The 72,089-nt window shown below is 47.4% G+C and overlaps 2 protein-coding genes across 4 annotated transcripts; one reads left to right on the top strand and one right to left on the bottom strand.

The window, feature by feature from the left end:
- Positions 1 to 28,129: 28,129 nt before the first annotated feature.
- LOC123429906 (rubisco accumulation factor 1, chloroplastic-like) lies at positions 28,130 to 29,751 on the bottom strand. Its single transcript, XM_045113882.1, has one exon. The coding sequence runs from the start codon at positions 29,661 to 29,663 to the stop codon at positions 28,245 to 28,247; it is 1,419 nt and encodes a 472-aa protein (XP_044969817.1). The 5' UTR covers positions 29,664 to 29,751; the 3' UTR covers positions 28,130 to 28,244.
- A 105-nt stretch (positions 29,752 to 29,856) lies between these two features.
- LOC123429886 lies at positions 29,857 to 57,245 on the top strand. 3 transcript variants are annotated; one of them, XM_045113861.1, is made up of 14 exons: positions 29,923 to 30,357; positions 30,830 to 30,888; positions 32,051 to 32,159; positions 32,783 to 32,892; positions 33,203 to 33,271; positions 33,386 to 34,072; positions 34,892 to 35,409; positions 35,561 to 35,625; positions 45,034 to 45,113; positions 45,905 to 46,009; positions 55,514 to 55,653; positions 55,735 to 55,863; positions 56,044 to 56,196; positions 56,472 to 57,245. In XM_045113861.1, exons 1-14 carry the CDS (start codon positions 30,204 to 30,206, stop codon positions 56,611 to 56,613), a joined length of 2,520 nt encoding a protein of 839 aa, XP_044969796.1. In that variant the 5' UTR covers positions 29,923 to 30,203; the 3' UTR covers positions 56,614 to 57,245. The 3 variants fall into 3 exon arrangements, with proteins under 3 accessions (XP_044969807.1, XP_044969801.1, XP_044969796.1); XM_045113866.1 differs by lacking the exon at positions 45,905 to 46,009 and having other exon boundaries at positions 29,920 to 30,357; XM_045113872.1 differs by lacking the exons at positions 55,514 to 55,653; positions 55,735 to 55,863; positions 56,044 to 56,196; positions 56,472 to 57,245 and adding an exon at positions 53,029 to 53,442 and having other exon boundaries at positions 29,857 to 30,357.
- Positions 57,246 to 72,089: the final 14,844 nt, after the last annotated feature.

Here is a 72,089-nt window from a genome sequence, read left to right as displayed (position 1 = left end):
AGCCTCGGTGTTTATGAAGGACTTCCAATAATCGCTCTTATTCATATCCTGAAAGGTTAGAATTGATAATAACAGGATATAGTTTCTTTTCATCTAGATAAGCATACTTGAGCATACTGGGAAGAGGTTTAAGATCAAACACCGGGTCCTCTTTTGGTTTCGATAAAATTCCCAAAGGCTCAACCGAAAGGTTGTGTTTACGGATAGCAGGTTGCCTCAAGAATATGTCATCTATCTCATTCCTTTCCTGCATATACATATCATTCTCGTGGTTTTCCATAAATTGCTGCAAAGGATCGTTAGGAGGAATAGCAATAGAAGCAATCTCTTCAATAATTTTATCATTACTAGGCAGATCAGTACCACGAGTTTGCTTCGAGAAAATTGAAAAGTTAAATTCATATGGCTCACCATTAAATTCAACAAATACTTTTCCTTTCGTGCAATCTATAATAGCTCCACGAGTTTTGGGAAAAGGCCTACCAAAGATAATAGGGCAAAAACTATCTTGCACTAAACCAAGTACTAGAAAATCGGTAGGATATTTTACCTTTCCACATAGAACTTCAACATCTCGAACAATTCCAATAGGAGAGATAGTTTCTTTGTTTGCAAGATGAATAGTAACATCGACTTCTTCAATTTCACATGGTAGAATCTCATTCGTGATCTCTTGATAAAGTGAAAAAGGAATAGCACTAGCACTGGATCCCAAATCAAACAGCCCATAATAATTATGATCTCCTATTTTAACAGATACAACTGGAGTACCTGAAATTGGGCCTTTATTCTTGGTTGTAACAAGGTTAGTAGAAACAACACAAAAATTTATATTGGAATCCTCAGTATTACTGGTAATAAGATCCTTGACAAATGCAACTTCATGATCGACTTTAATCAGGTCCTCATGCTCATCAGTCGTTCTTTCACTTTTATTCAGGATGCCTATGACAAAAGAATGCTCCCTCATCTTTGCTGGAAAAGGGGGCTTTTCATATTCAACTGCACGCAATAATAGGGTCAACAACATTAATATCAATAGGTAATCCCTTAAAAGATTTATGGTGTTGATCCTCCTTCTTCTCAGAAGAGTCAATATGAGAGGCAAAGTCTTTGCAAAAATCAAATAGAAGCTGGGAATCAAGACTAATCTTAGCGCAAAAGGTATTGAAGTAATCAGTTTTCACATAGCTCTCAATATAATCACGCTCATAATTTATAACGGGTTCAATACCTTTATCAATCTCCCAGTCTTCAGTGTTCTTATGGATCCTTTCAATAAGATTCCACTTAGCTTCAGTGCTTTTGTTGGAGAATGCCCCACTAGGAAGCATCAAAGATCTCTTTATCTTGACGAGAAAGCCTTGCATAAAAATTTGTAAGAATAATTTCTTTTGAGAGCTCATGATTGGGACATTTGAGCATTAAGAACTTCAATCTCCCCCAAGCTTGAGCGATGCTTTCTCCGTCACGAGGCCAAAAGTTATAAATATAATTCTTGTCTCAATGTATTTCATGAAGAGGATAAAACTTTGCATAAAAGAGAGGCATAAGATCTTGCCAATTTCGCAAATGAGAGTCATCAAGAAGCCTATACCAATCCAAAGCCTTATCTTTTAATGATAGAGAGAATAGCTTTCTCATAACAAAATCCATCGATATGCCTGCAAGCTTGAATAAGGAGCGTAGTTGTGAAAGATATAGCAAGTGTTCACCTGGATGTCTATCTCCTGCATATCGATTAGCCAAAACACAATCAATAATACCAGATGGTATTTTAAAGGGCAGAATTTCAATAGGTGGGGGAGGCTTCTCCACCACAATAGTGTTGTGGCGGTTCCCCAGAAGCAACATACCAAGAGCAAAGTGGTCCATATGGACAAAAGAAACAAAAGCAATAAAACAAAAACATCACGTACAGCGTAAAGATTTCTTACCAATTTCACTTACCAATAGCGCTACACTCCCCGGCAACGGTGCCAGAAAATGGTCTTGATGACCCACAAGTGGAGGGGATCTATCGTAGCCTTTTTGATAAGTAAGAGTGTTGAACCCAACAAGGAGCAGAAGGTGTTTACAAGTGATCTTGAGCAAGGAATAACTGCAAGTACTGAAAGGTAACTTTTTATGGGTTTTCTAGTATAAGCAACAAGGAAATAAATGCAAGTAAAGTAAATGGTGCGGAGGTGTAGCAAGTGGCCCGATCCTTTTAAACACAAAGGATAAGCCAAGGGACTAAACTTATAAAGTCTAAGGCGTTCCTCAGGACACACGTGGGAGATAGTCAAGTGCTTTCGCCATATTCCGTCTAGTACTATGTTTTGTATTGATAAGTGTTATGTGGGTGGATCTTAACTAGTGCACCGTCTAGGCTAAGACAAGTGATTAATCCCTCTTGAAAGCATCCGCAAATACAAGAGAGAAATTAAGGCAAAGCCTAACCATAGCAATAAGCTTTAGGATCCAATACTCCCTCATGCAAAAGTATGCAAACTGGGGTTCAGGTTTCTATCACTCCGGCAAACCACCATAAGCATTCTTTATACACGATGCATTCCCCTAGGTCCTTAAAAAGGCGAAGTGTTATGTAGTCAACGTTCACATAACACCACTAGAAGAATAATACCATAACTTAAATAGCAATCAACACATATTACTTCAACATCATATGACTACTAGCATCTAGACTTTTCCCATGACCTCAAGAACTAACGGAACTACTCACAAGACATAAAAGAGATCATGATCAGAGGTGATGAAAATATGATTAAAAATCTGGTCATAACAATAATTCTCCAACAAAACTCAATAGCAATCACCACAAAGGAGTAATCAACACCGGTAGAGTAGAGGGGATGAATAGTGCAAGGTACAACTCCGATTGCAATGGTGAAGTAGATGGGATGAAGGTGGAGATGGTGTTGGTTTTGGTAATGATGTTGATGATGATCTTGATGATGCCCGTAACGATGGTGATGACGATGAAGATGATCTCCCCTTCCGGGAGGAGTTCTCCCCGGCGGAATCTGCCCACCGGAAAGGTCTTTTCTTCTATGTAGGTTTCCATGGCGGAGCAGCGGCAGAACCGCGAAAACTCTTCTGGCCCCATAACTTTTAGGTCAAGAGGAACATGTAGGCCAAAGGAGAGCACTGGAGGCGGGGCCCACCACCCACGCAGCCTAGGGCGCGCGCCAGCAGGTTGCCTGGGTGACCTGTGGCCCCCTCCGGCCCTTCTTTGGCTTGTCTTCGGGATCTATTCGGAAACTTCCTCCCCCAAATTTTCAGCGCACTTGGAGATGTTCTGATATGGTAACTCTCCGTGTTATTTTCTCCGTTGAATCCTACGTGTGTTATTTCGGCACCGGAAAGTTGTAAGCTGTGTAAAATAGGCCAAAACACTATACGTACAACATCAAAATGTGAAATATATCAATGAATAGAGACAAATTATGATACAAAATAGTGGTGCATTTTGGATGTATCAGTTATTCAATAATTCTTCAGTTTGTCCAACAGTTCTTTCCCCGAAAACACAACCAGCACAGCTATCTAGGAAGCCCCTAGAAGCATCAGTTAGCCCATTATAAAATATATCAAGAATTTCATTTTTCTCAAGAGGATGATGAGGCAAAGCTCTTAGGAAGTGGAGAAGCCTCCCCCAAGCTTGAGGGAGATTCTCTTCTTTAATTTTCTCAAAGTTCAATATTTCCTGTAAGGCAGCTTGTTTCTTATGAGTAGGAAAATATTTTTTAGAAAAGTAGTAAAGCATATCCTAGGGACTACGCATACAACCAGGAGCCAGAGAAAATAACCATTCCTTGGCCTCACCTTTTAGCGAGAAGGGAAAATCTTAAGAATATAATAGTAGCGTATCTTATGATCATTAATAAACAAAGCAGCAATATCATTCAGCTCCATGAGATGTTCAACCATAGTTTCATTTTCATAACCATGGAAAGGATCATACTCCACTATAGGAATCAGTTCAGGGTCTATAGAGAATTCATAGTCCTTATCAGTGACAAATATAGGAGAAGTGGCAAATTGAAGATCACATTTCATTTTCTCCATCATAGATTTTTCTTCTAGTTTGCATTATAGTTTCTTCAAATCATTCCTATCCTCACAAGCAAGAAAGTGCCTAGCTACTTCCCCATCCATAACATAACCTTCAGGTACAATAGGTAATTCATATCTATTAGGAGAGAGAGGTGTAGCAGGTGATTCCAAATCTTCATCAGTTTTAGCATTTCCAAGTTCTCTAGCTTTAGCAAGATGAGCATCAAGTAATTCATTTAGTGGCACAGTTTTAGTTTCATCAACTATGTCAATAGTATCATCATTAATTTTGGAGGTAGCATCATCAAGTTCATGTGACATATTAGGACGAGCAACACATGGTGGTGTAACAAGTTGATTCAAAATAGTAGGTGAATCAAAAGCAGAGCTAGATGGCAGTTCCTTACCTCCAACAAATTTATCAAGTGAAAAGAAACTAATGGATAAATTTGGTAGTAAACACATAGGAAATATCATCATACATGATTCCCTCTAGGGCATATCTCCTACAAAAACGCCCTTAGGTCAAGGCATTTTTATCTTTAGATAAGTGTAATGTGAGATGTCGTTGAACCGTGCGAACGCATTTTGCCCGAGCAGTGGATGATAGCCGTTGTGAAAAGAAACGATGTCAAAGACTAATTCTTCACTCTAGAAGTTCTTGGGGGGCAAAGAGCACTTCTAGGGTTAAGGTCCAGGAGCATTGCGCCTCAACGCCTAATATGATAACCTTGAAAGTGGTGTCGCTGGGTTTAATCCTTGACGGACCAATGCACATCTTCCTAATTGTGTTAGCATAGATCAGGTTAAGGCTTTTTGCCTCCATCCACAAGGACCCGCGTGAGGAGGAAGTTGTCCACTATGAGATCTAGAACCAGGGTTGTGGTCCCTCGATGAGGAGTATTGGTCGGATGGTCTCGTTGGTCGAAAATGCTTGGGCAAGCCGACCATGGATTGTATTGGGGCGCTACGTGTTCTAAGGCATATACATCACGTGGTGTTTGCTTTCTCTCCTTCTAGGGGTGTGGGTAACATAAATCATTTTTACATACTTTAATTCGGGGGGGCTGCTTTTGGCCTCCATTGCTTGGCCTAGGGTGTTTGTCTTCATCTTTGCTACGAGGTCGGCTCTTGCCCGGGTTTTCGGCACCAATCTTGCCTACTTGCTTTATAACCCACCAATTCCAGTTTGAATGATTAACAGGTTTGTTGAAATCACAAATTCTCCCTAGGTGGTTTTGGTAATTAATAACAACATATAGTTCATTGGACTAATGAACTTATCAGGTATATGTCAGGAGACTCCCAAGCGACACCTAACCAATCTAGGAGGCACCACCCTCCCAAAGGTAATAGATGCGGTAGTACGATGAACTCCTTGCTCTTGTGCTTCAAAAGATAGTCTCCTCAACACTCAATCACTCTCTCACATATTTGGCCTGGGTAGAAGAGATTGATTGGGTGGAAAGCAACTTGGGGAGGCTAGATATCAAGTTTCAAATGGTTGGGTTGGAATGTTTTGATCTCTACACATGAGAAGATGACCCTCTATCAGAAAAATGGATATGGCAAGTGTATGTGTGTTCTGAGTGCTTCCTCTACGAATGAGATATGGTGGATGTGTATGTCTAGACGTCTCCAAAAATCCAACCGTTGCAACATTATTGCCCAACTTGGTGAAACCAAAGTGAAACTCGGTGGCACCGACTAGTGTAAAATGTGGAAACTTTTGTATTCTCGGTGAGACCGATATAGAAATCTTGGTGGTACCGATACAGGTGACCTAGGGTAGTTTCAAAATCTTGGCGAGAGCGATTCCAAAACTCGGAAATTCTGATTCTTCAAAATGGCATACCACAAAGTTGGTCACTGATTTTGGTGGCACCGAAAGGATAGTTGGTGGCACCGAGATGCTAGGGATTGGCATAGGTTCCGTCTTAGATGAAAATCAGTATGACCAAGTGGATAAAGTTGGTGGAACCAATTTTGATGTATAGGCTTTGGATACAAAATTTGTGGGAGAATTTCATGAGTATTTTTGGTGGCTATCTCTAAGCACTTGAGCAACCAGATCATCATAATCACCTCATACCCTTTTAATAGTATTGCCTTTCCTATGGACTCAAGTGTGATTTCTCACAAAATATAAAATACAGAGTCTTGAAGCTTGAAGCTTGGCCAATCCTATTCCTTCCTTCCTTTGGGCTTCTCCACACAATCCTTAGCCAATCCTCTCTGTGGACTATATCTGAAATATAGTAGGTAAAAGTATCAGTCCAAGAGACAATGTATGTTGTCATGAATTATGAAAACCACCAAGGGATCATATGTGCTTTCACTTACCGAAAGCCAAACGGACTCTTGCCCCGTCCCGGGTCATCCCCGTCCTACCTTTGCGAGGTGAAATTTGGCTAAGTCTTTTTTGTGTGCGCTTTTTATCATATAGGCATTTTGTGACGCCTGCATCTCGTAAACCGGTCATTCATTTGAAGTGTGTAATACATGAAAAATCATCTACACGATGTTAGGGCCGGCTCCATGATTTCAAAGGCCCCGGTGCAAACTCCACCAATGGGCCCAATAGGAGATAAAAAAACATATTCGATACATCAACATGTAGAATTGCTATAAATTCATAAAACTAATCATTTTTATTAGAATCAAAAAAAAATTATTTTCCCTGCCTTTGTTCCAAACGAAGTATCATAGAATTTACAACGTGCAAATAACTTATAGAAATAGCATGCTAACCTCCAGTAATCATGACAAACGAGACTTCCATGCATTTTTTGACTCAAAATCATCAATGAGAGTGTCAAGATCAATATTGTCCAACATATTCTTCACAATGCAGCACATTGCCAAACCATGCAATCTTGTGTTTCTTTTCTGAGAGCTAGATAGTTGTCTTCTAAGTAACATGATTACGCTGCAAGTGAAAGACACGAATACCAAATGAGAGATTGAGGATTTGAGATTTCTAGATTGAGACTTTGAGACCACCGGAAAATATTCACCCATAAATTAGGACTAGATTGATCTCACAATTACCTTTTGAATGATGATCTTGGCGATTTGATCCCCAAACTCAGCTTCCGGTTCGTTCGATCGTGCGGTGCGCCTGTGCCGCCTCTCCGTGATCCCCAAACTCAGCTCCTGGTCGATGTCGTGCGTCGGTGCCACCGTACGGCGCCTGTCCGTGCTGCATGTTCCGTTGTGCGTGTTCGTCGCTTTCCAATTTTCAATTTGATTGAGAAGAATCGGGAGAGAATAGAGGAAACGAAATGGGAATTGACCAGCAGTGCAGTATGTGGGCGTGGGTGATAGGCCCTCGTGGTCTCGTGCGTGGCTGGTTGCTCGACTCAGGCTAGCTAGGTCGGGGCTGGACGTGAGACATTCCTTGTTTTTACCTCTACTTTGTAATAAATACGTACTACATATATACTATGTGCCCCTCTTTAGGACAGGCCCCGGGCCATCGCACCTCTCGCACTGGGCCAAAGCCGGCCCTACTCGATGTGCTCTACATGATGGGAGCATTTGCTTGTGCATTAGGATTCATTTGCTTGTTCAAAACTCTGTTGCAAAAGTGCATTCCATTGTAATCAACAGAAACTAATAAAACTTACAAACTTGTGTGGATGATTGCATCTAATCCGTGGATCTTTCGCACGTGGTACCATCTTGAGATTTATTCTATGAGATGTCAACTTTGATGCCATGCCTCTGGTTGCCATGTAAATCTTCTCTATCATGTCAATATGTTGCTCTAAAGGTCCTATCATGTTAAAACTGATAATCTGTTAACATTAAGTTCCATTTTGCGAAGCTCGAATTAAGCAAAATGTGCCTCTTTTGAATGTGTGCCAATGGAGTGATTGGTAGTATGCCATGTCTAATTGTTGGTGGTAGGTTTGCCATGGCATGAATGTCATGTTTAGCTGTAGTTTTCATCATGTGAACTTGCCACAAAAATGTTGTTGTTTTGAGGGTCCAAAATAATTCTAAGTCCGGAATCTTCTATATTTTGTTGCTATGTTTCAATTTGAATTGCCATTAATCTACAACCCCTTTGTGGTTGGTCCAATGAAGTGAATTTAAATCATGTTATCCTATGTTAGTTTGTGCCATTAGTTTCCAAGTATAGGTTTTGCATCCTGGTTAATTTTGTTGTCAAACATGTCTATCTGATAAAACTGTTATTCCTCTCACCATGTTATTTTTTCTATGTCAGAGAACTCGTTAGTTCAGATGCCATGTTGTGTTGATGCTAGCTATGATTGTGTGCATAATTAGACCTCGGTACTAAGGAATGAAATGAAGTGCATCATGTCTACTACGATGTTGTATTTTTTCATGCCATGATAAGTCATGTAGCATACGTTTTTCTTGCTGTCGATATGCCTTCATAATAACATTGTTATGTTAAAAACTGTTATTTTCACTAAGTCTGGAACTGTGTTTAAGTAGCCGTCTTGTGAGCTCATTTCCTAGTTATCCATTCTTCTATCCAATTTGTTGTTATGAGATGAATTGTTGTGCAACATGTAAACTACTACCCATGTCTTGTTTGTGCATTTTAGATTCATGTAGCTTGTTGTTTTGATGTGTGCAAAATGCCATATTGCTCTTTTGGACAGGTTATGACTAGAACTTGTGTTGGTTGTTACTATTGAACCGTTGCTCCATTTTGAACATGCCATATATGAAACTTGCCTAGAATTTCATGTACTTTCATAATATCTTGCTACATCCTTGATTTAACATGTTTGTGGGTGTTGTTTGCATGCATTTTGCATTCATGGCATATTATGTTGTGCGGGTCATATCCGTAACTCCATTTTAGATAATCTATATATGTAAATCAACTAGAATGATGTGTAGAATCACATGGTGCATTCTGTTTCCATGTTTGATAAATATAAGATATGGTTAGTTCAGATATGATAAAATTTCGAAATTAACATATGGGGTCGTTTCAGAATAACTATAAGTTGTTCCCGGCCTCATTTAAAATGCCTAGATAGATAGTTTATTTATGCTTCACCTCTTGCCATGTTTCACAAACATTTAAACTTGTCGTGTAAATAAATGAGAGTGAACGAAATGATTCGAATATGGAGTTTCTTCAATATGCAACTCATTGCATATTGAGCTTCACTTAATGTGTAGGAGTTGATTGTTGTGCTTTGTCATGTCATGCATAATTAAATGGACATGCATCATATTTTATTGTGCATCATGCCATGTATATGTTGTGGTGTTTATTGTGTGTTGATTGTTTGTTTCCGTATTGTTTCTTCTTGATAGAGTTTCGAAACTGATTAGGAGTGCGAGGACCCATTCGACTACGTTGGTTCGTATAGTTCACAGATTCGTTCTCTACCAAGCGGGATCATAGGCAAGATGACCATTTCCCTGGATACCACTACTATCATTGCCATGCTAGATGACTCGCTTCTATCGTTATGTCTTGTTACCTACCACTTGAATGTTAGTCCTCCCAACATTGACATGAAAATCCTCTAACCCCTCCACATCCCAGCAAACCATTGTTTGGCTATGTTACCGCTTGCTCAGCCCTTCTTATAGCGTTGTTAGTTGCAGGTGCAGGTTGTTTCCATGTGACAACATTAACATCTTGGGATATCACTATATTATTGCTATTTAATTTAATGCACATATATACTTGGTAAAAGGTGGAAGGCTTGGCCTTTTGCTCGGTGTTTTGTTCCACCTTTGTCGTCCTAGTTACTTGTGGACCGGTGTTATGTTCCATATTGAGCACTCCTACCATGCTTGAGGTTGTTATGGGGACCCCCTTGATTTTTGTTTTGGGGTAAAACTCTTTTAGTAGGGCCCAACATTGGTACTACATTTGCCTAATAACTATTAAAATTGCATAGGGACGTGCCGGTCCCCGTGGATAATTAATCAACACCCACACTAGTGCTCCTCATGAGTGTTGGTCCAAACTAGAGCACTGTGCGGGGGCAACCCGGGGCAACTCGGGAGATTTCTATGAGGACATCGTATGCTTCGCTTATTTGTCGTGTCTCGAGAATGAGATACACGGCTCCTATCGGGTCCGTCGACACGTCGGGCGCCCTTGCTGGGTTTATTTTACTTTTCTCCAACGTCTTGTGCACCGGGATTCCGAGCATATTTTGGGCTATCTTGAGGTTGAGATTTTCCACCGGGATTCCGAAGAGACTAAGTGTTATTCCGTGGTTGAGGTTTTCAACGCAGCTTGTGGCTAGTTTGTGATGGATGAGTTGAAGGGGCGATGACGACTCACGACGGCGGCGACGATCATGCACATCGAGAGGACAGGCACGCAGGAGAGGGGAGAAGGTGCAATGACGACTCACCGTGGGCATGACGACGATGAGGAACGACGCGAGGAAGAGGAAGAAAAGGCGAGGCGGCTCCGCAATGGAGTTGCTCCCGCTCCGGCGACGACGATGGCGGACACTACGCCAGGGAAGAGGAATCACCCTCCTAGCAACGGGGATGGATCGAGGGAGGACTGAGCATCCTCCATGTCATCTTGATCTCCCCGAAGGAGCTCCCGACGACGAGGCGGACGGCGGCGACGCGGCGAGGCAACTTTGTCTCTCTCTCTCTGTGAACCTCTCTGCACTACTGAATCTTACCTTGCACAGTGGGGAAGAAGGAGGGAGAAAAGGATGGCAGCGGAGGAGGAGGAATGCATGCATCCCTAGGTCACACGAGCTTAAATAGGGCGACGAGCTGATGGCCTCGATGTCTATGACGGTGCCACGGTGGCACCTCTCTCACAACTCTTCATGATGACTGGCGGAAAAGGGGAGGAAGGAGAGAACGGCGTTAGGAAATAGAGGGGGATGGGCTTTTCCCGCCAGAGAGAAGGGAATGGGCCAGGAAGCCCACTAGCCTCTCACTCTCTCTGAAATTAACACATGCTGAATTTGTAAATAAAAGCAACCATATTCGAATTAAAAGCCAGGGTAGGTAAAATAGAAAAACAATAAAACCAAAAATAAAAATAAGCTTCTAAAATCTTCCTCTTATTTATAAAAATAGGTGGGGCATTTTAGAGCAAAGTAAAAATAACTTGTTCAAATAAAATCTGGCCCTGTTTTTAAATTAAAACAAAAGTAAAATTACTTCAAAAGTGAGTGTTGCCACCCACAATTATTTAAAAGGGTTTTCAAAGATCTTGAAAAAATTTAATAGGCCAAACAGAAACTTCAAATCTACCCTAAGTCATTTGAAAAGAGAGAGGGTTTTCGACATGGTGCAACTAAGGGTTTTGAAGGGCTCTTGTTGCACTGACACCACACTTCACAAGATCAATTACACGAACACATGCAATCACATACACCACCAAGGAGACACAACCACACCAAGATCAAACAAGGAAGACAAAATAAATAAATGTTATGCATGATGCATGATGCACATGAAACGACAACATCACCAAGTCTCTCATCCATTCACATTGCATCACAAGGTTGCCAAACAAGGAAAGTTTACATAAAAGGAAAGGGGTGCACTGGGTCTATCACAACTCTCCGACGCTACAAGAGGATCTCGACCCGAGATCTATGACTGGAAGAACTCCGGGTACTAGAAACGGTGGTGGTACTCGCGCTCCCAAGTGGCCTCTTTGTCTCAGTGATGTGACCATTGCACTTTGAGGAACTTGATTGACTTATTGCGGGTCTTGCGCTCAGTCTCTTCAAGTATTTCTATCGGATGCTCATGGTAGGATAGGTCGGGCTGGAGATTGATATCCTGGAGATCAACTATGCGCTCGGGGGTCTTGAAGCATCTCCGGAGCTGAGAGACGTGAAACACATCATGCACATTGGAGAAGTTGGATGGAAGTTCTAACTGATATGCAAGATGGCCTCTCTTGCCAACAATTCTAATAGGACAAACAAAGCGAGGAGCAAGCTTTCCTTTGATGCCGAAGCAGTAAGTGCCCTTCATGGGAGACACTTTCAGATACACAAAATCATCGAGCTGAAAAGTCATGTCACGATGCTTGCTATCGTAGTAGCTCTTCTGACGGGACTGAGCTGCTTTGAAATTATCCCGAATGACATGGCAAATTTCTTCTACTTCAGCGATCATGTCATTCCCAAGAATCTGACGCTCACCAGTTTCTGACCAATTGAGCGGGGTACGCCACTTCATGCCATATAGAATCTCGAATGGGGCCTTGCCTGAGCTTGCTTGAAAGCTGTTGTTGTATGAGAACTCGGCAAACGGTAGGCAATCTTCCCACTGCATGCCAAAGGAAATCACACAAGCTCTGAGCATATCTTCAAGGATCTGATTGACTCTCTCAACTTTCCCACTTGTCTTAGGATGGAAAGCTATACTGAAACGGATCTTAGTACCCATCGCAATCTGAAAGGAATCCCAGAACTTGGAAGTAAATATGCGTCCATGATCTGAAGAAATGAGCATAGGAACACCATGCAACGAGACTATCCTTGACGTATACAACTCTGCCAGCTAAGCTGCCGAGATAGACTCTTTAACCGATAGGAAATGAGCAACTTTGGTCAACTTGTCGATGACGACGAAGATGGCATCATTGCCTTTATTGGACTTCAGAAAACCAGTGACAAAATCCATTTCCACATGATTGCATTTACACTCAGGTATAGATAAGGGATGCAGGAGACCTGTTGGACGTGGATGCTCCGCCTTCACTCTGCGACACACATCACACTCGTTCACAAACTGAGCAATCTCACGTTTCATGTGAGTCCACCAGAAGGTCTGCTTCAGATCGTGATACATTTTGGAGCTTCCTGGATGTATCGAGAGAAGGGAATTATGGGCTTCATCCATGTTAACTTTCCTGAGCTCTCCTTTTGGAATGACAAGGCGGTCCTCGAAGAACAAGGATCTCTGTCATCAACATGGAAGCACTTATATTTCGGAATGATCTTTGCCAAGCCAATCTTAACTTTCTTCACCATCACATCAAGAAGTTGAGCTTGTCGGACTTGGTCTTCCAAGGTAGGAGAAATCTGGAGATTAGCAAGAAATCCGTGAGGTACTATCTGAAGGTTGTGCTTTTTGAAAGATTCACAAAGATCAGACTCGAGAGGCTTCAGAATGAGACTGTTGCAGTAAGCCTTTCTGCTCAAAGCATCTGCAATGACATTTGCTTTGCTTGAAGTGTAGTCAACGCTCGGATTATAATCTTGGATCATTTCCACCCAACGAGTTTGCGGAAGATTGAGACTAGGCTGGGTGAAGATGTATTTGAGGCTCTTGTGACCGGTGTAGACCTCAACCTGTCTTCCCAACAAGAGATGTCTCCAAGTCATCAAAGCATGGACCACTGCCGCCAACTCAAGATCATGAGTGGGCTAATTCTTCTCACTTGGCTTCAACTGCCTCGAGGTATAAGCTACCACTTTCTTCTCTTGCATAAGAACTGTACCAAGAACTTGAAGAGAGGCATCACAGAACACTTGATAAGGCTTGGAATTATCGGGAGGAGTCAAGACTGGAGTAGAAGTGAGCTTCTCTTTGAGTGTGTCGAAGGCCAACTGACACTTTGGAGACCAGACAAACTTCACACTCTTCTGAAGAAGGCTGGACAGAGGCTTAGCAATCTTGGAGAAGTTCTCAACAACCCTTCTGTAATAGCTTGCAAGCCCTAGAAAGCTCTGAAGCTGCTTCACATTCTAAGGTGGTTCCCACTCAACAATGGCCTGCACCTTTGATGGATCAACTTTGATGCCCTCGGCAAAGATGATGTGCCCAAGGTACACAACTTCCTTCAACTAGAACTCACATTTGGAAAACTTAGCATAGAACTTATGCTCTCTTAGTTTATCAAGCACAAGCCGAAGATGTTCTTCATGCTCTTCCTCAGTTTCAGAAAAGACCAGAATGTCATCAAGATACAGCAAGACAAATTCATTCTTGAATGGGGAGAAGATATAATTCATCATCCGACAGAAGGTCTGTGGAGCATTGGCGAGACCAAAAGACATCACTGTGTACTCATAAGAGCCAAAGCTTGTCCTGAAATCAGTCTTGGGAATGTCTTCTTCACGAATGTGAATCTGATGATAGCCCATCCTAAGATCAAGCTTAGAGAAAATCTTGGCCCCTTTCAATTGCTCGAACAATTCATTGATGTTGGGAAGTGGATACTTGTTTTTGATTGTCTTCTTATGCAATGGACGATAATCGACACAGAGTCGGTCCGTGCCATCCTTCTTCTTGACAAAAAGAACTCCACAACCCCAAGGAGACGAGCTTGGTCTGATCAGACCCAGACGCTCTTGCTCATCAACCTGCTTCTTCAACTCTTTCATCTCTTCTGGACCCAGTTTATACGGTCGCTTGCATACTGGTTCAGTTCCCGGTTCAAGCTCAATTATGAACTCAGCTGCCCGGTGCAGAGGAATTCCTCGCAGTTCTTCCGGAAAGACATCTTCATACTCACAGACCACTGGGACTTGAGAAATTGGAGAGATCTCACCCTTATCATTCAAGGAAAATAGACGGATTGTGTCATCGCGCGCAGCGAAGATAATCACGTCCTCCGAAGGATGAGTGAGCTTGACTTCTTTAGCTTGACAATCAATATACGCCTTATTCATAGCCAGCCAATCCATACCAAGGATCAGACCAATATCGGACTTGCCAAGGACAAATGGAGAAGCCGAGAAGGAATAGTCGCCCATCTTGACAGCGACATCCCGAACCAAACAATTGAAATTCATCAACTTCTCAGGGGAAACCACTGAGACAGTCTTAAGCAAATCTTGGCAAACAAAATCATGCTTTCTAAAGAATGGACAGGACATGAAGCAATGCGATGCACCAGAATCAAATAAAACCTTTGCAGGAATATCATTAACCAAGAGATTACCCATGATCACATCTGAGGAGTTTTCTTCTTCAGTTGCATTCACCATATTGACTCTCATAGACTTGGGATGGAACTTCACCATTGCATTGCGTGGAGGATTGACTGGAGGAGGAGGCAGAAGACGCTGCTGAGTGGTGCACTTGTTAGAGTAATGACCCTTCTGCCCACACTTGTGACAAGTCACCTCTAAAAGTAGACGGAATTGCACTTGAGGATTCCCTTGCTTTTGCTGCTGAAATCTCTGCTGGAAGGCTGGGTTGGGTGGGTGGGAAGAACCACGATCACCCGACTGCTTGAACTACTGAATCTGTCGAGGAGGAGGAGACACCCAATATTTATGCTACTTCTGAACCACCTGAGTTGAGGACGAGGAACTGGAATCTCTTTCCTTGAATTTTCCACTTTGAGCAAAGACGCTTCAGCCATGAGAGCCAAGTTGTAAATTGGTCGAACTCAAGAGGCTCGTGCAAGGCAAGGGCCAACTGCAAGTCTTCCTTCAGACCACCTCTGAACTGATAAATCTTGCTCTTCTGATCTGGGATGTCCTGTTTAGCATACCGAGCCAGCTCCTGGAACTCCACATTGTACTTGTACACAGATGAACCTCCTTGCTTCAAGCGCTTGAATTTCTCGTGCATCTCTTCCACGAGGCTTGCTGGAATATAGTGAGCCCTGAAATACCTGTAGAAATTATCCCAGCTGATCATTCTGTCGCCTCTGGAATCCTTCAACTGTTGCCACCATTCTGCTGCGTGACCCTTGAGCTGAAAAGTTGCAAACTTGACGAAGTCCTCTGGTCGCACATTACTGCACTCGAAGTGCTAGTTCATGTCACAAATCCAGTCATCTGCATCGAATGGCTGGTCACAGGAAGTGAAGGACTTCGGCTGGTTCGCCAGGAATTGATTTAGAGTTGCAAATTGATGTCCACCATTGTTGAAATTGCCCGGCTATTGATTGTTCCTCTCTTGCAACAACTGAAGTAACATCTAAGTGTTTGCGTTGGTTGCAGCCATCACAGCTTGCCATGCCTCTGTAAGAGGAGGCGGTGGCGGAGGAGGTGGCAGAGGAGGGGGTGGTGGAGGATCAACAGTCTCACAACCCGATTCTGGCGAGTTGGTGGAGTCATCCTAGAGACGGACAACAACGTTAGACCAGAGATAAAAATTCAAAGATTAAGCTGAATCAACGAGCAAAAATATCTGAACAAGAATACTTAGCAATTGCACTCGAACAATAATTAGTAAGAATGCTTCCTCAAAGTAACTGCCGATAACAACTGATTCAAAGCCACTCGTAAACCAAGTATGAGCTAGGATTGCTCGAAACAAATGTGTGACAGAGATTCCATCCGATATTTTTGTGGATAGGATAGCACGGGCTCTATCCTACAGTAGCCATCATGTACAAGGCAATGCACACGACATACAAAGCGTCTCCGAGTTGTAGCAAGCTACAAGGACTCTTTAAGACACAACGAGAACCGTTGTAAGATGACCGTGAACAAACGAATCCACTGAATGTCGAATCCCAACCTCACATCATGCATCTGTTGGAAGATTGTCCTATAAGTAACTACCTGAGTTCCCACCTAAGAACTCCCGAAATTTCTGGTCATGCAATCTGGTCCATGGATACAAGGAGTAATATATCACTCAACTCCTATACTAACCCGTCCAGTGTATCACATCTGTCAACACATAACCAGGATCTCGGAACTTCATCTAACTCAGACCCTCGTAATCACAACGATACAAAGTATGACAGTACTCCCGAACTCTCTGCACCAGTATTGGGGATGTCGGGGTTATCTCGCCACTACTAGTATTGAAGCAATTTCGAACATCCTCCGTCCTGAGATACTAAGAAATCTGAATGATAACAATGTGCTCAAGAATTCCGTGGAGCTCAATTCCCCGGAATAAAATCAACACAGCAGGAGGCACCAAGACAGAACTCCGTCACATTGGTACCATATAGATTCTAAAATATCCGCGTGATCCTAAAAGAAAATTTGAGCGAGAAGAGGAGTAGGATTAAAATTTCCTAAGTCGTGAACCTCACCAGAGCATAGAAGAGGAGAAAAAAGAAACCTACTCTCCGATATAACTAAGACTCAAAATAGTTTTGCTAGACTCGACTCGGCCAAGTTCGATCAATCAAAGGCTCCTATGGTCGTAAGGCTCTGATTACCAAGTTGTAACGACCAAGATGCGACACTTTCCTTATTTGGGGGCGAGGCCTCAAAAGGGGAAAGGGTCGCATCTAAGCGTATCGCAAGCAGGATAACATTGCCATTACATAAATAGAGATATGAGTATAAGATTCGGCTTACACTCACCACATGATAAATTACAATCCACACAAGCATTCATTATTCATACATAAAGCAGGGTCCGACTACAGACAAGATAAATGGCAAAATCATAATGGCCCCACTATCACGACCATGCGCCTCTAGTCCTTAGGATACGTCACATATAGCCCGCCATTGTCTTTGTTGAACTCCTGCCTCAGCTGGTTATCATCGGGAACACCTGCATCTGGGGTACCTGTACCTGTGGGGGTTTGTAGTAAACTGTGAGCCACGAGGACTCAACAATCTCATGACCTTGGTATCGAGTCTAACTAAGTTAAATAGGTGAGGTAGGTTAAGTGTATAAGTTTGCAGCATCCTAAGCATATATGGTGGCTATCTTACAAAGAAGAGAAATTAAATATGGTGGTCTACGCAAGACGGTCGAAGACTAGATTGATCACTAAGTGATCCTGAACACCTACTTACGTCATTCATAAGCCCAGCGTGTTCTCGATCAAAGAAGGAGCTCTGAAAGAACAGTCACGGTTACGCACTCAGTTGGCAAGTTTTAATTACTTTAAGTTGCCTAGAACTGGATGTCAACAAAATATACATATTTGCCACATAACCGCGGGCACGGCTTTTCGAAAGATTAAACCCTACACGGGTGCTCCAACTAGTCCATCACAAATTACCACATGCCGCATAGTAATCCTCTACCACGAAACTCGTGATCTCGTCGAATTCCTTAGTGGAAAACCTCAACTCTGAGAAGACCCAAAGTCTCACCCGAATCCCAATGCGCAAGATATATCGCTAAGGTAAGACAAGTCCAGCAAGACCGCCCGACGTGTCGACGACCCTGATAAGAGCAGTGTATCTCAGTTTTAGGACACGTCGAATAAGCACATCGTACGATGGCCTGATAGACATCTCCCGGGTTGCCCTGGGTTGGCCCCGCAAACGGCTCTGGGTTGGACCAACACTCATGAGGAGCACTGGCCCGGGGGTTTAATAAGTTCCTCGGGGTAGCTATTCCCTATGCGTTTTATTATTAAGTTGTTACCAGATTAACACCAAAGCTGGGTCTTGCCAGACACACCCTATCACTAAACGATTTATCAAGGGGTCCCCATAACAACCCCGAATGTGTTAGGAGCACTCAGTTAAGGAATAAAATACCGGTAGACGAAACTAAGACGACAACAACGGAACAAATCACCCGACAAAAGGCTAGGCCTTCCGTCATTTACCAAGTATATAGGTGCATTAATTAAATAGCAATTAAATATGATGATATTAAACGCCCATGTTATCACATGGACCAACTCGCACCTGCAACTAGCAACACTAACAATTACTGGTTGAGCAAGCCTAACTTAGCCAAACAATATTTGCTAGGAGGGGAGGTGTTTGAGGTTTCATGGCAATATTTGATGGCCTATATATCATGTGGTAGGCAACGGAGATGTAACGATAGAAACGAACCACTAAGCAAAACAAAGATAGAAACGGTGTCAAGGTCACGATTATCTTGCTTGTGATTTCTTCAGAGTGGAATTGTTCCTGATCTTCCTGCACGAACTCACCTGACTCTTAAAACTCGTTTCCGGCCCCAAAAGCTACCCAAAAGAAACAAGCAGGAAATAAATACCAGCACGAAGATGATTCCACAGACATAATGATGCATGCATGCACTACCTCTAACCATGCACATAAGCCACCCTACACACATAATCAAGTGCCACCTCACCACAAGGTGACTTTGTACAGAAATGATCAAAACCAGAATCTAGTACCACCATTGGATTCCTTGGGATTTTCTACCCCAAATCCATATATTATACTGCCATGTTTGCATGCAAAAAACACCACAAACAAGAAAAGAAATGCACATAGTTTCCAATTCAACTTATAAGTCAAATCTTGTCTAAAGTGGAAAGTTTCCAAATCTGTCTATCTCACCATTTGGAATTTACCACCTAAAGAGGAAAAAACACTCAAAACAACATCATATACAAAAGAAAATGCATGGGGTACAATGGTCATTGAACCATGGCCCCTAGTGAGTGTATGCAACCGCGCACACACACCACTTACTCACATACACACATGCACACACACATACATATGTGCACACACACATACTCACACACACACACACACACACACTCACATGCACACACTCATGTACACACTTGCACACATGGTGCACACACACACACACTCATACGCACACCCATGTGCACACCTACACTCATGGTGCACACACACCACACACACACACACCTCACATACACACACATGTGCATGAGCACATTGCCCTCCACACTAGGGCACACACACTCATACACACCACCACCACGCTGCCAAATACACACAATTACACATACATACACATAACAAAGGAAAAAAACAACATAAAATAAAGGAAAAGTGGTGCAGGGGTGGGGATCGAACCCTGCCCCTCTAGTGGAGACACCCACACACACTACCACTGCGCTACTGCTTCAGCACTTGACAGAGAGGGGCTGTGACTCCTTTCGAGAAGCCCCTCTACATCGCACACTACCATGGCGGCAGCCGGAACAGGGGAAGATGGCGACGAGGCTACGAACACGAATCAACGGAGCTGGCTACCGGCGGGGGATGCGGATGCCATGGGGGTCTCGTTCCCGTGGTCAACCCATCGGGAGGGGGAAGCCAACGGCGGTGCAAGGAGCTGTTGCTCCAGGCCATGGCAGAGGACGACGGCCGCGACGATCATGCATATCGAGAGGACACGCAGCGGGAGAGGGGAGAAGGGGCGATGACGGCTCACCCTGGGCACGACGATGATGAGGAACGGCGCGAGGAAGAGGAAGAAGAGGCGAGGCAGCTCCGTGACAGAGTTTCACCCGCTCCGGCGACGGCGACGGCGGAGACAACGCTAGGGAAGGGGGATCACCCTCCTAGCGACGGGGATGTGTCGAGGGAGGACCGAGCATCCTCCCTGCCATCTTGATCTCCCGGGAGGATCTACCGGCGACAAGGGGATGGCGGCAAGGCAGCGAGGCAACTCTGTCTCTCTCTCTGAACCTCTATGCACTACTGAATCTTACTTTGCAGAGGGGGAAAGAAGGAGGGAGAGGATGGCGGCGGCAGAGGAGGAATGCATGCATCCCTAGGTCACACGGGCTTAAATAGGGCGACGGGCTGACGGCCTCGACGTCCGTGACGGTGCCACGACGGCACCTCTCTCACAACTCTCCCTGCTAACTGACGGGAAATGGGAGGAAGGAGAGAACGGCGTCAGGAAGGAGAAGGGGATGGGCTTTGCCCGCCAGAGAGAAGGGAATGGGCCAGGAAGCCCACTAGCCTCTCACTCTCTCTCTCTGAAATTAACACAGGCTGAAATTTTAAATAAAAGCAATCAAATTCGAATTAAAAGCCAGGGTAGGTAAAATAGAAAAAGAATAAAACCAAAAATGAAAATAAGCTTCTAAAATGTTCCTCCTGTTTATAAAAATAGGTGGGGCATTTTAGAACAAAGTAAAATAACTTGTTTAAATAAAATTTGGCCCTGTTTTTAAATTAAAACAAAAGAAAAATAACTTCAAATAAGTGAGTGTTGCCACCCACAATTATTTAAAAGGGTTTTTAAACATCTTGAACATTTTTAATAGGCCAAAATAGAAACTTCAAATCTGCCCTAAGTCATTTGAAAAGAGAGAGTGTTTTGGGCATGGAGCAACTAAGGGTTTTGAAGGGTTCTTGTTGCACCGACACCACACTTCACATGATCAATTACAAGAACACATGCAATCACATACACCACTAAGGAGACACAACCACACCAAGATCAAACAAGGAAAACAAAAGAAATAAATTCTATGCATGATGCATGATGCACATGAAACGACAACATCACGAAGTCTCTCATCCATTCACATTGCATCACAAGGTTGCCAAACAAGGAAAGTTTACATAAAAGGAAAGGGGTGCACTGGGCTGTTATACCCTGTGTCTCAGAGATTACTACAACAACAGTTGTAGGTACAGGTAATGCGATGCTTTGACGTGAGAGCGATGCTTGTTTGATTTGGAATTCTTCTTCTTATTCTTCATTGATCATAGGATGGGTTCCAGGCCGACAGCCTCGGATTAGCAAGGATGGGTGTCGATTTTAGCGTTCGATTTCGTTTGTAGTCGGACCCGTCTATTCTATATGATGATTGAATGTATTGTTGTATTGAGATGATATGGTTTAGCTTGTGGCGAGTGTAAGCCAATTCTGACTCATCTCCTTTGTACATGTACTTGTAACGATATCCATTCTTGCGAAAATGACGAGATGCTTCTATCCCTGTTGAGGCCCTCGAGCCAAAATAATGACATGATCACATCTTGAGCGTTACATGCTTTGATTGCATTGATGTTATGGGGTATAGAGTACAAGATGATCTACCTTGAGACCGTATGATTATGTTCCAAACCATAATGCTAGTAATCCTCTTCCTAGAGACTATACCCCTCGATTTATATATGCACCGGGGTATCTAGATTACACACACGTTCGGTTGCCAATGCGCCGCCTACGGAGCTATCCTTGAAGTGTACGCCAAGTTTTCGGAGGTTTCCATCTTGGTTATGCCAAAGTTCATAGTTTTGATGGTCCTTCCTTCTAATGATCGACGGGCCATAAACTCGACCCATGGACTGTGGGCCATATAGGTGAGCACCCCTTAGTGCAGGACACCGTTAGATGGGCGTGGTGGCTGCGGCGGCGGAAGGGAGGGTGGGAGGAAGAGAGACGCCAGTTTTACTTGGCCATAGTGGGAGTGAAAATATTTAGAGAAATTGGAGGGGATATATGGAGATGGAGTATAATTTTTACTACCTTAATCATTTTTAAGTATGGGCTAAGTGCGTAGTAAGGGAGGATAAGATTTCGGAAACGTTTTCCGACAGCGCGCCGGCTGAACGCTTCGGCCGGCCGTGCGCGTCATGCGATCGCCGCGCGTGGACCCCCTTCCTTTTTTGCTGTGAGGCGTCATTTTTACTGCAACAGTGTATCTTTTTTTGCTACTATCGACAGGATTTTTTGCTGCAACCGTTGGTGATTTTGCTACATTTTGTCCAAAAAAAAGTTGCATCCATGTTTAGTTGCAACCCGAGTTTGTCGGATTTTTTTGCTACAACCGTTCATTAAAAAAATTGCATGCACGTTCGTCAGAGTTGCAACCCGAATTCATCGGATTTTTTGCTACAATTCACATTTTGTTTTGCTACCACACATCATCATCATCGTTTTTTTTGCTACAACCACGTTGATATTTTTTTGCTACAACCATATTTTTGCTGCATCCACGCCCGAAATTTACTACATCGCTGTTTATTTTTATTATCATCAATGATTTTTACTGCATGAACATATCCGACGGTCAAATCGATTCAGTCTCAGATCGGGCAGCTCGGCCAGCGTAGATCAGTCTTGTCTTGTTGAGAGTCTTGCTCCAGAGACGGCCAACCATGAGGATCTCTCTCTATTCAAGATTCGCGCATGGTGCGTCGATCCTGATGAAGTGTGTTTGGTAAAGCGTCTCTGGGTGCCGGAACCGGAGGAGGTAGATCCTGCAGCGAGCATGCCTACTTCGTGCCAGCTGCTCGAATACTTGACACTAATCCACGTTGGTAGGATCAGGGAGCATGAGGGTCCGGAGCGATGGCTATGTCCGGCCAACTCTGATGGGAGCGGCCAGAGTGGTCTGCCGGAGGACTCTGGTGGGTTTTCTAGTAGAGGGGAGTGGCAGGTGTTGCCGTGGACTAGAGGTGTTCGTGATCACCACGATGGCATGCAGCCAAGTGGAGCTCAGGGCGGTTCCTACCGTCAGGCGCTGCTTGGGCGCATCGGCCCCTCGAACTGGAGAATCACGCCGATGGTTAATGCCACGGAGAGGTTTGAGCGAAACAGGGTCGTTGCCACCCCCTCGAAGGAGCCGTCATCGTCGGCTGGCCAGGCCGCGGTGACCACCGCCACCCGTCTTGCACCAACGGAGTCTGCACTTCGGTGGGCCTCTGAGTCCGCGGGCGTGGCTCATCGGGCCACACAAGATCCGAGCGATGAGCGTGAGGGTGCTGCAGAGGTGGGGCAGTCGACCCCATCTTTTGACCAGGGTAGATGCTGGTACAGGACTTGCAGCTGGTGGCGCCTGAAAAGGTGATTCCACGGGGCCTACCATGCCCGAGCTCGGATAAAGCGCCGCCTCAGCCTTCTGCTCCTGTTGCTGCAGCGCATTCCATGACCGTTGGCGAGCAGCGAGTGGACGACAGGGAGGTTGGCATGTTTGTCCCTTCTGATGGGACCAACCCGACAACAGCAGTGGAGACAAACGCGACATCAGATGCTGGAATTGGTGACAGTCCCAGAGGGTGGGACCCTTGTCTGCGAGGCGATGGCCACTAACACAACGACAACCGATTCCGATGGCTGGGCCCCGATCTCAGATATCGTGACCACCAGGGCTACAGAGGAGGTGGGAGACACGTCTTTGGACATATTTGGAGAGGGACGATTTACCGCCATAGATAGGGAGCATGTGGGGGCCATGACAGACATGACCACGTACGAGTGCATGCACCCACCGCGGCCTCACGCGGTGGAACCTGATGGCCAGCGCCAGGAAGATGGGCTTACTTCCAAGGAACAGGTCGCACTGCACAATATCAGATCCTTTTGCGCGGGACTCCTCAAAAATTTGGCGCCTCCCCTACTCAAGGAATCTGAAGTGTTACGCCGCGTCAAGGACGGACAGGATCCTTTCACCCTGAGGCGTGCAACTCGCTCTTTCTCGTTGGGGGCAATCGGAAATTGAATGCCTCGGCGGCAGAGACAGTGCTGCTGAAAGCGCTGGGCTTCGTTAGTGATGATGTGGCTGTTTCTGAAGACGCGCTTGGACAACTACGTATGGTCTTTGACTCACCCTTGCAGGAGCCGCAACTAAGAGCTATCGCCGCCATTTTTGGGAAGGCTATCCCACGCAACATCATCGACGATATGGAGAGGAACGGTGACACCGTGGTGTAGTATCTGGCCAGGGCGTCGACAGGAGATGCACTTGATTCCATGTCGACTGTCAATTTGGAGGTGGTGTGCTGGAACGTGATGGGTCTTAATAGCCCCATCAAGAGGAAGGCGATGAGAGAGTTTGTGGACTCGATCTGCGCGACGATAGTTTGTATTCTAGAGTCTAAGCTTGAGGCGGTGGACAAATATGTAATATTGCAATGCATGGGGCCAAATTATGATGGCTTTACTTACCTCCCGACGTAGGCTACTAGGGGAGGCATAATTCTGGCATGGGACTCCTATAGGGCGCGGATCTCTAACTTTGTTAACGACACTAACTTCATCACGGGATACGTCTCGCCCACAGAGGGCACTCCATGGTGGATATCCGTGGTGTACGGGCCGCTGGAGGACGAGCAGAAAATTACCTTCTTGTGAGAATTATCATACCGTAGATCGCTCTGCCCGGGGCCTTGGCTTTCTATTGGAGACTTTAACCTAATCCTACATGCGGCTGACAAAAACAACTCGATCTTGGACAGGAGGATGATGGGGACGTTCAAACGCTTCGTCGATGATAATGCCCTAAAAGAGTTGTTTCTACATGGAAGGAAATACACGTGGTGCAATGAGAGGGAGGTGCCCACGCTCACTAAAATTGACCGTGCCTTTGTATCTGTGGATTGGGAGCTTGATCACCCGGAATGTCTCTTACAAGTTCTCTCCACCGCATCCTCTGACCACTGCCCATTGCATCTAGCTATGTAGGATCATGTGCACATAAAGAGGCGGTTCCGGTTTGAGAGGTTCTGGATTAACATGGACGGCTTCATGTATGTGGTCCGTGAGGCTTGGGTTTGCGATGATAGCATCACTGATCCTTGCTTGCGGCTCGATCGCTTGCTCAGGAACACTACGAAAGAACTGGCGGCGTGGGGCCAAAAGAAAATTGGAAACATCAAACTACAGATCGCAATCGCGAATATACTCATCCTCCGGTTTGATTGCGCTCAAGAGACTCGGCTGCTTACTGACGGCGAGAGATGGCTCAGGAGAACGCTCAAGCAGCTGGTGTTGGGTCTCGCATCCTTAGAGAGGACTATTGCTAGACAAAGATCACGCATATCTTGGCCGCGCGAGGGAGATGCCAACATGAAGCTCTTTCATCTTGTGGCTAATGGGAGGAGGATGAAGAACCACATCTCGTCGATCCTAGTGGATGGTCAGATCATCACTGATCACAGGGGGAAGGAGGAGGCCTTCCACCAGGCATATCATGAACTACTTGGGAAGGACGTGGCCCGCGAGTTCACCTTAAACCTTGATGAGCTTGATGTTGTGCGGGCTGATCTTTCGGATCAAGACTGCATATTTCATGAAGAGGAAATTTGGAAGGTTATCAAAGAACTGCCATCCGATCGCGCGCGAGGGCCAGACGGATTCATTGGCATATTCTTTCAGAAGGCTTGGGAGATCATCAAAGCTGACCTTACTGCCGCACTGCATAAAATGCTCATTGGAAATGGGAGAGGGTTTGGCAGACTAAACCAGGCATTGATCACCCTGATCCCGAAATCACCGAAGGCTTGGTCGGTGGCGGATTTTCGACCGATGAGTCTGATTCACAGTTTGCCTAAGCTAGCCTCGAAGCTCCTGGCAACGCGCCTTAGGCCTCGCATGGGGGAACTGGTGCACGTCAACCAATCGACTTTCATCAAAGGGAGAAACCTACACGACAATTTCCCGTTGGTTAGACAGCTAGCGCGTGGCCTACATCGGAGAAAGGAGAAAGGGGTCCTGCTCAAACTGGACATATCTAAAGCCTTCGATTGTCTATCCTGGCCCTTCCTCTTCGAGGTGCTAAGGGCCAAGGGCTTCTCCGAGCGATGGATCTCATGCATTGCTACCTTACTGACGACGACTAGTTCGAGAGTGGTGGTGAATGGATGTGCTGGTAGCAAATTCATGCATGCGAAAGGTCTCCGACAAGGGGAACCTATACCCCCCATGTTGTTCGTGCTGGCTATGGACGTACTCACTTCGATCATTATTAAGGCACATGAGAACTCTGCTATTAGCGCCATGAACGGTTGTAGCCCGATGCAACGCCTGTCCCTATATGCGGATGATGTGGTGTTTTTCATCAAACCTACTCGGCCCGATCTGCAACTGGTGACTGAGGTGTTTCACATCTTTGGCGTGGCTTCGGGACTAAAGGTTAACTACAACAAATCTTCGGCTATCATGATCAGGTCGGAGGATTCAGATGCGGAGCTTGTCGAGCGTGCGTTACCGTGGAAAATGGAACAATTTCCTTGCAAATACTTGGGGCTGCAGCTAAGCATCTGGCAATTACGTCGCTCGGAATGGCAGCCGATTGTAGACGCGACACTCCATATTGTGCCGGGTTGCCAGAGGGGATTGGTGACTAGGCCGGGACGTCTGGTGCTTGTTAACAAGGTCATGAGAGCTAGGGCCACGCACCACCTGATGATCGCTGAGGCGCCCAAATGGGCTTTGGAGAAAGTGGACAAAGGCTGTCGGGCCTTCTTCTGGGCTGGCACAGAGGGTATCCATGGCGGCAAATGCGTTGTGTCTTGGGATCGTGTGTGTCGGCCAAAGAGGCTTGGAGGACTCGGCGTGATCGACCTATACAGGCACGGGATTGCCCTCAGATTGCACTGGGAGTGGTTGCGGCGTATGGATGGCTCTAGGCCTTGGCAAGGTCTTAATCTGGTTCCTGATAAGCAAGTGGCCCAAGCCTTTGGCAGCATGGTTAAGTGGAGCTTAGGATCAGGATCACAAATTCTGTTTTGGAAAGACAGATGGATAAATGGTGCCACGATCAAGGAAATTGCACCATTAGTGGTGGCTAGAGTCATAACCCAAGTGGCCAACAGGAGATCGGCAAGAGATGCACTTCAAATGCATGCTTGGACAAATGATATTGTTGGAGATATGTGCACCGAAAGCTTGTCTCAGTTCATCGCGCTCTGGGAGATTCTTATCGAAGTGGAGACCGACCCGGGCTGCGAGGATAGACCGATCTGGGCCTGGAACGTGGATGGAACTTACACGTCATCATAGGCTTATAGGATGCTTTGCGAGGGGGGGGGGTAGGAGATACCAGTCTTATGCAGCTATATGGAAGAGTTGGGCACCCCTGGTTTGCGGGATCTTCATGTGGTTGGCAGTGCAATACCGGCTGTGGACGTCGGATAGGAGGGCACGACACGAGTGACAAGACAATACCTCCCCTTGCTACTTGTGTGATCAAGAAGAGGATACGGTCGACCATATCCTTATTCAATGTGTCTTCGCTAGGCAGGTATGGTTCCTTTGCTTCTTCAGGATGGGGCTGGCATCGCGCTTGTGCCAAACTCAACATGACACCTTGGTGGAGTGGTGGCAGATGGCTTGAAAGCGTATCACCAAGCGCATACGCAAGGGCTTTGACACACTAGTTATGCTGGTCAGCTGGAGCCTATGGAAGCAGGTGAACGACAGAGTTTTCGGTAGGAGTGTTGTCTTGAACGAAAGGGGCACGGTGGATCTCATTTTCAAGGATCTTACGAACTGGACTATGGCAGGAGCTTCTGGAGTGATCCGTATGATTGAGTAGTACAGTCTAGTTAACTGGCGAGTGGGGGCTGAGTTAGGATGGATCCGTGATGCCTAACTAGCGATGTTGTAATCTCTTGTACATAACTTCTGTCTTCTATAAAGCTATGGTACCAAAAAAAATCTTTTTTGGTGGAGACGGTTAGAAATGGCCTAAAGCACTGCACCGACTGCACCTGCCAATTTTCCTACGACTTGCAGAACAAACAAGGAAAATTGCATTCTCTTATTCATGTACTGCTGTGAAGAGAAGCGGGGAAACTTTTTACCAAACGAAAACGAAAACGAAAGCATGTGCCAAAAACCCTCTCTAAAACTCTTTAGTCCCACTCATCGCCGACGATGATGTCTTCCTCGTCTTTGGGTGGCCGGACGACGGTCACCACCTCCGCGGCGGCCTGGCTAATTCCTTCCTCCAACAGCTTATTGCCCCTCTCCACCACCAGCTTCCCTCCCTTCTCCAGCACGTATATCCCCTCATCCACCACCTCCTTCCGTTTCCGGTCGGCCACCACCAGCACTCTCTCGTTCTCCGCCGACCGCCACGGCAGCACCCGCCCGTCCGCCAACTCGATCACCACCGCCTCGTCAGCCACCGCCATGACCGGGGCCCAGCCCGGCAGCACCGCCCAGCGCGCCCACCCCTTGTCCACCTCCACGATGCCGAGGTCCGCGTCCGTCTGGCTCCTCCTCGGGGCGAGGTCCACTGCCTGGACGCCGTCCGTTTCTTTCACCACCGGCAGCAGCAGCACGATGGACGCCTCGGAGATCTCGCCGTACATGAGCCGCACCACCGGCACCGCGGGCCGTGCGTCGACTTTGGCCTCGAGCTCCTCCACTTCCTCTCCGGCGGCCTTCTTGATGGCCCTCTCCATCTCGAGCTCCACCCGCGCCCTGGCCGACTCGGTCTCGACCACGTCCAGCGAGCGCTCCAGCTCGGGGATGCGGTCCTCGTTGGCGATGGCCTCCCGCGACAGCCGGAAGCGCGCGTACGCGAGGCAGTCGCCGGCGGAGTGCCTGTCGAAGGCGTCCCACCCTTCGTCGCCGCGGCGCTGCGGGAAGTCCTTCATGGAGCGCGCGAGCTCGCGCACGCCCTTGGACTCGAGGCGCCTCTCGATGGTGTGCTTGGTGGCGACGATGCGCTGGCGGGCGTTGAGGAAGCGGAGCTCGTACAGGAGGTCCGGCCCGCCGTAGGAGTCGAAGTAGTGTAGGAGATCATCGGGGAAGTCGTCGGAGATGAGGGAGTCGCGGACCTGGGAGGCGACGACGAGGCGGTTCTGCTCGACGCCGGACATGCCGGTAGCTTCCTCGATGGATGCCGGGGTGAAGCCCTCGCGGGAGAGGGAGGAGATGAGGGGCGCGTACTCGTACCAGCGGCCCATGCGGTCGCGGAGCACGGCGAGGCGCTCAGTGAGGTCGAGGTTGCGGTAGTTCTCGGGCAGGGGGGACGGCGGCGGGTGGAAGGGCTGGTAGAGCTGGCCTGGCGGGGCCGTCGGTGGCGGGGTGCGGGGGAGCATTCCACCGCCGCCGCCCCCGCCGCGGCCGCCGCCGCCACCGCTGCCGGGGAGGATGAGCTTGCCGCCGTTCGGGGGGCTGCCCCGGGGTCCACCGCCTCCGGGGAGGATGAGTGCGGCGATGGTGTAGGTGCATCGACGCCGGCGGTGGTGGGCGGTGGAGAGGGGCTTGCGGTGGCGCGGGCCGGTAGAGGCCGCCGGGTGGGGGTGGGAGACGGAGAGCATGGTGGTGATAAGGTGAAGGGAGGAGCGCAGAGGAAGCAGGGGAGCTTATCTCATCTGCTCTCGTCTCGGGGAGGGGGTGGCAGAAGAACGGGGTTCGGTTAAGTCGTTGATTCGGCCGCCAAATTCAACCGTGGGCCATGGCACGGCTCTAACCACCAGAACGGAGCCGATTACCGCCATAACACCGGGTTTGGGGTCACCAACATCCGCCTAGGAAGGCATTAAATCCGTATAAACTAGCGCGACCAAGACCAGTGTTGTGTTGTGTGGCACCCCCTCGCCGTCGCTTTCCCCCCTCTTTTCTCCCCACGCGGTAGTAGACTAGTACTACAAGAAGAATAAAGGCCTTGTGGAAAAAAAGACACTGAAAGCCCAAGCCCCCCCTCCTCTCATCTCTTCCTCCAGTCTCCCGATCTCCGCAGCAGCCGCGAGGGTTTAGAGCTTGTAGGGTTCACGCCTTGCGTTGTGCACTGTGCTGTGGTGGCTGGTGAGTTGTGGACTTGGCGGGCCTGGTCGCGTGCAGCGCGCTGTCCCACGCCCATGGCGGCGCCGTGGCGGGCGGCGGCGCTGGTGATGCTGGGCGTCGTGGGGTTGGCGGCGGGTCCGCGAGGCTGCGCCGCGCAGCCGGTGGTGCTGGCCAGCTACGGCCAGCCCAAGCTCTCTCTCAGGCCCTACGACTGGACCTACCTTCGCGGTGAGAGATCGAGTCCCTGCTGCTGCTGCCTGCTTGGGTTTAACTTGTTCTTACTATATATACTGGTATATTATTAAAAAAAGGTGTGACCGATCTGTGTCCGGAATCCCTCTCTTCTTCTTTTTATCTTTCTCCTTAGATTAAACGCTCGTTTTATACCAGATTCTGTGTGGTTTAGCATGTCCTCGCGCCCCGATCCCTGGGCTGGTAGAATTTTCATTTGCCACCACATGCTGTGGATTGTTTGTGAACGTACCCGTGTTTGGGTTACTCGAATTTCGAAATTCGACGCTTATGCCTCTGATTCTACTTTGCTTGCTCTACTGAGTGTTTACTTGTATTTCTTTCCCCATTGAGGAACAATTGACGCAATATAATTCGTATTTGCTTCGACTCGTGTATCTAGTAACTATACCTGAATTTTGTCCCACGTGGTCTGATTATTTTTTATTTTTGTTTTCCTTACTAGCAGTTGACTTGCCGGCATCATTTTCTTCTATCACCATGAACTTTGCAACCGACAGAGATATTGTAAGTGAAAGACTCTGGTCTTCTTCTATGAGTTATATTTTTGTACTTTTTTTCTCAGAAAATAGTGCTGTAATTTTTTGATGTGTGGGTGAGCTATGCTGGCTTGTCTTCTCAGAGTAGAGTGGCGATGTTGGTGACTTAAAAAGTGCTTCATGACTAGCAGACATCAACACTAGCTGAGCAATCAAGACATTATGTTCTTTTCATGCTCGCCCCAGTTCATGTTATACATACGTATTTCAAGATGTTGAGACCGCTTATGTGTAAAGGGCCTTTGGAATGCAGAGATATGAATAACATAGGATTGAGATATAATGGTTTGTTGAATGCTGCAGAAACACAAACACGTAAATTTACAAATATGGTTACTTAGAAATATGCTAGACATAAGATTCTTTCCATGAGGTCTATGTTCAAGTTAAAATTCCTCCAAAATTCCTATGGATTGAGCCATTCTGTAGGTATGTCACTGGATTCCTGGATGCTCATTCCTTTGCTCTAAAAGGCTCCCTTTCAGTTTTACTACACCATTCCAATCCTCCAAAATTTATATAATCAAAAGATGTCGTAAGTGTCTATACACAATTAGTACATAGTCCAATTTTTGTTGTTGGGAGTAGTATATCATGCTTTCAAAACAATATGATGATGGAAGGGTGATCAATATATTTTTTAACCCCCCCCCCCCTGTATAGCCTCGTAATGTACTCCATTAAATATTTATACACCGCCGGAGTCTTCCCTATTAGCATGGACATAATATTTTTGCAGGCATCGCTCTTTAGTTCATATTTGTTCTAAAGACCGATGGGCACACAAATATTACATCAATTTCAAATAGGTCCTACAGTATTTTACAAAAAATTACTGGTTTGGTTTTAGTTTTACATTTGGTGGTCAGTAGAGCCTGAATGGTAGAAAACACTGTAGCAGAGTGTTTTGTATGTGCGGTGGTGATCGAATGAAAAAAAAAACACTTCCGTGCTTCATATAAAGGTAGGTAGTGATGCATTGATGCATGACATTGTGAGCTCAAACATTCTGTTTTTGGAACCTTTTAAATTTTAACAGCGTTACTTGTTTATTCCCTATTTTTGAGCATAGGTGCAAAGTGCAAACCAACTTATGCACAGCTTATGCAATGTTTCTTTAAATAATGCAGCCCAGGGAGCACTTACAAGATCTTCCGAGAAGTGATCTTGCTATCATCTGTTTGATGACTGCCAACCCTCCTATTCCCGATATATCTGATTATTATTTGGACAATTTATGTGAGTGCCATATACATTTCCTCATGTGGTGACATACTTTACTACTTTATCTATTTTGACAATCTTGTATACCTGCACAATTGCGGTGAACTTGTTAAAGATGTGCTAAATACGGTTTATGACCATAGTCTTCAAACTGAAAGAGATGTAATTTGTAGTACTAAACTATTTTGAAGCCAATCATATTTGGTGCTATAATTTTCCTTGAAAGTCCATCACAAATTTATTGCAATTAGTGAGAAAAATAAAACAATGATGTGACAGATAGATAACAATTTCAAGATACTGCAGTTATGAAAGGTGAAGACTGAAGTAGCTAAGATGCTAATAAAGTGGTGTTTTTTTCTTCCACCTGGATAGCTATATCCCGTGCTGCCATTTTTTTGCGGGAAAAAATAAATAAGAGGAGCATATTTGTGCTGCCATCTAGTCTGTAGTTTTTCTGAAACAGTAGCATGCCACTTGTTTAGTCTAGATGAGGAGTTTATTTGTCAAAAAAGGACTGATTTGTAAGCATTCTTCTAGCAAGTTAGTTTGATATGTTCTTCTGATCCTAGCCTAATATTTCGTGTTTACTTAACTTTCTGATAAACTAATTTTGACAGGAAGGTTCTTTATTGCAGTATCAAACTTTCTTGCTGTTGGATCTTTTGGCAATACGAATAACCAATCAATTCTGGCTCAGTGCATACCATTTCAGAAGAACACAACGATAGTGTTAACAAATGGCCAGGTTAATTATCCTGATGCTCTGACTTACAAAGCAATATGTCGTAGCTACCTCGTCTACAGTAGTGACCCTTGTTTGTACTAGCACAACAACAGCATCAATGCTACCAAAGATGTAGGACCGGTTATCACTGAGCAATGTTTCATGTCGGGTTACTTGTACTATTATATACATCGCATCACATGTATACTAATGGTGACACCATATTAAGAAATTATGTGAAAGGAATTTATGTTATATTCTGATGTATTAGCTATACACCATATTAAGAAATTATGTGGACTTCTAATGTACCTGCCTTCGTTATGTGCAGATATCGCCAGGGATTTGGTACATTGGTTACTTCAATGGCCTTGGACCTGCTCGCACACAATCAAAGATGGTACGTTCAGTCCAGATTAGGGCATGCCATGTGCATAATTATTAACTTTATAATTCCACCATTTGGCATAATTATGTAATCACAACTTGAATCTTGATAATTATACTTCTTCAGATTAGCCGAGGGAGAGCACTGTCAGTGAGCACTAGCATTACTGTAGAAGGATGTCCTACTTCAGCACTATGGGGACCCTACTGCAACCAAACTATTGAAACTATTGGTTGTTCTCAGTTTTCAAGATATAACAACTCAAGAGATCTTTTAGGTCTGACTATCAACACCCGAAAAATATTGAAAACTAGAGAAAATACTAGACGTACCAGCTTCTTATCAAGGTCGAACCATCCAATAGGACATCAGCTCGAGTCCAACCGTACTAGCTTAGTGGGAGTGGAGAATTTGGTCACTTGTGCCATTTCAAATGACTCACTATGCCTTAGGCAAGGCGATATGAAGTTTTACTTCTTGGATGTAGTCAACCAAGCACTGCAATTTGAAATTACAGCTGCAAATTTTAGAGTACCCCAAAGTGCATCCTTAATCTGTTATCTGCGCTGCAACGCCTTCCCTCAGAGAGATTTGCATGATTATTCAGGTGATATTAGCAGTGCTCCCTTGGTTATAAAGCTGCCAAATATTGGACGATGGTATATCGCAATTGAGATTCTGAACAAAACACAGATGAGAAATACAACCGCAGCTATGCTGGATACAATTTGTTTCTCATTTGATTGGCAAGTAACTGGATGTCTGAATGGAAAAACTGGAATCAACTGTTCATGGGAAGCATATGTGCTACAGGTAGGTTGAGTAGTTGAGAGAGATGCATTCTGTATTATTTATAGTGCATACACTTCCGTCTTTTAGTCTTGTACCTAACTAACAAGAAAGATAAACATAGCCGTAGCAACGACTGGGTTGATCTTTGTCTTGGCCAGTTAACGGTGTAGTGGCAGCTAAATAATGGTGCCTAACTTTTTGAAAGTGTAGTGGGTTTACCTCTTTCTCTTCTTTTACAGCATCTTTGAAATAAATGAAATGTTTAGTTTGCCTAGAATCTGTTTAATTACTGCCGTGCAGGCTGATGTGTTACTTTCATGATATTTCCTGTCTTCTGATCATGAAAATTATGCAATAAATGAATCAAGGCAGAATGATTAGTTCGAGAAGCTAAACAAGAGCAAAATAGTTACTTATCACCAACATTTGTGAGATTAGCTGATACTATGAATTTCACTGCTATTGTCGGGGTTCTAATATTTTTCTCTAATGATGTCCAGTCTTGCAAATATCAGATTAATGTTGAATTTGAAAATGTCAGATATTTTTAATGCAAGGAGTACTGGATATAGATTCGGGAACGTTATCCAATAATCTCATGTGCTTGCATTTATATTTTGCAAAGGTATAGATTTTATTTATTATCCCGCTGCAATTCTCAGCGTCTCCTGTTGAGATAAAGCTAGCATGTTGCCACCCAAGACAGGACACTAGATTGATCTCTTAATTTTAGTTATTACTGCAATTTAAGACTTTTGAGACTGGTATGTGCACTCTTTGTTTCTATGAACTTCACTTCTTATTAGGCGTCTTTATTAATTACATGTTGTTTACGTGCAGAGAGTTCCTAAAAGAAATCCTTCTGTTCCTTTTGAGTCATATTATGTTCCTACTGATGAGAGGGCATTGCTGGAATATACTCACTTCTCGCTCGAAAAGTTCTTAACCAACTCATCCTTTGAGCAATTTGCATGGACTTATTTCTTTTTGGATGTTCCCCAAGGTTCAGCAGGTGCACTTATTCGTGTCCAGCTAAAGTCAGATAAAGAATTGAATTATGAGCTGTACTCAAAATATAATGGTCTACCATCAAATGATAGTTGGGATTATTATGCAAGCAGGACAAGCAGCAGTAACAGTTCAGTATTCTATTCGCTACAGAATTCCACGGATTCAGACATGGATCTATCTATTTTCTATGCCAAGGAGGGAACTTGGTGCTTTGGAGTCAAGCATCCAAATTATACCTCAAATTCTCAGACATATATGTCTATATCTCTTCAGGGATGCCATAGAAATTGTAACCAGAAAGGTGTTTGTCATGCTTCAGTTGATGAAAGTGGGTTAACGTTCTACAGGTAAATAAATCCTCAAGGTTTGCCATGCTATTTGGTTGTATTTGCATTTGTATGCCCGGTATATGATGTTTGATACAGTACTACTCAACAAAAAGATGTAATTGTTTCTAGCCACTGTGATCTCAAAGATTTGTTTCTTCTCATTCAACAGCTTCTGCACTTGTGATCGTGATCATGGTGGGTTCGATTGCAGTAATGAATTAGTTTCACCTAATGGTAAGTCTCATGTTTAGTTTTGAAATTTCAGTGTGCCAATTATTTTACAGTAGAAGATTCTTCCCCATATAAATGATGAAGAATACTTCAACCAGCTACTACCGTTGGTAGTCAATTATTGATGTAGTCTTTTGATTCATTTCCTCGGCAGTGCATTTTATATTTATCAAGAGAAACGTTGCAAATGTGCGTATGAAATTCTTCGATCATTTAAACATTAACATGTGCTATGTTTGGGCACTCTATTCTTAGGAAGCTTGCATTCAATAAAATAAGATGTACAAGTAAGCAAGTAGCCATATAGTAGTGTAATGTTACTGAAATAACATGTACAAGTAAGCAAGTAGGCCAAATATTTCCTACCACCCAGTGGTAGTTACCTTCACGTGATTTTTTTTTCTCAAGAAAATGCAAGGTTTGCATTTCTTTGCATTGAAAAGGGGTGGAGTTCGGTTACAAGCGTCCTAGAACGCGCAGATTACATCATGATTAGTGCACATCCCATGTTTGCGGGATTACTACCCTAAGCCCAGTTGCCAATTGCCCCTGCTTGTGCCCAGGAGCGGGCCTCGTACTTGATCATATCGACTAGTGTATGGAGTGAGGGGCTTTCGTTGTCGAAGAAGCGGTTGTTCCTGTACTTCTAAATCATCCAGGGCACGAGCAACGCGACGGATTTCAGTGCCTTGTGTAGGACTGGCGGCTTGTTTCCCTTGGCGTGCAGCCACCAGTCCATGAGACTGGGCTCTTGGTTGGGACTTGGGGCTGGGATGCGCAGCCATGCCAAGATCTCGTGCCAGGTCTGTCAGGCGAGTGGATAATCCGGCAGCATGTGTCCCAGCGTTTCCGGTGCTTGATCGCAGAGCAGGCAACACAGGTGGTGCTGCAGTCCGCGGCGAGCCAGTCTTTCGGCGGTCCAACAGCGGTCCTGGCTGGCTAATCATTGGAAGAACTTGACCCTAGGCGGCGCCCAGCCCTTCCAAATTAGCTTCCATGAGTAGCATGTCGTCGATCCGTGGAACGTTGCCGCATAGCACGACTGTGCCGAGTAGGCGCCGCTCGTGGTCCACTTCCATATCAGCTGGTCAAGGTGTCGGTGAGCTCGGTGCTCTGCACGAGTTGCCATAGCTGCAGGTATTGCCCAATTTCCTGGAGTCCGATGATGCCATGGATGTCGCGTGCCCAGGCGTTGTCGTTGAGCCCCTTGGCCACTGTTCTCGTCTTGCACCGGCGTTTGGGGATGCATCCGTGTAGCTTGGGGAAGAGCTCGCGAATGGACTGCCCAGCCAGATCGATCCTCCCAGAATAGGATTGTCAGGCCATTCCCAATTGGCATGGTAGTGGATGTCGAGAAGAGTGCTTGTTCCTCTGACGAGAACTGCAGGCCAAGCCCCCGCCACGCGCGTTCGGGGTTTGTTCTGGACAGCCATAACCAGTGTAGTCGCAACGCCAGCCCTACGTGCTCGGCGCCAATTAACGTGGCAATGCCCACCATTGGCCGTTGGGCGTCCAGCCCATAGAAATCCTCGCTGAATCTTCTCGAGCCGCCTGAGCGTTTTCTTTGGGGGCGCGAGTGCGAGCAGCTGATGCATCGGGATCGCACTCAGGACAGATTTGATGAGGGCAAGGCGTCCGGCTTTGTTCATGAGCCAGGCGTTCCAAGATGGCAGGCGCGCGGCGGTCCGGTCCACCAAGGGTTGCATCTGCACGGTCGAGGGGCGGCGCGTGGACAGGGACATGCCCAGATAGGTGATGGGCAGCTCCACCACGGGGAAACCCAAGTGTGAGATTGTCTCTGTGGACGTCTGGTCGCCATGAAGAACAGTGGCCGAACTCTTCGCATAATTCACCTTCAGGCCGGAGGCCCTTCCGAACAGGCCTAGGATCTCCTTGATCGCTGTTGTGTCACCCTCCCTGGCATGACATAATAGCATTACGTCGTCGGCATAGAGCGAGATCGCCGGGATCGTCCGCCTGGGATGTGTACTCCCTCCGTTCCTAAATATAAGTCTTTTTAAAGTTTCATTAAAAGACTACATACGGATGTATATAGACATAGTTTAGAATATAGATTCACTCATTTTGCTCCGTATGTGGTCTTCTAGTGGAATTTCTTAAAAGACTTATATTTAGGAACGGAGGGAGTAGCTGCTACATAATGCCTTTTTTGTGGGCGTGCTTCATGAGCCTCGTGAGTGTTGACGACGAGCACGAAGAGCCTCGGTGATAGGGAATCGCCCTGCCGGAGCACCTTTCGATGTCAGATTGGTGGTCCCGTCTCTTCGTTCAGAAGAACCTGGGTGTTGATGAGGAGAGGAGAATGGCGGCGCTAGGAGCACTGCTGGTGGAAGAATGCCGTGTTTGCGTCGCCGTCTCGAAGATTAGCAATGCGGGAGCGCCGCTGGGCGATCGTACACTCCAAGGGCGTGAGGCCGAGGTAAGAGGCCTTGAGCTGCTTACGAAGTCAGTCCTCGGGTGGTGAGAGGGTGCGGTCCTCCTGGGCTTTATTGAAGCGCGAGATCAACTCACGAGATATGGCCAGCTTGGCTTCGATGTTCCCCATGGATTTGGAGCTCTAGCTGATGAGCCTAGTCGCCATGGCCTATAGGCGCAACATTAAGTGATGAAACGGGCTCGCCATGTGCATCCTCCCGGTCCGAGTTGCAGAGCACGCGGTTGAGGTGCACCAGGGTCGGTGGCGTCTGCTCGTTAGACCAGGTGTAACGCTGGCCGTTGAGGTAGATCTCCTTGAGTGCTAGATCGTTGGTAAGTCGTCAAAATTTGCCCATCATGCACCGGTTAAGGTTGCCCGTGTTCTTGTCCTTGTCGCGGCGGATGAGGTTAAGATCGTCGCACAACATCCAAGGCTCGACGCAATCCGCCCTGAGGTCGCACAACTCGTGCATGAAGGCGATCTTCTCGGCGTCGTCCTGTGGCCCGTAAACCACCGATAGCCACCAGGGAGTGCCCGTGGCCGTGGAGATCCTAGCGGTGATCCCTACGCGCCCTTGGTCACAAACGCCGAGTCCGCCAAGCTCAATGGGGCAACATACGCGGCGCCAATTAACGTGGCAATGCCCACCATTGGCCGTTGCTCGTCCAGCCCATAGAAATCCTCGCTGAATCTTCTCGGGCCGCCTGAGCGTTTTCTTTGGGGGCGCGAGTGCGAGCAGCTGATGCACCGGGATCGCACTCATGATAGATTTGATGAGGGCGAGGTGTCCGGCTTTGTTCATGAGCCATGCCTTCCAAGATGGCAGGCGCAGCGGTCCGGTCCACCAAGGTTGCATCTGCGCGGCCGAGGGGCGGTGCGGCGCGCGGCGGTCCGGTCCACCAAGGTTGCATCTGCGCGGCCGAGGGGCGGCGCGTGGACAGGGAGATGCCCAGGTAGGTGATGGGTAGCTCCACCACGGGGTAACCTAGGTGCGAGATCGTCTCTGTGGACGCCTGGTCGCCATGAAGAACAATGGCCGAACTCTTCGCATAATTCACCTTCAGGCCGGAGGCCCTTTTGAATAGGCCTAGGATCTCCTTGATCGCTGCTATGTCGCCCTCCGTGGCGTGACATAATAGCATTACGTCGTCGGCATAGAGCGAGATCGCCGGGATCGTCTGCATGGGATGCAACTGCTATAGAATGCCTTTTTTGTGGGCGTGCTTCATGTGCCTCGTGAGTTTTGACGACGAGCACGAAGAGCTGCGGTGACAGGGAATCGCCCTGTCGGAGCCCCTTTCGGTGTCAGATTGGTGGCCCAGGCTTGCCGTTTAGAAGAACACGAGTGCTGGATGAGGAGAGGAGAATCGGCTCCCGAATCCATACTAGCGCAGAACCTCGAAGAGGAATGGCCATGATAAGGAGTCGAAGGCGCGGGTGAGGTCCAGCTTGAGTATCACTCTCGCGGCGCCCAACTGACGCAACATCTTGAGTGATTGCCTCACAAGGACGTAGCAAATCGAACATCAACGCCCACAAAAACTTTTGTGTTCTACTCGAGATTACATCTACGCATGAACCTAGCTCTCTTACCACAGTTGGGGAATGTTGCATGGGAAACTAAAATTTTCCTACGCACACGAAGACCTATCATTGTGATGTTCATCTACGAGAGGGAGATCGGATCCACATACCCTTGTAGATCGCTAAGCGGGAAGCGTTAAAAAATGCGGTTGATGTAGTGGAACAACTTCGTGATTCAAATCACCGTCGTCCCACGATCCGTCCCGATCTAGCACCGAACAGACGGCACCTCCGCGTTCAGCACACGTACAACTCGATGACGATCTCCGCCTTCTTGATCCAGCAAGAGAGACGGGGAAGTAGATGACTTCTCCGGCAGCGTGACGGCGCGCCGCTGATGGTGATGATCTATTCCTGCAGGGCTTCGCCCGAGCTCCGCAGAAAACCGATCTAGAGGAAGAACTACGAAGTAGAGGTTTAGGGTTGCACGTGGCAAAAGTTGTGTGTCAGAAAGCCCTAAACCTCAAGTATATAGGAGAAGCCAAGGGGTGGGGCTTGCCCTAGGGGCGCCGGCCGAAGGGAGGAGGGATCCTCCTCCAAGTCGGTTTGGAGGGAGGAGTCCCTTCCTTCTCACCTCCTCTTTTTTTTTTCTTTCCTTTTCTTTTTCTTTCTCCTTGATTTTCTCCTTGGCCGAAATAGTCCACTTGGGCTGGCCTCACCAGCCCACTAAGGGCTGGTGCGCCACCCTTGGGCTATTAGGTTCACTCCCGGGTGGGTGGCCCCCTCCCGGTAAAAACCCAGAACCCATTCGTCACTCCCGATACACTGTCGGTAATGCCCCAAATCTTTCCGGAGGCCAAATGAAACAATCCTATATATCAATCTCCGTTTCCGGACCATTCCGGAAACCCTCGTGACGTCCGTGATCTCATCCGGGACTCCGAGCAACCTTCGGTCACCAACACCTATAACTCAACTAAACCAAAACGTCACCGAACCTTAAGTGTGCAGACCCTGCGGGTTCGAGAACTATGCACACATGACCTGAGACACTCCCCGGTCAATATCCAACAGCGGGACCTGGATGCCCATATTGGATCCTACATATTCTACGAAGATCTTATCGGTTGAACCTCTGTGACAAGGATTCATATAATCCCGTATACCATTCCCTTTGTCCTTCGGTATGTTACTTGTCCGAGATTTGAGCGTTGGTATCCCTATACCTATTTCAATCTCGTTACCTGCAAGTCTCTTTACTCGTTTCCTAATACAAGATCCCGTGACTAACACATTAGCCACATTGTTTGCAAGGCTTATATGTGATGTTGTATTACCGAGTGGGCCCTGAGATACCTCTCCGTCACACAGAGTGACAGATCCCAGTCTTGATCCATGCTAACTCAACGGACACCTTCGGAGATACCTGTAGAGCACATCCTTTATAGTCATCCAGTAACGTTGTGACGTTTGATACACACAAGGTATTCCTCCGGTTTCAGTGAGTTACATGATCTCATGGTCATAGGAATGAATACTTGACACGCAGAAAACAATAGCAACAAAATGACACGGTCACATGCTACGTTTATAGTTTGGGTCTAGTCCATCACATCATTATCCCAATGATGTGATTGAGTCATCAAGTGACAACACTTGCAGATGGTCAGAAAACCTTAACCATCATTGATCAACTGGCTAGTTAACTAGAGGCTTACTAGGGACATTGTTTTGTCTATATATCCACACATGCATTTATGTTTTCATTCAATACAATTATAGCATGGATAATGAACGATTATCTTGAAACAAGAAATATGATAATAACTATTTTATCATTGCCTCTAGGGCATATTTCCAAAACAGGATGCCACCCCAGGTCCCATTCGTCGGGATATACGTGTAATCATCAAACTCCGAACCGATGTGTCGGGGACCGTAGACGAGCAGATCAAAGCCATTTTTTTGCAAACATACAATAGCGGCCTTGGTGGTGTCTATCAAAGTCTGGATGGCATGCCACCTCGCCTGAGCATTTAGGCCCCGTACGTTTCATATTGCTATCTTAAGACCGTGATCCATGGGAATGGGATCGACCGTGAGCACAACCCGGGTGGATCTAGGTCTCGCACGCAACGTCGACGCACACAATCGTGGCTGTTGAAGTGTATATGTGGATTGCCTACCCCTTATCAGTTAGGACTTTTAGTTGTGTTGGCTAGTGCATGAAGCTTAACATGTTATCGGACCTAAGGTCTTGAGTTCAAATCTTGGCTTTTGCAGTTTATTCAAAAATTGTTGTCGCCCCTATGTGTCCACGTATAGGCCTCTTGAGCCATACCTTTGAGTCTGTCCACGTGTTGACTTTCCGCGTCACACGTGAGAGGGGGTGTTGAAGTGTATACGTGGATTGCCCAACCCTTTCCATCAGTTAGGACTTTTGGTTGTGTTGGCTAGTGCATGAAGCTTAACAGTGGCCACCGATGACGCCATGCATGCTGGGATCTCGCGATCGACCAATGCAGCGATTACCGTGAGCACAGTCAGCGGTATAGGTGCGGCGAACAGGTCGTCGTATGCCTTCATCTCTGACACGGTGATTTTCTGGTTGATTCCAACGATCCCCAGCGTGCAAAGATCTACACTTGCGTGCGTCTCAGCTTTGGGCGGTGCATGTGTGTTAACAGCGACGCACACCGATCTCCCCCTACGTGGGGTGAAGTTGTGTGGCCGATGCGGCCTCTTCCCGGGCGCCGACAATGTTGCATTTAGGTGCTTGGTGGTTACAACCAAGAATTCCCCCATCGTCCATGCTTGTGTGGGGGCAACACGTCCTCGGGATCACCGCAACGTGATTGGGGGTGAGGCAAAACGATTGGCATCCGAACCGCATGGGGTTGGGTCAATCGAGGCGGGACATCTGGCATTGGTGGGTCGATCTCGGGCCGTGGTGCGGTGGGTGGTGACGCGGGCCGCTGTGGATGGCAATTGGGCCCCACATGGTGGGGGCGTAGTCTACATGCCAACTGACGTGAGGAGATTTGGGACGCTATCAAACGCCTCCCAGCGCGAAAAGCACCCGGACCCGACGGGTTTACAGCTGAGTTCTTGCGGGCATGCTGGGACATAGTACGGCAGGATTTTCTGGATGTCTTCCAGCAGCTCTTCGAGCTACGCGACCGCGGCTTCAGTAAACTAAATCAGGCCCTCCTGACCCTGCTCCCGAAGCGCGCCGACGCCTGCGAGTTGCGCGACTACCGTCCGACCTGCCTCATACACATTGTGGCCAACATTTTCACGAAGGTGATCTCGCTGCACCTCGCCCCAAGACTTAGAGAATTGGTAAGCCTCAACCAGAATGCATTCATCCCAGGGCGGAGTCTCCATGACAACTTCGTCCTCGTCAGGCAATCCATGAAGCAACTGCACCAGCTCGCGGCCCCGCAAGTCATGCTTAAACTGGACCTAACGCGGGCTTTCGACTCCCTATCCCGGCCCTTCCTGTTTGAAGTGCTCCGCCAATACGGTTTTGGGCCTCGATTTCGGGAGTGGATCGCGATCTTACTCACCAACTCGAGCACCAGGATCATGCTCAATGGAGAGCCAGGGCCACCTATGTGGCACCGATGCGGGCTACGCCAAGGGGACCCCGTGTCACCGCAACTCTTCGTGCTTGCCATGGACATCCTCGGCCGCCTCATCCGCCACGCCCACGACTATGGCATCCTACGACAGTTGCACACACGATGGAACATCCCGGCTATCTCGCTGTACGCCGATGACGTCATGCTATTCTGCCACGCCACGTCGGACGACGTGGAGGCCATCAAGGGAATCCTCACCTTGTTTGGCAACGCCAGCGGCCTAAGAGTTAACTATGCAAAGAGCTCGGCCACCATCATGCACGGACACCGTAGTGCGACCACGATGATCACCCTAATGGGATGCACGGTGGTAGATCTCCCCATCAACTACCTTGGCATTCCATTGACGTTGAGACGCCCCACGGCCGCTCAGCACCAGCCACTCGTCGACTCGGTGGCTGCGAGGCTGCCGACATGGAAGGCATGGCTCATGAACAAGTCCGGAAGACTCGCATTGGTCAAATCGGTACTCGACGCTATCCCGGTTCACCAGATGCTGGCATTTGCCCCACCTAAGAAAACTCTCAAGCAACTGGAAAAGATTCAGAGAGGCTTTCTGTGGGCCGGCCGCGCCACGGCCAATGGCGGACACCGCCATGTCAACTGGCGCCAAGTGTGTCGCCTATTGAATACGGTGGCCTGAGGATCCGAGACCTAGAGCGTGCCGGGTTGGCACTCCGACTCCGATGGTTGTGGTACGCCCGCACCGATGGAGACCGCACATGGCAAGGACTCGACCTACAATTCTCCCGTGAGGAGCGAGTGCTATTCTTCGCATCCACTGCCATGGTCATTGGAGATGGACAGGCTGCCCTGTTTTGGGACGACCGCTTGCTCCATGGACAGTCTGTGCGTGAATTCGCAGCGGCGTTATACAATTGCATACCCAAACGGCGCTGCAAAACGAGAACAGTGGCTTAGGGGCTCGCCGGCAACTCATGGACGCGTGACATCCAAGGAGTCATCGGGATGCACGAGATTGGACAATATATGCAGCTTTGGCAGGCCGTGCAACACATCACCCTCATGCACGAGCCAGACCGAATGATATGGAGATGGACAGCAAGCGGCACATACTCGGCACAATCATGATACGCCACGACGTTCCAAGGCTCCAAGCGTTGCCCCGCAAGGAAACTCACGTGGAAGAGCTGGGCGCCGCCTCGCGTCAAGTTCTTCAACTGGTTGGCAGGCAAGGATCGATGTTGGACGGCGGAGCGGCTTGCTCGACGCGGCTTACCGCACCGTCCCCGATGCCTATTGTGTGACCAAGCCCCGGAGACTATGCAACACCTACTGTTGGGATGCCCGTTTGCCAGGCAAACTTGACACGCATACCAGCCCCCCCCCCCCCACCAACGAACCCACACTAATTGACTGGTGGCAGAGGGCTAAGGAACAGACACCGTCGGCGCAGCGCAAAGCCCTGCAATCAATCGCCATGCTGGTCCCCTGGATGATTTGGAAACACCGGAACGAATGCGCCTTCGACAATGCGCGACCCTCAGTAGACACATTAGTGGATAAGATCAGAGATAAGGCCAAATGTTGGGCACTCGCTGGGGCAAAAGGACTACGGGTTGTCCTACCCATCCTGGGATGTACACTGACCGGGCGCACGACTCATGTATAACCGCCTCTTAGGAGGATTGTACTTTCCATCTTTTCAATGAAACGAAACGCAAAGAGTCTTTTCCGTTTTCTTGAAAAAAAAAATCACCCTTTTGACAAGTTGTGATGCATCATTTTACATCTATGCAATAAATTATTAAATTTCTGTATAATATTGGTTATATCTAAATGCAGGGCACATCAGGCAGTCTGTCTTTCTAATCGCATCAAATGCTGCAGCAATTTTACCTGCCTTCTGGGCCCTCCGGCAAAAGGTATACTTGTGCTTCTACTAGCATGATGAACTGAAAAAAGAAACCTCAATAAGTATGATCTTTTGCCTACTGGTCTGCAGTTCCTCCCTTTCTTCAGTGAGGGGAGATTGGCCAACAAAAAATGTGCTTTTTTAGAAAATAGGGAAAAACATCCGGACATTACATAAACCATTTACTTAACTTTGATGACCTAGATATCTACAGCACTTTGCATTTTTATGGACCCTCAATGCAATTTACTATTTTATTTACATATATCAGCTGGTGTAAGGAAACTGTCTTATCATTTGGGGATTATTTGTAGTTCATTAGTCATTACGCAGAAGTGCTCTCTCTGGTTGAACATAAAATTGTTGAAAGACCTGTCAGATTTGAATGAAGGCCTTTGTGCGGTCAGTTGTCTTCATCTCATTTTCGAAACAAGCATCTTATGATCCAATAGGAATATATACGTGACTACACAAGTAAAGTATAAAGTTTCATGCTGAACTATGAGGCAAAACATTCTGCAAGTTATGGAGTTAGGGAGAATAACATGATTGTTAACTGAAATAGATCTTGTCACTATGGCAGGCGTTGAGTTCCGAGGGATGAAACATTAGTAGGTCCCAAATGACTGATAAGCTGCTAGATTGTCTTACTGCAAAGCCGTGCCTAAACTAGTTCCATATTATATCTTGATATTTTTAAAATATTCTCCACATTCAGAAAGCTAAATTTGAGTTTTCTTTTTATATAAACGGAGTAAATTTGCTCAATAACATGGTAACCTTTTTCCCATTGCCACCTAGGCGTTCGCCGAATGGATTCTTTACACGTCTAGTGGAATTTCTAGTGCCTTGTACCATTCATGTGATGTGGGCACCTGGTGCATACTATCTTTTCGTGTATTACAGGTAAGATGCTCATCACGTACTGCTAGTTACATATTATTGACATTTATTGGACCAAGTATCATGGTCATGTATATCTATTATTCTAATACGAGGTAGACCATCTTGCACCTTCTGGTTGACAACCAACTTCAGTTTAAGAAAAGACCCAAGAGGAACAACAACAACAACCAAGCCTTTCAGTCCCAAACAAGTTGGGGTAGGCTAGAGTTGAAACCCATAAGATCTCGAAACCAAGTCATGGCTCTGGAACGTGGATAGCTAACTTCCACGCACCCCTGTCCATGGCTAAGTCTTTGTCGATATTCCAAACCTTCAGGTCTCTCTTAACGGACTCCTCCCATGTCAAGTTTGGTCTACCACGACCCCTCTTAACATTCTCAGCACGCTTTATCCGTCCGCTATGCACCGGCGTTTCCGATGGCCTCCGTTGAATATGTCCAAACCATCTGAGACGATGCTGGACCAGCTTCTCTTCAATCGGTGCTACCCCAAGTCTCTCTCGTATATCGTCATTCCGTACCCGATCCTTCCTTGTGTGGCCACATATCCATCTCAACATGCGCATCTCTGCTACACCTAACTGTTGGATATGTCGTCTCTTGGTTGGCCAACACTCCGCGCCATACAACATCGCAGGTCGGATAGCTGTCCTATAAAACCTGCCTTTTAGCTTTTGTGGCACTCTCTTATCACAAAGTACGCCAGAAGCTTGGCGCCATTTCATCCACCCAGCCTTGATTCGGTGGCCCACGTCTTCATCAATATCGCCATCCTTCTGCAACATGGACCCCAAATATCGAAACGTGTCTCTCTCCGGTACCACCTGCCCACCAAGGCTAACCTCTCCATCCTCGTGCCTAGTAGCACTAAAACTGCACCTCATGATAGCCGAACGGGGGTTAATAGAAAGTTAAGAGTTATGGAGGCGGACTCTAGAAAGACCCAAGAGGAACACGAGCATAATTTACAAGTTTAATTGCATCCAGTGGATATATATTTTTAGCATGCAGGCCCTCGGTGCATGAACTCGTGCAATCATGCATGACTACTGTTATGACCGGTTTACATTATAACCGGAGGAGGCCCAGTTAGCCAAGCTGGCCCAGTTATCTTATAGTATCAGGGGCTTAGCCCAGTTTATTATAGTTGATAGTCTAGAGGAGTTATATATACTCATGTAATGAACACCTTTGAGATTAAGCAAGATCAATCTATTTTGATCGGCTCCTTCTCCTAGAAGGAACCGATGCCCTAACCCTAGCTACGCCCAACTCTCTCTCGCTCGCGACCACGGCGCCCCAGCGCAGTCGGCTGCGCCAGTCGCCTCGTCATCCACCGCAACACCCCTATAACCTGCGAGCACGCCCTGGTAGGGAAGCTGTTCCTACCAATTTGGTATCAGCTTGCTTAGGTTCGGCCATGTCTGCCCCTCCGTCCGCTTCCAGTCTTCCGCCAACATCTGCCCCACTGCTGCTGGCCACCATGCCGATGGCCACTGCGGCCGTCGCTGCAGCCGTCATCGACCCGCCTCCCGAGGCCGCCTGCCCTCCGCCGCTCTCGACCGGCCTGGTTCACTCCCCCGCGGAGATTACCGTCGCGCTGGTGGAGCTCGGCCACGCCGTGGCGGGCATCCGCGCGCTCCTTGCGGGAACCCCATGCCGCACTAGTCGGCTGCGGCCTTCTTCCCCGCCGTGGCGCCTCCACCAAGCCTCGCGACGGCGCAACACCTGGGATCCACCTCCGCGCTGAGTGGGCCGCCTCCGACCCCGGGCGCACTCATCCAGGAGGTGCGGTTCCCTCCGTCGCTGTCCCCGCTCCCGGCCTGGCTCACCGAGCCCGTCTACACGTCGGCCACGGTGCAGCTGTCCCTACCGGCCCCAGCCGCGATGCACCCGGCCGGGCCACTCGCCGGCTACGCTGGACCGGTAGGACCCTATGCGGGCGTTGACGGCCCCCTGTTCCACGACGGGCCACTGCAGCCCGTCCTCCCGGGTCAGTCGGCGCCACTGCTCCGCGTGGCCGAGCCGCCAATGGCCGCCGGCTACGGCTAACACCCACCACGTTTCTCCAAGTTGGAGTTCGCCACCTATGACGGCACCGGCGACCCCCTGAACTGGCTCAACCAGTGCGACTAGTTCTTTCGCGGGCAACAGACGCTCGCGTCGGACCGCACCTGGATCGCCTCGTACCACCTTCCGGGCGCGACACAGACGTGGTATTACGTCCTCGAGCAGGACGAGGGCGGGATGCCGCCATGGGAATGCTTCCGCGACCTGTGCCTTCTACGGTTCGGGCCACCCGTCCACGGCAGCAGGCTGGCGGAACTCGGACGCCTCCCGTTCTGCTCCTCGGTGCAGGATTTTGCCGAGCGCTTCCAGGCGCTGGCCTGCCACGCTCCAGGCGTCTCGGCCCTCCCCTACCCCCTCGAGCGCCCACGCCCGCGCCTAGCCGACCTGCCCAGGCGGCGACAGGGTCCCCCACCATGGCCGCGACTCGCCCGTTCCGCCGGCTCACCCAAGTCGAGCAGCTCGAGTGTCGCCGCTAGGGGCTCTGCTTCAACTGCGACGAACTCTTAAGTGTCGGGCCACGTTTGCCCATGCCTTTTCTACCTGGAGGCAGCGGACTACGCCGAGGAGGATACAACCTCTCCAGAGCTGGCCGAGGAGACGCAACCGGCTGCTGCCACCGCCCTCGTCGTCTCCCTCCATTCCCTCGCAGGCATCCGCTCGGAAAAGACTATGATGCTGCCAGTGACGGTTAATGGGGAGCGTCTCCTAGCTCTCATAGACACGGGCTCTACACACAACTTCCTGCTGGAGTCTACCATGCATCGGCTGGCCCTTCAACCAACCGGTGGAGAGCAGGTCTGGGTTACCGTGGCTAACGGTGACCGTCTTCGCTGCCACAGGATTGCACGACAGGTTCCCATCATCATCGGCGACGAGCACTTTGCCATTACTTGCGTAGGCATTGACTTGGGATGCTTCGACTTCATCCTCGGCGTGGATTTCTTGCGGACCCTCGGTCCCATCCTTTGGGACTTCGACGTCCTGACCATGACGTGCTGGCGTCAAGGCCGCAATGTGCAGTGGAAGGGTGAGGGTGGCGCGTCGTCGGCAGTTGCCCCACCACAGTTGTCGACAGCAACCGCCGATTCAGAGCCGCCCCTGTTGGCCCATCTCCTGCAGCAGCACAACGATCTCTTTGACGAGCCCTAGGGCCTTCCGCCCGCCCGAGTCTGCGACCATCACATTCACCTTCTTCCGGGTACAGCGCCTGTCGCCGTCCGGCCATATCGCTAGCCACAGCTGCAGAAGGACGAGCTGGAACGACAGTGCGCACTCATGCTCGCCTTGGGCATCATCCGGATCTCTACTTTGCCGTTTTCGGCCCCGGTGCTCCTCGTTCGCAAACCCGGCGGCTCATGGCGCTTCTGCATCGACTACCGTGCTCTCAACGCGGCGACGCAAAAGGACAAATTTCCCATACCGGCCGTGGAGGAGCTCCTGGACGAGCTTCACGGGGCCCGCTTCTTCACTAAGCTCGACTTGCGTTCGGGTTATCATCAGGTTCGGATGCACCCGAACGACATCGTGAAGACATCGTTTCACACTCATCATGGCCACTTCGAGTTTTTGGTGTTGCCTTTCGGCCTCTCTAATGCATCGGCGACATTCCAGGCCTTGATGAACGACGTACTCCGGCCGTACTTGTGACGGTTTGTGCTCGTTTTTTTTGATGATATTCTCATCTATAGCTCCTCTTGGGCAGAGCACTTGCATCACGTCGCCATCATCTTCAACGAACTTCGGGCACACCAACTCCACCTTAAGCGCCCGAAGTGCTCGTTTGGCACGACATCCGTCGCATATCTCGGTCACGTCATTTCAGTGGAGGGAGTCGTCATGGATGCTGACAAGATCGCGGCGGCCGCCTCTTGGCCAACACCACACTCACCGCGGGCCCTCCGCGACTTCTTGGGTCTGGCCGGCTACTACCGGAAGTTTATCCGGGAGTTTGGCCTTCTCGCCGCGCCGCTCACACGGCTGCTCCGCCGTGACGCCTTCTCATTGGACGAGGAGGCAGCTACCGCCTTTCAGTCACTAAAGGAGGCTCTTACTACCGGTCCGGTCCTCTAGATGCCAGATTTCGAGCAGCCGTTCATGGTTGACTGTGATGCGTCCGGAGTGGGTTTCGGCGCTGTTCTTCACCGGGACCGCTCGCTTTCTTCAGCCGGCCATTCGCCGCACGTCACCATAAGCTCGCTGTACTTAATGGTGAAGTGCGCTCTTGTGTGACGTGCCAGCGATAACGGTTTGGTACAGGCGGTGCGACATTGGCGACCATATCTCTGGGGGCGACACTTCCTGATTCGCACTGACCATTACAGCCTGAAATTTTTGTTGGATCAACGCCTGTCCACGATTCCGCAACATCAGTGGATCAGTAAGCTTTTTGGCTATGACTTCACCATTAAGTACCGGCCAGGACGTCTCAACATCGTGGCGGATGCATTATCACGACGTGACGCCGATGACGACGCTTCTGACACCGAGGGTACGGCCCTTTGCATCCGCTTCGGGCCCTCCTTCGTCTTCATCGACGACATTCGCTGTGCCATTGCCACGGCCACTGATGCTCAACTTCTTAGGAAGCGGCTTGCGGAGGGCAACTTGCCGGCACCGTGGCGACTCGATGACGGGTTACTCATCCACGGTAGGCACATCTTTGTGCCCAATCACGACGATCTCCGTCACCAGGCGATTCTCTTGGCGCACTCAGCCGGCCACGAGGGGGTGCAGAAAACACTCCATCGCCTCCGCGCCGATTTCTATCTTCCGGGCGACCGCCCGTTGGTGCGCGATTGGGTGCGCTCTTGTGTGACGTGCCAGCGCAACAAGACCGAGACATTGCAGCCAGCTGGCCTTCTACAGCCCCTTGAGGTGCCCTCCTAGGTGTGGGCTGACATCTCCATGGATTTTATTGAGGACCTTCCCAAGATGGGCGGCAAGTCCGTCATTCTCACTGTGGTGGACCGTTTCTCCAAGTATGCGCACTTCATCGCGCTTGGCCATCCCTACACCGCCACTTCCATCGCACGAGCCTTCTTCGACGCCATCGTCCGCCTACACGGGTTTCCCTCTTCAATCGTCAGCGATCGTGACCCGGTGTTCACTGGCCACTTTTGGAGGGATCTCTTTCGGTTGGCAGGCGTCAAGTTGCGCTTGAGCATGGCCTTTGATTCCCAGACCGACGGACAATCAGAGGTTGTCAACAAGGTGATCACTATGTACTTGCGCTGCATCACAGGTGATCGCCCCCGAGCTTGGGTGGACTGGCTTTCGTGGGCGGAGTACTGCTACAACACTTCTTACCACTCCGCCCTGCATGCCACCCCCTTTGAGGTGGTTTATGGCCGGCCCCTCCGGCCATCCTGCCTCTCCAATCCGGGGCCGCACGGGCAGAGGCAGCAGGAGCACTCCTTCGCGATCGCGATGTCATTCTTGCGGAGGTGCGGCAACGTCTTCTTCAGGCCCAGCAGCTGTCCAAGAAATACTACGACGCTCACCACCGCGAGGCCGAGTTTGCGGTGGGGGATTGGGTGTGGCTGCGGCTTCTCCACCGTACTACGCAGTCACTTGACCCCCGCGCCAAGCGCAAGCTGGGTCCTCGCTATGTAGGGCCCTTTCAGGTGTTGGAACGCATTGGCGGCGTCGCCTACCGACTGAAGCTTCCCCCTGCTGCACATCTCCATGATGTCTTCCGTGTGGGCTTATTGAAGCCTTTCCATGGGGAGCCGCCGGCGGCTGGACCAGATCTTCTGCCAACCTCGGACGGGCCCTTACTTCCTGCTCCAGCCAAGGTATTGAAGGCCCAACAAGGCTGTGGTGTATGGCGCCTTTTGATCCAGTGGCACGGTCTTGCAGAGGAGGATGCTACGTGGGAGAGCCTGGAGGAGTTCCGTCAGCATTATCCAGATTTCCAGCTCGAGGACGAGCTGTTTGCGCAGGCATGGAGAGATGTTATGACCGGTTTACATTATAACCGGAGGAGGCCCAGTTAGCCAAGCTGGCCCAGTTATCTTATAGTATTAGGGGCTTAGCCCAGTTTATTATAGTTGATAGCCTAGAGGAGTTATATATACTCATGTAATGAACACCTTTGAGATTAAGCAAGATCAATCTATTTTGGTCGGCTCCTAGAAGGAGCTGGTGCCCTAACCCTAGCCGCGCCCAACTCTCTCTCGCTCGCGACCACGGCGCTCCAGCGCCGTCGGCCGCGCCAGCCGCCTCGCCATCCACCGCAGCACCCCTACAACCTGCGAGCACGCCTTGGTAGGGAAGCTGCTACCAACTACCTTATTAGTTTACATAATAACATTGATGTATCCTAACATATAGGCTTCTACTGTATCATAATAACATCGATATGCAAAAAACTTATTTAATACTCCCTCCGTTTCAAAATAAATGACTCAAAAATGACTCAGTTTTGTACTAATTTCAGTACAAAGTAGAGTCATTTTTGAGTCACTTATTTTGAAACGGAGGGAAATCCTAAGAAGTCGAAAGCTGATGGATGAAGTCGGAACTTGGAAGTAAAGAACATAATGGCAGTTTCGTCGTGACAAATAGAAGTGAATCCGGCATTATTTTTCCTGGTTGATGCTAGTAAGCATCCTTTTTCATGGTGATTAATTGGTTTAAGGGAGGACAAGCATTTTAGTGAGGTACTGTTATGGACCTTTGTCCAAAACAGGGGGATTTGGGCATAATTAAGGTCCGAAGACCAAGGATAGGGCACTTGCCCTATTCATTCCGGAGGCAGGGCTTGTACCTGTTGTTGATGAGAGATTTGAGGCTTATTGGAATCTTTTGTTTTGATTGTTGATTAATAAAAACTGTAGCATGCTAGTCGATCATATAGGATGACTAACTTGATCCATATGTTGCAAAGATAATTCAGACCTAAGGCCTCTCCTGATAGCATATTTCCATGTCTGTGTACGTCATATGCAGCTATACTACTGCAACTATGTACCACCAGTCATATCCAAAGGACCCATTTGGGAAATCCACAATCTTGTAGAAGGCTGTAAGCAAGGTACCCTTTTAAGTTATTGTGCACTACAAACCCGCTGTATACAGTGGATATTTTTCCATTGTGAGATGGTGTTTCAGTGGACAGTAAAACCCCCTTGCTGGGATAAGCGACATCAAGAGATCACACAAGTACACAGGAAATGTCTCCCTCAATACAAACTTGATAAACACATGAAATACCTCTCTGAATACAAACTCTCATGACATTGTTTCTCCAATCATGAATTTGCTAAAATTAGTTAATTGTTTCTCCAATCATGAATTTGCTAAACTTAGTTAATAAATATTCCAAGCATCAAGTATTGGATCCTGATACATCAGAAATAAAAACAGCCCCATAAAATGAGTGTCTTTCACAACTTTCAAGTCCAAAATCTTGCAAGAAGTTGTCACAGCAAATGTAGGCATCATCCATTGTGCTCCTTGACCCAATATCAGCCAATGAGAAAACTGAAAATCAATGTCGATTACTGATCAACCGAAGAGCATGAACATCAGTGTAAGTTAAAGGATCAACAAATTGAAGGGGAGAAAAAAAGACAGAAAATGCCGAACCAAACCACCCATTGACACATACACAAACAAAATTATAGTTCATTGACATATTTAACAACATTTGGCACCATTAAAACAACATTTGCAAGAGAGGCACCTGCCATTGAATAAACTGAGGCAAATAAGGTATATATGTGTATTCCTTTCTTTTAGTTTGAAAAAACAATTCAAGAACCATTAGATTAAACCAAATTTAAGGATCCATACTAGCACTTTCCATTTTAAATGTATGTTCATTATAAAGACACAAGGCTAAATCCAAAAAGCTCAGGACAAAAACATAAGTAGAAAATATATGCAGCATCTGAGATGAACAATATGTGCTCTTTTACAATAAGAAAAAAACAAATTACCAAGATTTGCTACAACTGTGATATCTGAGAACACAACTGTTGAAATCCCCTTTCATTAGATAAATAAGTAATTAAGCACACGAAGAACTGCATGCTGTTAATTAACATGGAAATGATATGCAGGCTGCAGCACAGCAGTCAACACTTGCTCAAACATCATAACCAGGAGAACAAATTTTAGAAACTCAATTAGATGTACAAATTCTTCTTAACAATTTTCACTGTCATTGTCATGGAACAGTAAGCAAACAGATATGCAAAAGATTAAGAAGGTTTTAGGCAGGAACCTAGATATTTTACAAATTCCTTTCCCACTTCCCAGATATTTACAATGGAACAATATCGGATAAAAAAAAGCACCGTGAAGCTAAGCTCACATCGTTAGTACCTTGCAGACCTAGAAAATCTGAACAATGACCAACACACAGATTCCAATAACAGCAGCGGAGGAAGCTTATGACTTTACCATAAATTTTTTTTTTGACAGCTTTCCATTTTGCAGCTAGGACGATATTTTATTTAGGGTTGTATTTTACGCCCAGTTTGGTACCAATAGGACTTCCAAACGGAGCTTAACAGATACAGTTGTATCCAAGTAGTTAATAAACTACGGAAATGTTAAAAAACTGACACCAGATTTTTAAGATTTCCCAGCGAACGCCCAGAACTGCCATGCGAAAACAGATAAAATTGGCATGCTGTTGCAAGGGATTTGCCATGCTCTAAAGCAAAAAATTGCCATGTAGTACAAAAAATGGCAGAAAAATTGCCATGCTGCGCAGAGTAATTGACATGCATTCAATCGGTATCTGCAGTCCTAAGGGCGTTTGCTGGGATTGCATAGAAAACTGACGTTCGCTGGTTAGTGTTGTCCATAAACTAACTCATCTCTATCACACGCCATCCTTAATGTGCATAAATGTTGTTCCAGCCGGCCACAGGGCCCATGCCCATGACCATAACAAGTCAAAAGTACAGTACAAACTTACGAGTGGTTGAGAAAGTTCTCACCATAGAACAATTATATGCGACCTCATATGCCCCATCTGTTGAGTTAACCTTTATAGTACCTTTGGGAATATTGATGTCATGATTGATATATTCATAAAGTATAACTTATGCAGTTCTCTAACAGGCCGCGTATTCTAGTACAGATGGGTTAAGTAATTTAGAGTAAGAGGAAAACTGGGAATGCAATGTCTTGGTTGAATGGTATTTGTTTCCAGTTCAGGACTATGGCCTCTGAAATCATGTGCTTTGGCTGTTTTCTCCGTTCAGCCCGTACACTGTAAATCTTCCTGGCCCACCCTCCCTGACCTCTTAATAGTGTTTATGGCCATCACAACTGTGGCCTTGTGGACCTTATCAGAAAAATCATGTTCTTGCGATGTTTGAGCTAAAGCTGACAAAATGTGTGTTGTATAACAAGTTTTGCCTGTTTGAAATACTTCTGATACATCGTTGGCCATGGCCACTGGACTGTCTTGCTTCAGTTTTTGGACTTCTGGCTTTCATTCATGGCTGTTGTTGGTACATTCATATATATGGCTACAATTAAAGAAGCTTCAAAGCGAGCAATGCATACTGTTGTGTTTATTCTGACAGCTATTTTAGCTGCAACTGGTGCCACTAGGTATGGAAGTCACTGCTTAGTTTTCTTTGATCAAGTATCATGGACACTGGGTGCATCAATTTATGATAGTTACCATCTCAGATCTGCCAATATTGGTATCGTCGTTGCTATTGGTTCATTTGGCCTGCTTATTGGATGGATATTGGAATTCTCTACCGCACGAAGATTTATATGCTGCTCGTGGCAAATTAACCTCAGTGTGCCCCATAGGTGTGCTTGCATTCATAGTTTCATGAATATATGTCAGCAGTTAATTTTTTTATCCTCTGTATTTTAATTTCACATGCACACATCATGCTAACACTGTTGTATGTAGGTTATAGCAATCGCATTTCCAGTATTTCCTTTGGTTGGCTGATGCATTTTTCGTATTGCTGTTCTTTCTTACAGATGGCCAAACCTCGTGGCTTTGTTCTGGAATACTCTGGAGATGCTGAACAAGCGGTTCCGTTGGTTGTATTTACTTTTTGGTTTCATTACATTATCTTTTGCAGCTTTAAGCTGGAAGCTAGAATCAAATAGTAGCTATTGGATTTGGCACAGGTATGGAATCATTTCTTCAGTATTGAAAATGTTACATCATGTATTTTTTGTACAAGTTGTACTAAAGCTGCGACAAGTAATATGGATTTATGGGATTACTAAGTTTTTCAAGGGCACATTTTGTAGCATGATGTATATCATCTGAAGACAAAAAATACATTTTGAATAGAGTGAACGCACTCAGTTGAAGAAAGTTTGCTTTTGTACTATCACATTTTATATATATTCTTATCCTTACTATGAACGAACTAAGGTGAAAATTGTTTTCTCTGCAGTATGTGGCACATAACTATCTATACATCTTCATTCTTCTTCTTATGTTCAATGCGTGTCAACATGGCGAATCATAGTCCGGAGGCAACCTATGAGTTGACCAGGCAAGATACCTTGCCAAGGACAGAGTCAAGTGAGGCCTAAGGAATATCGGGACGCCTGTGCTCCATGCCTTCTGGTGGCAAACTAGAAATCCATGGACAAAGGTCTTATCTTACTCCAGTGAAGAGCTTGATACCATATTCTTTCTGGCAGGATATGCATGTGCAAGCCTGATTGTACGTAAATTTGCACATATATATATATATGGCTTCCGTGCAATTTGGGATGTAGCACACAATTATTTGAGAGCACACAATTATTTGAGGGATATTGGGACTACATGTAAATTGGTCGTCAGCTGCATCACATAATAATTGTAGATAGCATGGTGCAGGGAAAACATTGATTAGGAACTAGGCAGATCACTTGATAGGGTGTCACAGCTACTCGGATGATCCAGGTGGAAAACAAGTAAGCAAGGTTAACCAGGTTCATGCCCTCTCAGTGGAGGCAAAACTCTACTTCCTGCTTGATTGTATTGATGGATGCGGTTTATAAAGTACATGGATGATCTTGGGGTGTGTTTGGTTGGCGAACCAAATGTAACTAGACAATTCCCTGCGCATTGCTGTGGGTATTGTTGTTAATATGTTTAGATGATACGTGCTTATGTGGAACGAGAATATTACAATTAACAATATGAGCATGAATATACAAATGTATGAGCTTTATTACACGTGATTAGTTTATATTTGTAAAATATTTTTGGAACATATGTAGCATAATGTGAGTTTAAAATTCTTTGAAGTTATCCACACAGGTGTCTTCGTTGAGGAAAATTTGGACATGAGTAGTGAGGATGATTCTCACCCCGCGAGTTGTTGCGATAACTTTGTTAAGAACATGCGTAAGTGGTTGTTAAACCTAATGAAAGAAAGTATAAACTTAAAAATTAATAAAATAAAGTGTTTAAAAAACTTTTAAATTACAATTAGAAATGTCATTTCAAACTAAAATGTGAAAGATGACTAACATGAATATATGATGTGGCATGGTTACATGCATAGACTAATGCAAAAAATAGTTGTAATTTATAAGTTCAATTTATGACTTGCTTATGTGGAAGACTTGACATGATTTAGTGGAAAAAAATACTTATGCTTAGTGGGACGTTGAGGTGGACAATTTGCATGTTGAGAGTGCTTATGTGGAGCACTTTGCATGGTTTAGTGGAAGAAAAGATTTTAAATGCATTGCTTAGTGGGATGATGAGATGGACACCTTGCATGTTGAGAGAATTGGGACCAACTTCTTAAGAATGTAAGATGTAATGCAATGTAATGAAATGGCTCCATTGAAGTGAAACGGGTCGGTTTCATTCCATTGTTTGGTAGTTGTAAAAAGTATAATGGATTGGTTCCGCTCGTGTGTTTGGTTGTAGAGTTGTAACTAAAAGTAGAACAACATAAAATTTGAACTTTCATTAGTATTTTGTTTGTACTTTCAAGACAAACAATATAATACTAGCTCTTCCATATTAATTGTTTTAGATTTGAGTAGATACAGATGTACCTAACACTAAAACGTGTCTAGATACATCTGCATATAGACAAATCTAAGACAATTAATTTGGGACGAAAGAGTATATACGATGACAAGCATGACATGTTCATGACATAACACAATTTTCAACAACAATAAGGTAGCAAGTTCATCCAAATCATAGCAATTTCACTACAGCCATTCATGTCTAGTTCACATACCAAATCATCCCCATTTGAGTGAAACGGGTCAGTTTCATTCCATTGTTTGGTAGTTGTAAAAAGTATAATGGGTTGGTTCCGCTCCCGTGTTTGGTTGTAGAGTTGTAATGAAAAGTAGAATAGCATAAAATCTGAACTTCCATTAGTATTTTGTTTGTACTTTCAAGACAAACAATATAATACGAGCTCTCCCATATTAATTGTTTTAGATTTGAGTAGATACAGATGTACCTAACACTAAAACGTGTCTAGATACATCCACATATAGACAAATCTAAGACAATTAATTTGGGACGGAGGAGTATATACGATGACAAGCATGAAATGTACATGACATAACACAATTTTCAACAACAATAAGGTAGCAAGTTCATCCAAATCGTAGCAATTTCACTACAACCATTCATGTCTAGTTCACATACCAAATCATCCCCATTCAAGTGAAACGGGTCGGTTTCATTCCATTGTTTGGTAGTTGTAAAAAGTATAATGGGTTGGTTCCGCTCCTGTGTTTGGTTGTAGAGTTGTAATGAAAAGTAGAATAGCATAAAATTTGAACTTCCATTAGTATTTTGTTTGTACTTTCAAGACAAACAATATAATATTAGCTCTCCCATATTAATTGTTTCAGATTTGAGTAGATATATGTATCTAACACTAAAACGTGTCTATATACATCCGCATATAGACAAGTTTAAGACAATTAATTTGGGACGGAGGAGTATATACGATGACAAGTATGTCATGTACATGACATAACACAATTTTCAACAACAATAAGGTAGCAAGTTCATCCAAATCGTAGCAATTTCACTACAGCCATTCATGTCTAGGTCACATACCAAATCATCCAAAAGCACACCAACTTGAAGTTCATTACAGTCATAGAATCATATCGAATTTACCTTAGAAGTTCTTCACATACCTACTCGGTTTGGGAAAGTGACATGAAGGCTCTTGTGGTCTTGTTATTGTCAACGAGATGATCTTAGTAGTGGGCAATGTGGTCTTCATCAAATTCAAGAATTGCGGAGACTCAATCCCAGTGGTCATCGGGTATTAGCATCATGATCTCCACCATACTTCACAAGAGCTTTAGCCATAAGTTTGAACCCATCTTTGAGAGTGGTCACTAGTGCATAATTTTCAACTTTCACTACCTTATCATTCTTTTTGGAGGTCATTTGGAGTGAGAAGACTCACCAACATTTGGCAACGTGTTCACCTCACCATTGCCACCACCTTTTATATCGATAGGCAGGAGGTCATTCCCAAACCTACCATTTACTCACATAGTCGTAGTTGTCCCAAAAAGGGTCGCCATGGCATGATAGTGTTCAATTGGGCTGTTCAAGTAGGCATCAGATTTGTGGGTATGCAAAAACTGTGTAAATGATTCGCACAATGTAGACATAACATGTCATGATATTGTGCCAAGCATAAGAAGCTTACCATGCAATGACCTGCATAGTGTTCATCGCTGAGCCTAATTGTGGAAGTGCCTTCATCCCATTGAGCTTCACTTAAATCCTTCCAAATAATTATCCTGTCCCAAATCTGCCTCCACTTCTGGAGATGGTTGAGAACTTGATCTCCTGTGACAACTAGCTTGAATTACTCATTCAAAGTCACAACACATTATTTATGATACACCATCCTGAATTAGACTTGGGCATGGGTGGCCGGCCCGAGAAGCCCGACCCGAAGCCCACGTCTCGGCCCAAATCGGGCCTCACTTTTCTTCCCATGGCCCGGACCGAAGCCCGGTAAAATATGTTCTTCAAGAAAGATAGGTATAATATAGTATGTATAGCCCCGAAATTAGGTATTTTATTAAAATTAATAGAGCAAAGAGCAGTTTTTCAGGCTGCGGGCCTGGCCCGGGCTTGAGAATTTTTGGACGGGTTGTTCACGGGACCATCGGCTAAGAGACGTCAAGATGGACCTCTTCGTTGCCTGACCCCTTCAACTGGGATGATACCCCTACGGATGATGACATGGAGGAAGATCCATAAGAGCGTGAGTACGAGACTGAGCACTCCATCGCCTAAGCTCAGGACATGTTAGTTATGTCGATATCCCCTAAGTTAGGATAAGTTATGTGTCTCCCATGCGAAGTCGAGTCCATGTAATGGTTTACATGAAACCTCTTTTGATGTTTGTGTTTTGATATAAGTCACACGTTTTCCCTAGGGAACATGTAAGCGACTATGCCACCTAATTTATCTTAATAAATGTGTTTGGCCTTTGCTTGATCACACATGCACTGTACCACCCCTTTAGGCACCTCTCTGAGTATTGCTTTCCCCTCTCGTCTATCCCAATCATGTGACTTTGGCCACCCCAATAGGATGGTGATCATGACTCGTGCTAGCACTTCTGCCAACGCCAACACCCGCAATGCCAGCCAACAACAAGGAGCTGGTGAATCCGCTCAAGATGGAGCCCACTAGGGATAACCACACAGAGATATTGCTCCACCCCACCCCCACCGGAGAGCATGACTATGGCCTAGTTTATCCAAGTTCTCTCAGGGGCACGCCAAGCCAACACTACTGTTGGGGATATTACCTGTGGGTAACCCGCCCTTAATGGGCCGGGTCACCAAAGGGGCGACTCACCATTAGTTATGCGTTCTATGGCCCAGGAGCTGTAGGGCGGTTCAAAAGGATCGTGCGGATGATGGAACGTCAAGGAAACTCCTGATCATGGGGAACACGACGACTTAGAGATAAGGAAAGCTACCAAGAGTAGGATGGCAGGACTTTGTAAACCCTAGGGCCTCAACCTGTATATAAAGGCGAGTCCCAGGGAAAGGTCAGGCGAGTTAGAAAGAATCGAGAGCTAGGTCAGGCGAGTTACGCCCTCCTTGTAATCGAAACCACCATTAATCCATACAAAGCAGGACGTAGGCTTTTACCTCCTCATGAGGGGCCGAACCTGGGTAAATTTGAGTCTCGCTTTCGCTCACCCCCTTTGAGTCACCACCAAGGTGCGATGGCTCCATCTCTAAGTCCTTTCACGAGGACATCTGCCGTGACAAAACCACGACAGTTGGCGCCCATCGTGGGGCTAGCGCACGATGGAGTTGAGTTCTCGAAGGGAGCCCTATCAGGGTTAGAAAGCTATGCGGTCGGCATCATGACTAAAAGCCACCGCATGAAGTACTACATCGACAACTCGCTATGGGAATCGGAGGCCGATTCCGTCGAATCTGGCTACCGATTCCTCTTCGGCAAGATCAACATGTTCATCGGCATGATCAGGACGCCTGTTCCTGAGCCGGACACCTCCACCGACATCGTCGAGCCGGCCAGGTACGTCCTCCCCGTTACACGGCAGAACAAGAGTCGCCAGGTTTTCGTCGGTTTTACACATGAAGGTGATGCGCAAGACGAAGTGGCGGGCGAGGAGATCACCCCTGTCAATTCCGATGGCGATTCATCCATGAGCGAGACGGAGTCGATCCACCCTCTTGAGAAAGGACAGCTCGAGGGGCTGTCGTTGGCAATGGACCTCGAAGTCCTCGAGAGGTCTCGCCGGCAAATCGCCATCTACATGGCAGGGTCAGCCCAGCCTCATCAGAATCCAACTGGTAACAACGAGACCGGGGGAACATCCAAGCCCCCAGCGCAAACCATGACGGAACTAGCGGCGGAGATAGCCAGCCTTATGGCAACCACGATTACATCTAAAAATCAGGAGTCGGTCAATGCCGAGCTAACCAAACTACGGGAGGCGATGACCAAGGCACAACGCGACATGGAAGCAGAAGCCGCCAGGATCGAGACACAGCGAGATGCGGTCACCGCAGAGACGGAGCGGCTGAACACCGAAGGCTGGCGGCTCGAGATACAGCAGCGCGCGTCTGACGCCGTCCATCAAAGGAGGCACAATGGGCGCGTCCCGGCTGACTTACACCCAACTCGCCTTTTTGACACTCCGCGCATCCCCGGGGCGGGTCCTGATCGGCCTCTACAAACCGCCCCGAGGGGAGGAACGGTTCCACCGTCCAATCCGCCGCCGGCTCAGCCAATGGACGCCCATGCGACTCGATTCCAGACGCCACGGGGTCACTTCTCAAATCCCGTCGACTATGTGCTGGCAGCGACCCGCCACCTGGACTCCCTTCAATTTACGGAAACACCCCGGCCGAGATAGAAGCTAGAAACGCCATCAAGATGCTGAAAACGGTCGTGGTTCAGCACGCGCAGTACTCCCATAGCCTTGATCGGCTCCACTCCACGCCTCAGGCGAGTCACACCAGAAGTCGCCACGAGGACTTCCCCGCAGTAACCAGTGGGCCGTGGCGGCTCCCCCAACACGATCCGCTCGGGATGCCCGACACACAAGCCCATGATATTGTGGATGCAGCGCGAGCTGCACGGCACATGGACTCAACGGCCGTGGCGGGTCAGGCCTACCCGGCTTACATACCGTCGCCACCCGCACCCGTGGACGGCGGGGGCAAACACATTGCAGTATCGTGCCTCGCACCGGCTTTGCGCAACGAGCGCATGCCAAAGGACTTCAAAGGGCCCAGGAAGGTTCCCAACTACTCGCCGGACCTCGAGCCCGGGTCATGGATCGAGAGCTATGAACTCGCAATGGATATGCTCGATGTAAGCGAAGCGGTCTGCGCTAAATACTTCACTATGATGCTTGAAGGAACGACACACACTTGGCTGGAAAACCTGCCGCCCAACTCCATCAACACTTGGGCAGAGCTAAAGGAGCGCTTCATCAAGAACTTCAGAGGGACCTGCAAGCGCCCAATGACTATCGTCGACTTGCAACACTGCATTCAGCTGCCGGATGAGTCGGCCCACTATTGGACCCGGCGGGTTGCGTAAGTTATCCATTCATCGGTGGGCATTTCGGCGGCTCAGGCGGTGTTGATCCTGGAGAAAAATTTCCATTACGAGCCTATGGTACTGAAGCTAGGGAGACTTAAGCAAAAGGTACATGACATGGGCGAGCTAATGGACGCCCTTACCAGGTACGCTGAGTCGGATGACACCAAGGATCCTGGAGAGGGCGACGATAAAATTGGTGCCACCCGGAAGGGCGAGTTACAAAATGGCCAATCCCAATTTCAGAACCGGAGCAATAACCATCATGGCGGGCATGGCAAGAAGCGACAACAGGAGGGTCCTACGGAATTTGTTGCTAATACTAATACCGGCAACGCAAACCCGCGTCAGAAGAAGCGGGGCTTTAGTGGGAAGAAAGCACGTAACTACCATGAAATGCTTAAAGGCCCGTGCCCGCAGCATGCCACGGCTGAAGGACCGGCGACTCACTCGTGGGAGGATTGCTACGTGATGCAAGAGTTTCGGGCCGAGGCGCTCAAAAGAAGTCAAGGCGGCGAGCAGGGCCAGCGGCAGGAGCAACCCGGCGCATCCGGGTCACGACAGTTTACGTTCGGAGGTTTCCCTAACCAAGGACCGCACGGCGGGTCACAACACAATGCTGGCCAATACCAAGTTCATAACCAGCAGTACCACACACCAGGAATGTTCCAACAACCCCCCCGCAAGGAGACCCCCAGCGGTAGGAGGATCGGGGCGGGTTCCAAAATAACCCCAAACAGTTGAACAACGAGCAGTACCACGTGTTCACCACCAACACCTGTAAGCGGGATCTTAAGGTGAAGCATAGAACTTTCATAGCCGAGTCAGCGCTCCCTCGGTACCTGCACTGGTCAGAGCAACCCATAACATGGAGCCGGGAAGACCATCCACCCCGAGTTGACAACCCTGGAGACTTAGCCCTGGTCGTGGCTCCCCAAGTCGGGGGATACACCCTCTCCAAGGTCCTCATGGACGGGGGCAGCAGCATCAACATCCTGTACTTTGACACTTTCCGGCGGATGAACCTCCTAGAGAAGGACCTGATGCCGTCATCCACGGTCTTCCACGTATTGTCCCCGGTAAGTCGTCGTACCCGATTGGGCGGGTTAAGCTTAATGTGGCTTTTGGCACGGAGTCGAACTACAGGAGTGAGTCCCTCTTGTTTGAGGTAGTCAAGATCAAGAGCCCCTATCATGCGCTGTTTGGACGGCCAGCTTACGCCAAGTTCATGGCCCGCACATGCTATGTTTATCTCAAGCTCAAGGTGCCTGGACCCAAGGGTCCCATCACCGTCCACGGTGGCAGGAAGATAGCCCAAGAGTGTGAAGAAGGAGATGCGGCTTATGCCGAGTCAGCCTGCGCGGCCGAGGAGCTCAAGTTTCACCAATCCCATGTCGACCCGGCAGACATGACGCCGCTCAAAAGGTCGACTATCGATTCTGAGCCGCCCCTCAAGTTCAAACCAACGGACAACACCAAGGTTATCGATTTTACACCGGGCGACTCCACCAAGCAGTTCACTATTGGAGCGGGTCTCGACCCCAAATAGGAAAGCGCGCTCATTGAACTCATCCGTGAGAATTGGGACATCTTTGCATGGAAACCTTCCGACATGCCGGGTGTACCGAGAGAATTGGCTGAGTACCATCTTAACACTGACCCTAAAGTTAAACCGGTGCGGCAGTACCTTCGCAGGTTTAATGAAGAGCGCCGTAAGGCCATTGGACAAGAAGTAGCCTGACTCCTTGCTGCTGGGTTCATCATCGAGGTTTTTCACCCAGAATGGCTGGCTAACCCGGTCCTGGTGCTCAAGAAGAACGGCACTTTCCGCATGTGCATTGATTACACTGATCTTAACAGAGCCCGCCCGAAGGATCCATTCGCCCTTCCCTGCATTGATCAAATTATTGATTCAACGACGGGTTGCAAACGTCTGTGTTTCTTGGACGCTTATTCGAGATACCACCAGATAAAGATGGCGGTGGTGGATCAGGAGAAGACATCCTTCATAACCCCGTTCGGAGCTTTCTGTTATGTATCCATGCCGTTTGGGCTCAAGAGCGCGGGGGCGACTTACCAGCGCTGCATTCAAGCTGCTTACGCAGCTAGATAGGCCGCAACGTCCACGCTTACGTGGACGACATCGTGGTCAGATCTCACCGCAAGGAGTCGCTCTTGGAGGATCTCAAAGAAACCTTCGACAACCTGCGTGTTTACCAAATGAGGCTTAATCCCACCAAGTGTGTTTTTGGTGTCCCCGCGGGGAAGTTATTGGGTTTCTTGGTATCAGAACGTGGCATCGAGGCCAACCCGGAGAAGATTGAGGCAATTACTTCACTTGGGAAACCAGCCAACGTTAACCAAGTACAGCGCATGGCGGGTCGAATCGTGGCCTTGAGCCGTTTCATAAGTCACTTTGGGGAGAAGGCCATGCCTCTCTACCAGGTGCTCAAGAAAACCAATCGTTTCGTATGGAAGGACGAGGCCAACGAAGCCTTCGAAGCCTTGAAGCGGCAATTAGCTAACCCGCCGGTGCTGGCGGCTCCAGCAGACAAGGAACCTATGCTCCTGTACATTGCGGCCAATTCCAAAGCAGTGAGCGTGGCAGTAGTTGTCGAGCGAAAGGAAGAAGGAAAAGAATACCCCGTCCACCGACCGGTGTATTTCATCAACGAGGTCCTTACCGTCTCCAAACAACGCCTCCCACATTGTCAAAAGTTGGTTTTCAGAGACTCATGGCGAGTCGAAAGTTGAAACATTACTTCCAGGAACACCCGATCACGGTCGTCAGTTCCACCCCCCTGGGCGACATCATACAGAACCGAGAGGCTACTGGGCGGATTGCCAAATGGGCCATCGAGCTTGGACCCCATCAGGTGCGGTATACGCCTCGGACAACTATCAAATCTCAAGCACTCGTGGACTTCATCAATGATTGGACCGAGTTATAAATCCCCGAGGAAAGACGAGACCTTACATATTGGACCATCTATTTCGATGGGTCCAGACAGTTGGAAGGCTCGGGGGCTGGCGTGGTGATAACTTCGCCTCAAGGGGACAAGTTTTGCTATGTCCTCCGGCTCATGTTCCCATGTACCAATAATGCAGTAGAATACGAAGCTTTGCTCCATGGTTTGCGACTCGCCAAGGAGATGAACCTCACACGGGTGAGATGTTTGGGCGATTCAGATTTGGTGGCGCAGCAGGTTTCTGGCACCTGGGATTCATGAGACCCTCTGATGGCGGCTTATAGACGAGCTGTGTCAGATGTGGCGGGTCATTTCAATGGCTATCAAGTGGATCACATCGACCGACGGCTTAACGAAGCAGCGGACGCTCTTTCCCGCCTTGGCTCGCAGCGTAAGCCAATTCCTCCCAATGTCTTTTTGGATATGTTACATAACCCTTCAGTAAAACTGCCTTCAGAGGAAGGTCTAGCGGTACCAGACCCCGAATCTCAACTCGTGGCGGCTCTTCATGCTGCTCCAGACTGGGCGATTCCCTACATGGCGTATCTAACCAGAGGCGAGTTACCTGCCGATGAGTTGCTAGCTCGCCAAATTGTCCGTCGGTGGAAATCCATGGTCATACACAATGGCGAGTTACACAAACGAAGCACCTAGGGTTATTTCAAAGATGCATTTCTTCTGAAGAAGGATGTATGATTCTCAATGAGATTCATGCGGGCGACTGTAGTCATCATGCTGGATCCCGATCCTTTGTTTCTAAAGCCTTCAGACACGGGTTTTATTGGTTGACGGCTCACGCAAATGCACAGGAGATCGTTCGCTGATGTGATGGCTGCCAAAAGTTTGGACGCCAGATGCATGTACCGGCTCAGGAATTGCGGATGATACCAATCACTTGGCCGTTTGCAGTCTGGGGGCTCGATATGGTCGGTCCCTTCAAAATGTCTTCCAACAAAAAGACTCATCTGTTGGTGGCGGTTGACAAATTTACCAAATGGGTGGAGGCAAAACCTGTTAGCAGTTGTGACGCTGATACAGCCGTCAAATTCTTGAAGAAGCTAATTTTCAGGTTCGGATATCCACATAGTATCACTACTGACAATGGTACTAACCTATCCAAAGGCGCAATGCAAGAGTTTTGTTCACGAGAGCATATCCGGCTTGATGTTTTCGTGGTTGCACATCCCCAGTCCAATGGACAGGCAGAGAGGGCGAATCAGGAAATATTGCGGGGGATTAAGCCTCGACTCATGGTACCTTTGGAATACACTCCGGGATGCTGGGTCGAGGAGTTGCCATCAGTACTATGGAGTATCAGGACAACTCCAAACCGCTCCACGGGTTTTACTCCTTTCTTTTTGGTCTATGGGGCAGAAGCGGTGTTACCAAGTGATATCAAGCATGATTCCCCACGAGTCGCTGCCTACGTGGAGCAGGATAACGAGTTGGCGCGACAAGACTTGCTGGATGCTTTGGAGGAGGAACGTGATTTGGTCGCGTCACGGTCGGCGATTTACCAACAGGACTTGCGACGCTACCATAGTCGCCGGGTCAAGAGCCGAGCTTTCCAAGAAGGCGACTTAATGCTTCGTTTGATTCAAGATCATACTGGTATGCACAATTTATCACCGCCATGGGAAGGACCGTTTGTCGTCAGCAAGAATCTTCGGAACGGCTCATACTATTTGGTGGATCTTCGCCCAGATCGGCTAACTACGGAGGTTGAGACAACTCGCCCCTGGAACATAGCCCATCCGCGGCCTTACTACACTTAGAGCCATGAGCTCCCTCTTTTTTCTTTATCAGTTTTAGCAAATTGTAATATGAATTATGAAAGCAATAAAGCCGACACCCACGAATTTCGGGGTCCTTTGCCGTTTCAGCTTTTGAAAGCATGAGTCTTTATTGTTCTATAAGTCGCCCAAACATGGACGCTATCAAAGTCAAAGAGCGTAAGTCGCCATGCTGCACTTGCTTCAAAACTGGACTTTGATAAACCGCCAAAGAGGATCAATGTTGCCAAGTTGCACGGTCCAAACGTAGGCGCCTTATATGGTTTTGAGAATTAAACCGGCTTACTTGGGGGCTACTAGAACCAAAATCATTTTGCAGTAAGAGCGTATACACTTCTGTAATCCTATGCCTGGTTTCTTCCTAAGCCATAGGTCACTTGGGGGCTTCCAATCATTGAGTTCAGCCTGAATACCCTCTTGGCTAGCGTAAAATTAGTGCATTACAAATGGTTATATTGGACTATGTGTTGAACAAGTCACCACATGGACCTATGTACTCGAGACGAGTCAATCCGCTATTTGGACCCTAAACTCATCTTGGTTAAAACATAAAAGGTACCGGCCAGAGTCACACATGGAAAATAGAGAAACCATTGGTTCATTGAACCTGCTTCACAGAAGCTTGACTCGCGCGTGATCAGCCGGTCTAAACAACAAAGCTTTTTTGCAAAAGCTTCCTAAGGGTAACACTAGAGTTTTGCAAACTCGTCTTATCCTATCGAAACTCCTTGAGTCGATAAATCTTTTACTTTGAACCGGCTTTGACTGTAACTCGCCCCGGCTCATATTTCTCGCCATAACCCGGGGGCTGATTTATTTCTCGCCATATCCCGGGGGCTAATTTATCTCTTGCCATGATCCAGGGGGCTGGTTTATTCCTGGCCATGCTTTTACTGACTCGGCTGCTGTTCTTCTTAACATACGAGAAAAAAATTGGAGACATTCCTTGGTTTACCAAAAGTTGCAGGCGAGTCATGCATAAGATTCAAGGACTACAAGTGGTTCCATCCAAGAACAATACGTAATGTTTTATGTTACATACATACTAGCAAGACTATTACATGGCTCGCATGGCCAGAATGGGTATCATCCTCCAGAAAAGGAAGGATCCATGGGCGAGTCAGGCCGCCGCCGAGTCGCCTTGTCTTGAGCTCTCCCCGCCTTCAATTCGTAAGTCGCCCAACTTCCAGTTACACTTGGACAAGGCAATGAACTCGTCTTCATCATCAAGGAAGAGAGATAGGTCCAAGTCAAGATCAAATGGATTCTTGGGACGACTAAGAACTAGGCTAGCAGTTTCATATGCAGGAGGCGTCACCTTCTTTTTGTTCTCGTCATAGGAGGCTTGGTACTTGTTCAGTTCCAAACTGGCAGCCAGTTGAGTCGCCGCGTAGCGAGGTTCTATGATGGTTCGGTGATAGTCCATCTCGGTGAATTCTGACCCGTCATCTTTCAGCTCGGGGTAGCCGGCGACTATTTCTTCGGTTTTCAGCTCCGGGGCGTAAGCTAAGCACCGACTCAGAGTGTTCAACACTCCCTTTTGGGCGGCTGATCTTTTTAACTCCTCTATTTGAGGAGGCAGCGTAGACAAGAAACCAAGCATCTGCTTGATGGTCATTACTGGTCCCTTGTTTCCCATCACTGCCTTGATCGATAGCACGCCTCCGGTGTATAGCTGCTCAGCAAAGGTGTATATGGCTCTTAACTTAAGCAGGCAGTCGTCCGAAAGGTTGACAGCTCGTGTGCCTGCAAAGGGGAAATCAGTATTTGATAGTTTTTGATTCCAGATTGGTTAGTCAAACAAGTTCAAAGATAAAGCTTACCAAACATGGCGATTGTCATATTGGACACATGCTTTTTTGAGCCGGCCAACTCTTGTTGGGCGGCTTCCAGTTTCTCCTCTGCCTGCTCAGCACGCTTCAGGATGGCGGCTTGGTCGTCCTTGGCTTTCTTCTCAATTTTTTCTGGCCGGCCTTCATCTTTTCTAGATCATCCTGCAGCAAGCGGAATTTTGTCTCCAACTTGGAGTGAGCATCCTGTTGTTCAGCCAGGTTTTTCTTTAAACCGGCTACTGCCGACTCAGTCTATGCCATAGACTCCTGCACATCATATTTGGGGAGACAAGTCTCAAAATTTTGGCAAGCAATACTCCTGACACTTGGGGGCTAATGTATGATTTTTATCAAAGTCATACCATATGCAAGACCCGGCCCATCTTCCAAAAGATGACCCGACCCTTGGGGGCTACAGGTTGAAGTTTTCCTAATACAAGACCCGACTCATCTTCCAAAAGATGACCCGGCCCTTGGGGGCTACAGGCTGAAGTTTTTTCTAATACAAGACCCGACTCATCTTCCAAAAGATGACCCGACCCTTGGGGGCTACATGTTGAAGTTTTTTCTAATACAAGACTCGACTCATCTTCCAAAAGATGACCCGGCCCTTGGGTGCTACAGGTTGAAGTCTTTTTTAATACAAGACCCGGCTCATCTTCCAAAAGATGAGCCGACCCTTGGGGGCTACAGGTTGAAGTCTTTTTCTAATACAAGACCCGGCTCATCTTCCAAAATATGACCCGGCCCTTGGGGGCTACAGGTTGAAGTTTTCCTAATACAAGACCCGGCTCATCTTCCAAAAGATGACCCGACCCTTGGGGGCTACAAGTTGAAGTTTTTCTAATACAAGTCCCGGCTCATTTTCCAAAAGATGAGCTGATCCTTGGAAGGCTAATGGGTACAGGAAAATACATCAACATACCTCGTGTTTGGTCCTCATAAGGCGGAGCAAGCTTTTGTTCAGTTCAAAATCCCTCTCCAGATGACTTGTGAAGCCGGAGCAAAGCTGGTCGAATTCCGGCTTCTCATATTGGGGGAGCTTGAGGGGTTCTGCGTCATCATCAGGGGAAAGGTGAGTCGCCTTGGAAGTATGTTTGGAAAGCACAACAGTTGAGGGAGTGGAGTAGCCAACGCCAGTAACCATGACGTCTGGATCGTCAGTCGCCTTGAGAGGGCTTGGCGGGTTACTCTGACCAGCGGTTTCCTTCAAAATGACGGGCGATTCATCCCGGGCATCGGTAATATCACGTGCAGGAATATCGCCCGCAGGAATATCACAAGCCGCTGTTTGCTCCTCATCAGTCTCAGGAACAGAGGTGCTCGTGCCTAAGGCGTCAGATGTTCGGAGAGCAGAAAAGGAGTCGCCGGTCTTTCTTCTCTTTGCTTGTGCCCCGCGACAAAAGCATCAAGATTAAAAGCACATATTATCGTTTAGGAAAAATTGGGTTAACAAAGAAGACTTACCCTTGCACACGAATCAATGGCGGGAGAGCAGATATTGCTGAGTTGCCAGATGTCGTAGGAGACGTCTGACAAAACATGGACTTGGAATTCACAAAGTGGCGAGTCATATTTCATATGACAAAGGGTATAATACAACAAGAATGTACCTCGCTCGTGCGTTTCCGACCGATTGTCTTCTCAGGCAGTCCGGTGATCAAGTCGCCAGAGCGACTACGGGTCTTGCGTGAGGGGGTAAATCTTGCTTTCTTCAAAGGGAAATCAGGGTCCATATAAGCATGAGGGTGAGACATGGGCACTTTTCTGCAGATCCGCCTTGCTGGTCTAGGGGAAGGAGAAGGTGAGTCGGAAGAAATGGAAATTACCTCGACTGCATCATTCTTGTTCTCATCATCATCGCCCTACACGTAAGGATGTATGGTGTAAACTTAAGTTGGAACACATAGATAAGGAGCAAGGGAAAAACCTTACCTCTGAATGTGCCTCGTCTGCGTGTGAGTCGCCAACAAAAGATGAATCCTTTGTGGCGGTTTTCTTTTTGCTCACCGTCTTTTTCTTTTTGGTTGGCACCTTGGTGGATTTCGGAGCGGCCGTTTTGGGGCCCCTCCGCCAAAACACATCGGTTTTCTGATGGATGGAGGCAAATCTTAAGCCACGAAAGTTGTTAATCATAAACAAGTCAAAGGGCGGCTTGGATTCTTACTGGTGGCACCGGGTTGGCGCAGCAGAAGGCTTTAAGACCAATCTTGGCGCATTCTTCCAGAGACTCGTCGGTCAGTTTCTTAATTACTCCCACAATTTCGCCTCTCTAAGAGTTGGCGGCGACTGAGCGTTGTGGATGGTATACTGTGCCGTCGTAATCACGTCCATCGCGGAGACTCAAGGGAAGGATGTTCCATTCTAT

This window comes from Hordeum vulgare, chromosome 1H (assembly GCF_904849725.1).
Source record: "Hordeum vulgare subsp. vulgare chromosome 1H, MorexV3_pseudomolecules_assembly, whole genome shotgun sequence".
NCBI classification, from domain to species: Eukaryota; Viridiplantae; Streptophyta; class Magnoliopsida; order Poales; family Poaceae; genus Hordeum; species Hordeum vulgare.
This window is presented reverse-complemented; position numbering and strand designations above follow the sequence as displayed.

What these genes read in the sequence shown, in the direction of transcription:
- LOC123429906 (XM_045113882.1), bottom strand. Translation starts at nt 29,663, where the DNA reads ATGCTCTCCGTCTCCCACCCCCACCCGGCGGCCTCTACCGGCCCGCGC.
- LOC123429886 (XM_045113861.1), top strand. Translation starts at nt 30,204, where the DNA reads ATGGCGGCGCCGTGGCGGGCGGCGGCGCTGGTGATGCTGGGCGTCGTG. An exon ending in CGACTGGACCTACCTTCGCG is followed by an intron (nt 30,358 to 30,829) that starts GTGAGAGATCGA and finishes CCTTACTAGCAG; the next exon opens with TTGACTTGCCGGCATCATTT. An exon ending in AGCTATTGGATTTGGCACAG is followed by an intron (nt 56,197 to 56,471) that starts GTATGGAATCAT and finishes TTTTCTCTGCAG; the next exon opens with TATGTGGCACATAACTATCT.